Genomic DNA, 60,948 nt, shown 5'->3' with positions numbered 1-60,948 from the left:
TACTTTTCGTGCCAGTGCTCCCAACGGTGCGGGACTCACTTGAAGAAAGAAAACTGCAGAAAACAACAACAACAACAACAACAACAACAACAACAACAACAACAACAATAATAATAATAATAATAATAATAATAATAATAATAAATGGCAGCCTGTGGTAGTAGTCTTTGAACCTTGCCTCTAAGGCACAATAACTTAAGATTCCAAGAATTATGAATTGTTCCTGAAAGGCAGACACAATATGTACATGTTGACGTGACACAAGTGGTGACATAAATACATGTGCGAATTAGAAACGCGTGGAAAGCGTCCTAATTGGTTTGATGCACTGTTGGATGCCATGATATAAGAGTTGTTTGTCATTTTGTGTCTAAGTTATATTTTATAGCCCTTGACTTGTCGTTAATTCTCATAGAAAGTGAATCCATGGCCCATTGGCTTGGAAGCCAGTCTGTCCGGGGGTTTGCATGTTCTCCCTTTTCTAAATTTCTAAAAAGAGGGAGAAAGGGGTTAGGGTGTTGCCTTTGCTCAGAATCAGCTGGAATCACTGAGTTAGTTAAAGCGACAGATGGTCGTTGTTTTTTTGAAACTGAGTCTTTCAATACAAGTAACATATTAAATAAAATCAGGACCAATTAAAAGCCATGAAATTGACCATGATGTAATGTTGATGACACTCTAAGTATGATGTACTATTAAAAGACAATTCATATTTTACCTCCTAATTGAATATTCATTTACTATGATTCCTTCTTTTACAAGGAAGCAGACCTACTTCTAAATATTAGTTTGTTTCTCCTCCCACCCTTTCCCCCCAAAAATTAATATCTAGAACTGTTCACTTACAAGAGTCATGTTCTCTTAACCTTTATCTCCCCACTGTAATCACTTCACATTGCATGTCATCAGACTAACATGGAAACTCAAGACTACATGTCCAAGTTAAAAAAAAAAAAAAAACTAAAACAAAAAACAATTACAAGTTTGGATGTTCTCTCTTTTCAAAACTTTGTTAAGTTTTTTTTTTTTTTTTTTTTTAATAACTTAACTTCTGGCTGTTAACTCTGGCAAAGCGTTGAAGGTAACTGTAACAGTCAAAGCTTAGATAAGTGGTGTGAAACAAAAGCAATTGTTACATAAAACGAAATGAATCAATTTCAACGTTCTAAATCTGTCCAGAGTAAGAGAGGCAGTGGAGAGGATCGTGTGTGATCCATTGAATGTTTCCTGGAGCTGTTCCTTGTACGGTTTGATAAACCTAGAGAGGAAAGGGTTGTTCAAATGTAGGTACAATTCTGGGAATCTCCACACAAAAAAAGTTCCTTATGGCTTTTTTTTTTTTTTTTTGTTATGTTGCTGTTCACACTGCTCTCGTTCAGAGTGTTACTATTAATAACTCAGAAAAGCTAATTTTACAGTTAACTTATCAGTATAGATTACAAAAAAACAAGCTTAAAATGATCAGACTAAACTACCTGGATGCTGACATCAAAACATAACAACTATTATAAAACGTGACCGTCATTCAAAATATTTATTATTTTCTTTCCATTTCACAATAAAACTATAAATGGCGAGCTGTCGGGTTAAAACTACATTGCCCATAATCCTTCGCGCCCACGCGGACGACACAGGAAAAAATGGCGACGTCCAAACGGCCGAAAGCTTCAGACAAAAACATCCCAGACTTTGAATGTATCGACGTCAACTCCAAACCGTTTCACATCGGCTCGTTCAGGGAGGAGTGGCTGAAGAGGCTGAAGCCAAATGAATACTCCTTCCAGCTGGAGGGCGACGACGACACGTTTGACGCCAAATTTGCGAAAGAGATGGGGATCAGTGTGGAGACCATGGCGGAACTCAAGTCTGTGTGCAGGTATCGGAGCATCGTGAGGCCAACGTTTGTCCTGGAAGCTGGCAATCAGCATGGCTGAGACAACATTTGAGATGTCAAAAAACAAAAAAACGATAGCTTTCTCCTTTTGACTTAATTCATTTATCTTCCATGCTGCTTTCTCCAACTGCAGGCGTGTGCGTCACTGGACTTGATCCCAAGCAAATGTCACTGATCACAATCCACCACAGGGAAAACCCACAGACAACACGTCACGTGCAGGCAAATCTGAATTGACAGGCACAATTGTGCTGGCCACAGTTGTTTCGTGCAGGACTGGTCCTCGATCACCCCTGCCCTGCATGTTTTAGATGTTTCTTTGCTACAAGATACCTGATATTGCAATGATGGGTCCTTACTGGGCTTTCTTAATTGATTGGTGACGACACAACGATGGTATTCAGATGTGTTAAAGGTAGTGGGGAATCTAAACATGCAGGTGGCTCATTGATGCATGCAGTGGCCTGTGTGCTCATGTCCAACAGATAAACCACTGTTCCTCACAATCCTACACAAATCACAAGAAAGTCGTCACAATACAAAGTGTTTCTGACTGATTTGGTTCTCTCAAGAGTGTTGTCTATTTTCCAGTATGGGTGTAAAGGGATTCAACTCTGATATTCTACCACCGTGTTGGGGATTATTAAAATATCTTGAACAACGAGTCAACTCCTAAGAGCATAAGCTAATGCTAATCGTCTGTAGGACATCCTGCACCACAGACTGACTGTGAACCAATTGATAATTCACCTCATGAAATATAACTTGAATGTTACCTTATGACGTTGGTCATCGCACTCTCTTTGTCACGATTCTGACTTTATGTGGGACGCATTAATGGGATTTTGATTCCATATGAGGGAATATGTAAGATTATTGCCAGAACCACTCCTGGTCGAAGCCATCCCCGTAAATCAACACATTGGTAAAGTCCATTAATGAGATTGCACTATACCTGCACGTTGACGTGATTGCATATTTTTCTACATGCCGTCTACCCTATCGCACATGATCGGTACATACAGATGTTTGACGTTAATCATCTGACGCAGGATTAACAAGTATTTTCTTAGATGTGATACAAATGCAGGTTTTGGATAATTGACATTTCAAGATACCTGTGCACTGTTGGACCAGTTGTAATGTGCAAAACTTTAGCTTTTATTTGTTCTTTCAAGTCTGGATTCGCTCCGTTGCCATCCTGAAAATGAGGAGCCAGACCCGGATGTTGTACCTCCAGACTCAACCTTAAAAACACTCCAGTGAGTATCAAAGTTTTGGATTTGTTTTTAGTTTGCCATGACATAGTTAATTTTACGTTTACACGTGTCAAAGAAAACCAGAATAAAATGCTTCCTCGAAGATGTGCTGATATACTTTTTTATTGTGGTCGTCTGTTTTGTTTTTATTTTTTGTTTAACAGACAAAGGAAGGAGAAGCAAGATTACAGAGCGACTCTAAAAGTCACCAAGAACAGACATGACCTTTACGCGGACGAACTGGTGGGTTAATTAAATTGTCACGGAAGAGTCATCCGTCTAGTAGAGAGACAATAATCACTCTCTTGATTCAGTTCTTCCTGTTAACATTTACTATTGAATAGTAAATGTTATATGCGGGGCAGTAGACTTTTGCAATTCCCGTCCTTGTGTTTACGTAAGTCTGGCTCTCTGTGTGATCTCCAGGATCGTTTCACTGTAAACCGGAATCTTGACACCGTGACTGACATGATCCCTGAAGGGGAAGTCATCCTGACCATTAATGTTTACTACCCAGCCTCCTTTGAGAAAGTGAGCATTCATCTTTCTTTCTTTTTTTTCTTCTCCACACTGCAGCGGAGCTTTCGCTGGGATAACTCGATGAATGACATCGTCTGTGACAGATTTCCATCCGTTTCTTTCAGTTTCTCTACGTGCGGCCACACACGACGCTGCTGATGACGGGCTCCCATCTCTTGACAGAACTCCGGGATGCAATCTGCTGTGTCAGTGACTTGCAGGCGTCTGGAGAGTTGAGCAACAACCCAGACGTGGCACCAGACTTCATCAGCAAAGTAACCACCACTGTTTATGTGTAAATCCACAGTCTGTATGGCTGTTGCACTATTTCTGGGAGTTTGCGGCCACTGTGTATCGACATATCTATACAAATGTACGTTTCAAGCTTTTTTATTTGATTAAACTAGTGAACTTTTTATTTGTTGAATGCAGAAATGTGACACACGGCTATTGAAGTGCATATTATTAATGTTTCTCCGAGCTCTAACACGGACATGGGGAGTTGTTGGCTTGCTTCCATTGCTATACTTTGTGTTCCTGGAGTTACTTTCCAAAAATCAACAAATTATTTGTCTCGTTGATAATAAAAAGATGGTCATGTTAATTGCATTTGAAGTGGGTATCACTTGAAATGACTCCCAAATTCTTAATATTTCAAAATACTAGTGTCGAGTGAAAGCACGTTGATTGAAATGTCATTTCTCGTTGACGTTTCCCACCTGGGGTCGACCTCGAGAGCAGTCTGCAGCCGCAATAACTTGCCACAAATAAAAATCTTTATTGTGTTCTGTGATCCAGATATGAAAACTTTCAGATGCATTCTGTTTCAGGATCATTTCAAGTCGGCCTTCTTCTTCTTCGAGGGAGTTTTCTACAATGACATGAGGTTTCCGGAGTGTCAAGACATCAGCATGTGAGCATGACCTCGATTAGGAAGCTTTGAAGGGCTCGTGTGCATCTTTTCAAAGTTGCCAGAGAAAATGTGAAACATGTCGTCGCGGCCATCCATCACCGGGAATGGCCGCCTCTCCTTTAAAGTACAAGGATTTTTTTTTTAATAAACACTGAAATCAGTGATGATTTGCTGTCCAGAAACAAAACAAAACAAAACAAACCAAACCCATTTCATTCGTCATTCAATAAAGACAGTCTAGTTTCATAGATATCAATAAACGTCTTGACACATCGTCCAGTTTGTGCAAGATTCTCTGGACTCCACGGTGCCCCGGTCTTGTTTAGAACTTACTAGAATTCTAGAGCTTTAAAAAAAAAACCCAACCCAATAACTTTGTTCTGGCATCTATGTCTAAGCCTGTTCGTTTTTGTTTAATGGCCTAAATACGTCACCTGACTCCAGTGTTGTTCATTGTGTAGTTTTGAGACGCAGTCAATTTCATTTGAATGGAAGAAGACCCACAGTTTGTTTGTTTTGTTTTTAACACTGCATAACACCACATTAGTTAAGTGTGGAAAAAAAACGGCCTTGGTTTGTAGATTAATACAAACAAGTCATAATGCTGTATTAGTAATATTACAGCAACATTAGTTCTGTGTTCCCCCCCCCCCCCCCTGTGATGATTGGCTTCTTACTTGGGAAGCGATGGGCTCGGTGGTTGGATTTGGACGGATCGTTTGTGAGTGTGAGAGATTTTATTCGAAGAGTGAAAGATGTGAACTTGGGTTTCCTTCCATGTGGACGTCTTTTAGTGCTGCCTGTTAATGTCTTTTAAAGCTTTTAAATAATTCCATGAAATGATTTTCGGATCACTCCACTCCTCAGCAGGCGGAGGCCACTGAGTAACCATGGTGTCCACTGGGACTTCACCTCCTCCCGAAAATAAATCCACTGGACAGTAAAATATACAGCTGTAGCAATGAGTTTTGATACCTTGGTTGCTTCCACCGCGCAGCAGCAACCTTCTCCAGCTGGTACGAACTGGGATATTTTAATGACCCCTTGTGATTCCTGTACCACACTGAACAGAGGTGTCAGTAGTCCTTGTGAGCGGAGCTGATCGGGTTCCATTCACGCGCTAAAATACTCTGACTGTTGCTTTGTGGTCCTCTTACTTTCCAGCAGCAGATGAAGTATGTCAGGCATATTAGGCCTAAGACGTTCAGTTAAAATCCACAATCGCACCGTTGCAGTCATCCTTTCCCTGCAGTCATATATCCAATTGAGATTATGAATGGGTGTCTGCCTCACAGAAACCCTCTCTTTCATGGTGCGTTTCAGTCTCCCGTGTGGAAACCTCACGAGGCTCCGTCGGACCGATAAACGCCGGCAACCGTTGCCCGACTTCATTGTCATGCCGCGTTAACTTTGATCGTCCGAATGGCTTCAAACTTTTAACTTATGACTTCCTTTTTCTCCCCCCCCTGCTGCTTGCTATACAGGGAGGTCATTGAATGGGCGAAGGCCCGAAACTTCCCAAACTTCAGCCAGGCGAAGATGGAGGACACGCGGTTTGTGGATCTGACGGTGAAGGTGGGATTCCCGTACCTGTACTGTCATCAGGGGGACTGCGAGCACCTCGTCATCATCACAGACATCAGGTCAGTGCTCGTCATTGGCAGCCAGTTGGGTAGTTGAGGATGCTGGGGGCCACACACACTCGCATTCAAACCTATAGACGAGTTGCCAATTCTAGATAGACGTGTTCTTTGGCTCATTGTTTAGTTTTTTAACAGTGGGACCTGGCAGGGGCTTCTTGCTGACAGATGAGCTTCTTCACACAGGTGCCTTCTTATTGTCGCAGTACTCACAGGTAACTCGACACCATCTTTCATCAACCTGGAGCCGATTGTTGGCCGAGTCTTGGTCAACCAGGGCCCGGGTTGTTCAAAACTGGGTTATCGTTTAACCAGCGGTTAAATACATTTAACCGACCGTTAACTTAAACAGCACTGTGATCTTGTTGCTCAAAACTCGATTAACTTTAACCGGGTGTTTTCTTGACGTTAAAGTTAACGCACCTCCGCTAACTTTTTAACAGTGTGGTTACCGCTCACCATGGCGGTGACCGGCAGCGCTGCGTTCATGGTGCCAGTTCAACAAAGGAAGGGTAGGGTGGAGGATGACCCAACACTGAGGTACACTACACCGTATACTGCCCCATTTGATCATACGGTACCCTTCCCGTTAAGTAACTTTTTTAATTCCATATCTTTCCAGCTTATTGAGTAAGATGGAGTGATTAATTGTATCAAAGGCCATGTTGACCTTCATTTAGGATTCAATGTTTGTCGAGAAACTTTTCAAGTCGAGATTTGAAAAGCGTTTCTGGAACTTTTGAAAATTGAGACAATAAAGATGTTGATGAGAAACTTTGCTGCAATTTAGACAATCAATTTGCGTATTATTCTTCGGTCCAATTGGGGCTCGTTCGAAAACAGCTCCCATGTTGTCGTTTTCTTGAAAGAAACACAAATTTTCAAGTCGCCTCGTCAAGGAAAATTTGATTTGCGAGCATTTTGATGTCCACTCTTTTCCAAAGTCCAGTTAATGCATCAGACGTATCACATTGCGTATCAATAACTGTCTCCCAGTCACATGAATGGTGATGGCGCTGCCGTGCGAGGTGTTCACTTTCTATTAAAAGCAACATTTTGAGGCAAGGAGAGACAAAAATGCAGCTTGAACCTTGTGATTGGAGAACAACCTGAGCCACGTCCGCTTCATTGACTGATGTCTATTTGTCCGGCTCGATAAAATCACATTATTCCTTCATTTTTGAATACCCGTTTTAAGCGTGTTCATTTGCAGCGTTAATGAATGCAGACAAACGACTCATGCTTGGCCCTTCATCGTCAGTTTAACATCACTGGTTCGCCTGTGTAGGAACACACCTGTGCAGACTGGCTGCAGGCTTGATGCGGGACCAATCTGAGACAACAGTGTTTTTTCTTTATCGCGTCGGGAGAATCAAGCCCGAAGGCATTCACATGACGTCAGCGGAAAATTATCACAAAAGCCAAATGATATTTGAAACAAATTACGGGAGGCCACATTTTTCAGATGACCGACGCAGCTGATTAATAATAGTCCAAGTTGGTTGCTCACTAGTTAACTGAGGTAGAAATGTTTCCATATGGAAATAAGCACGCGGCGATCCAGGGTCACTTTAGCTCAGTGTTGAATTGGGGGGGCTTGTTCTCTTGGCATGTGTAGAAAGGGCTACCATCTCACCCTGGAATCGGCTCCATCGGCAAATAAATGTACTACTACTGTACAAGAGGTGATACTGTTGGTAACATGATGCTCTTGAGTTATTACTACAAGCCTCCGGAATAAAGCAGCCCATTGTGCCACTCATTTGACGGCTCTCACAAGATTCTGATGCGTAAATGTCTGTGAGGTGGATTTTTTTTTTTTTTTTTTTTCCTTCTTTTTTGGTGGCGTAAGCAGGACGACCACATATGAAAGCAGCTCTGAATGTCAGCCGGGTGAGACAAATCTTACCACTCGCGGCTTTCTTGGAACGATCCTCATCCTGTGCTTCCTCATTCTTCACGTCACAGATTGGCCCATAAGGACGACTGCCTGGACAGGCAGCTCTACCCGCTGCTCGTACACAAACATCGAATCTGCACCCAGAAGTGTTCCGTTTGCCATATGTACATTAGCAGGTGGGATACAATTTTTCTTTAAAAAAAAATTAAACAAATGTAGCTTTTAAATATCCCTCACCTCTTTTTTTTTTCTTTTGTAATATCTGACTTCTTTAGATGGGTCACAACCAACGATCAGTTCGCCCCCAGTGATCCGTGTCTCTTCTGTGACAAATGCTTCCGGATGCTCCACTACGACGCCCAAGGCAACAAACTGGGGGGTTTTCAGGCTTATCACTACGTGGACCGTGCCGCATTTAACTAATGCAATGAACTGTTGAAATCTTCTCATTATTTCAAGTTCTATTTTTTATCACTGTTAATAAAAATGTTTGTTTTGATATCCTAGATTTTCTTGTTTGCCATTAAAAGCACTTTATATTTTACCATGCTGTGAATTTCTGAATCTCCTTTTTTTTTTTTTAGTAGATCAGTGGTAAATGGCCTTTAGTGTTCAGCACCTTCAATCTGAATATACAAAATCGAAGCAAAGCAAACATCTCAATTGTGTTACAGAAATTTAGTCTTCCAAGCGCAACCATGTTACTTCAAAAAGTATGTTTTATCCTTTGTGTGCACACACTTCAGGTGAACTTGATGTGATCTTCTCTAAACTGTTCGGGACTTTTTGCATAACCTGCTGTTCTCTAACAAATGGTAAATGGATTTCACTTGTATGGCGCTTTATAGCTGTGTGAGCAGCCCCAAAACACTTTACATAGCTCATCACATTCACACAACATTGGAGGCTGCAGGCTTGCGAGGCATTATCAAATTAAACTTTATGCCTGCTCCAGAGGTTTTAGTATCACAGTGAATGTGACAGTTATTTGAGTAAATTGGCTCCTATGACTAAGCAGAGGAGTAATTTTATTAAGCAGAAGGTATACATAGACCAGACAAGCCTCACCCTGATGATCCCATCAAATTAATACGGAATTAATACAATTGACAACGGATGAACTAAAGCTATCACTTTATTATTGGACGTTGAAACAGGTTGTCAGACAGGCACAAAAATACTCTTATTTACATTTTATGTAAAAAAAAAAAAAAATACAGACAGCTGAACATGGTTTAGAAATAAAATCATCTCGGCAAAAGAAACTTTGGCACCTTCCACAATTTTTCCATCTGTGCATCCGAAGTAAATATCTATCAAGACTGCAGCTACTTTATGGATGCTTTTAACTACTGGTAAACCACCCGACATCGAGCATCTAAACAATAAATGATCAATCGTTCGACTGCTATCTACCATGTTTGAAACATTAAAAAGAAACCCCAACGCTCCGAACGTGTTCCTGAAAATCTACAATCACCATCTTTTACTCTCTAAGGTGTCCTTACTCAGATTTAGTCTGTAACAAAGTGTCTGAAAGGTCAAATATTATTACGCAAAGTACAAAAATAGGATATGCGGTCAGTCATCGTCTCTGGGGAGAGGTTAATCTATTGAAACTTAAAAGCAGCAGCGCCGACGAGCAACAATCAGTAAACTAGAAACCAGTGACGGCTATTGGTTTTGAACTGAACAGGATCTCCTCGCTGTTCAGCGTGAACAAAGGTTTTAGTACAACAGCAGCAAAATGTTTTTCCTTCAAGGCGTATGGGACATTCAGGTGGACTCCTCTGGAGCTTTTTCTTTTGGGGCACTGTAATGACAATGAACATCAAATACACACATAAGCAGCACACAAACTTTTTTTTTTTTTTAATTATTTTGTTACTTAAGTCATTGATGTGTTTTGTGTCTTTGGGAGGAACATTTTAATTACAACAGTCTGAAAGGTGCAGAACAAATCAACATCCCAGGGAGATCAACCAGCTGAATGCTAAAATATTATAAAAGTTTTTTTCAAATGAGGCCAATATACCAACCCTGTAGGAATCAACATTATTATTCTCCATTTAACCATGATCAAGCCATGTTTACAACAGCTTGGCAGGTAATTAAATATTATGCTTATGTCAAAGGTGGATTTTTTTTTCTTGTGAGCTATTAGCACACAAGAGTTTTATGTCAAATTGCACAATATGGCCAAGAAAGTTCGTCCTAAGAAAAAACTTAATGTCGGTCGATGGATGTGTCAGTTACTTTTAGTGGAAGGCGGAAAGATTGGCCAAAATTTAAGATTTGATAACAATCTGAGGCACAAGTAATTAAAAACTACTGTAGTAAAAAAACTAAATCTATGGACTAATTAACAGAAGCTGTGTCACGATAAGTGTTCCTCCAGTGAGACAAATGCTCTAATAACCATTCCAGAGGTGTAACCTTCACACGTTATGCGTTACGTGAACTACCTTTGATTTTTTCCTGCTGGAGCGTCTTCAACAATCTTCTCTCTGTCTGGCTCCGGCTTCTTCTCCTCCGGACTGAGATCGCCGTTGGTCACCTTGTCTGCAGGCGGCAAACGGAGACACACACACACTCAGTCAGCAGAGAACACCACTACGTGACCTTACCCACCACAGAGACGAGGTGCGGCGGAAGCATGTGATGAGACATTCGCCAGTGAGAGAAACTAGATTTTCCATCCATTCGCCATGCCTTGGCCCAGAAACAGGCCTCGCATAGAGGCAGCCATTCCCGTGGTGGAGCAATAAGGACAGGCGAGGATGTGACTGCGAAGCTGAGTGCACTCAAAAGTGTCTCTGCCGAGAACGACGACCACAAAAGATCCTATCGGACCTCCTGGAATGGAGGAAAACGACAAACCAAAGGACCAATGTCTCATTTTGTGACTTGTTCTGATCAATAACCAATAAGACATTCCGCGTGGTGCGACTCCCATCGCATGACCTCCCCACACCCTGCTTCCATGTGCCTCCAAGAATCCAGAATTAAAACGGCAAATAAGAGTGCAGTGACAATTTTCAACACACTCCATTGTGTGGCCTGTTATGCTGATAAACGCTAAATGGATTACACTTTTACTGAACTCGTTCACTAGCTTCAGCAGTAGAAAAGCACTTTACAGAGTCGTACTCACTGATTCACACACCTCTCCAATGGTGAGGGCTGCAGAGCCCCAACAGATCAAACCCGGAACAAACAAACAAAAAGGTTCCAATACTATTCTCATTTACTTGAGAGTAGGAATTCAGTTTCCCATCAGCATGTGCAGTGACATTTAATGGGTTTATGATCCAAGTGTCCACGAGACTTGATTGTCACGGTCAGAGTCACACACTCCTCGGACGACCCGAGCTCATGTGACCAAAATCTAGTAGTAGAAACAAGCAGATAACTAAAACTCCAGGGGAAAAAAATACCAAATCTTAATCTCTCAATAACTACAATACAAGCAAATAATTAATGAATGAGAGCTCTAGATTTTATTTCTAAACTTCAAGTTGCTACTCATAGAATCATTGATTTTGTCATTTGGCCAGGTTTGATTTTATATAGACCGACGCTGCGTGATCTTGTCTTTATGAAGCAGGAGGTGGAAAGTTACGCTTTTTGACAAAAAACAAGATCATGCGTAGAGAATAATACCCGGGTTGTTTTCTTTCGCTGATTCGACCCTCTTCAGCGCTCCTTTCTTCGCCTCCTCGTGTTGCCGTTGTTCAGCTAAAGACTTGTTGAGCACCTGGCTCAGCACACAATCGCCTTCTCCCACCAGAAACATACTCTTAAACTTGTTATACAACATGGTGGCCTTGTCCATGATATCCTGGCTCGCCTTGAATCTGCGGATCTAGAAAGTGAAGAACAACGCAGATCATTTAATTTGATCATGTACTTAACAAGAAGAAGCGACAAACACATGCTGATGCGAGCTGTTATGGAGATATAGTCATTACATATATATCCTCATGAGTGGATAAAATCAATTAATTTCTTCATATAATAATGTAATATATAGTAAAGCCATACTCGTGACTTTACATATCTAAAGGAAGTGTAAAAAATGGCTATAAATGCATTTTTGAACAGGGAAAAGAGGAAGATAAAGCAATTGTGTGTCCGTCTTGACCTTCTTGAGCGTTGCAATAAGTTCACTGTGCTTCTGCAGGTGTTGAGTTGTGACTTGAAGGGCGCCGATCTCATCCAACGCATCCAAACACTTCTTCACGTCCTGGACAAGGTGAGAGTCAGCATTGCAGGCGACATGCGATGGAGATCAAAGAAATAAATAAGAGAAACGGTTTGATCTAAAATCTTAGTTGACACAATCACGATCTTGCCTGTGAATTATAGGGAAACTGGGCTTCATCAAATGCAACAATAATGCCATTGGCAATAAATGCAACAAAAGATATATAAATTAAATCAAATACAAGTTTCTGGATAGCCAACATGTAGGACTGTCACAAAGAGGAAAGCATGAGCCTTTTGTCCGTCAGCTCTGCACGCGAGGCAGAACACATCGATTGACAATGCTCTCGGGAAAGAGGGATGGACAATCGGCGTGTGTGTCGACAACGAGGGGACGAACTTACAGGGTTGTCAATCTTCAGTGAAATTTTGATTTCGCTGTGTAGTTTCTGGAGTTTCAAGTCGGCGGACAGCTCTGAGCGAAACGAAAGAGAAAAGAAAACACGGTTCCACCAGGAATCCGTACCACTTGACACAGATTTGAGCAAGTGTGTATTTCACAAAACACCCGCGGAAGTAGGAAACTTCACTGAACATTCAAAGCCAGAGACGAAACAACTGAGGTCAACCGTGCATTAAGAAATCATTGCCACCTTTCTTCTTGGCTCCCGTCTTTTCTTCAGTTTTCTTCCCGTCATCTTTATTTGGTCTGAAGAGACAAACAACAAAACCAGCACATTGTCTTAAAGAGCTGCCCCAGGAAACTTAAAAAAAAAAAAAAGTATCCTCTTTTTATCATAAAAACTCTTCCAAGAAATGTGAAAGAAAAAAAAAAAAAAATCAACCTTCAGGACTTTGAAGACAGTTTCAACGGTTGATTTACGTGGCCTTTCCTTTTAAACAAATTATTTGGAAACTTAAAATTGAGTATGAATATGCTTTTTGTCTGACTTGCTCAGTGCGGCTGTTGATATATGAACGTTTAAAGCAGAAGTGCTGTGCTTTGTTATCTATACATATCCTAAAAATCCTACACAAGCAGCAGATTTCAGTGCCACAACTTATTCCTCTTCTCTTCTGTGACTGTTGTTAATTCATCATCAAAGAAACAGGAATAAATGAAGAAGTTACCAGATTTAGCCACTTGGTGGATAAACTATTAAAAGGCACTGGTGGTGATATCAACAACTCTTTACCTCAGGACTAATTTTGATATTATGAAGATAAATCATCTTTTTACGATCCCACAGGAAAGAAGAAAGCCAAACCAATCCACCACAGAACAATGGCCTCAGACAAACTGCTCCAGTTAATAAAGTCAATATAATGAATCAAATCAGGGGGAAACTTTATGCCATGATTTGTTTTTTTGTTTTTTTTTAATAATCTTGTTTCAAGTAAACTTGTTTGTCTCGGTTTACAAATCACAGCACGTACTGACAGTAAGTACAAACTCACTCTCTCACTTCCTCCGCCTTCCGCCGCCGTGCTTCTTTGTCCATGTCCGAGTTCTGCATTTTCTTTTTACCCTTGTTTTTCTGAGACCAAAAAAAAAAAAAAAAAAAAAAACGGTCATGAAATGACCGCGCAGATCGCTCAACATGAATGATACCATTTGTGTGGAGACACTTGCCTCTTCATCCTCGGAGCCAGACGAGCTGTCCTCTTTGGACTGCTGCTTCTTCTTCTTGGTCTCGGGCTCTTTCACCTCGGCCTCCTTCCCTTTGTTGTCCTCCTTCTTTCTCTTCTCCTCCTCTCCACTTTGGGTCTTGTCCTCCGGTGCCCTCTTTCGCTTTTTATCAGCCTCCCCAGCATCCCTGAGAGGAGGGAAGAAGGTGTGTCTGGTTGGGCTGGTCGCAGCTTTGGGGGCCCCCCCATGTCTGCTCTTCATCGTCCCCGTCATGAGAACGCCGGCACACAGAGTGAAGTGTTGGGAGTACGTACATTTCACTTCCAGAGCCCTGTTGGTCCTGCTGCTGCAGCAAGAGCAACTTCTCACTCTTGGGCTTCCTGCCTCTTCGTTTGGGAACTTCTCCACCTGATTGGACAAGATACACAATCAAAATACATCTTGCACGTATACATTTTTTTAAATTTCGAAAACAATCAAACACCAATTTTCTATCACAACGCACTGCTTCCTTTAATATGTTCCGTTCTCAGATTATGTTCACTGCATCTCTGTCTCAGTTTTGAGATAAGATTTTGATTGAACAATAGGGACAGTCTGTCACAGTTTCAGGGTGATTCTACAGTAAATTATTCTACGAAAACTTCAATGTACAGTATAAATGAGTGCCCACGCAGAGTCGTTGAGCGTAAAGGTGTTTCTGTTATTGACACGAGGGTATCAGTCCAGGCTTCAGTAACCTGGAGGAGCAGTGTGAAACAAACTGTCACCACTGGGTAAAACAGATTAATATGAACACCTATCCCCGGGGCATTGGACAAGTCACAAATTCCAAAACCATTTGCATCAACTTAATTGCCAGGATTCGGTAACGGCGTCAGATTTAGCAGACGCCCACCTGAGGGACTGGCAGGACTCGCCGGTGCTTCATCTTTTTCATTCTCCTGCTCTGCGTCGCTCTGGGAAAACAAAAGAAAAGAAAAACAAAGCGTATTTCAAAGTGTTTCAGCCATTTGTCTTCTGTAGTGAAAAGAAATGAATGAACGGTCCCAACCTTTTTCTTCCTTCCTCTCTTCGGCTTGGAAGCATCGGATGATTCTTTCTGAGCAGAGCCCTGGAATTCAACACATTTTAATTACGTTACCCAAAAGTTAAACGAACACCTTCATGTCTCCCGGCCACTTAAACACGAGAGGCACCCTCAAGAGAAGAAACTGAGAATTATTATTTGACTTTGGATCAGTGGCACCATCTAGTGGATGAATGCAATATGACACACTGCACAATACTGAACTTGCCACTTTTGCATTCACAGAGTTGGCGTTCAATGTTCATAGTTATAAATAGTAAATTAACCACAAATGACAAATGTCTCGCTTTATTTTGGAAATAATTAGTGTGTACTGCAAAACCGGAACACAGTGAAAGTGCTCAGATATTGCGGGAACAAGTAATCTCAAGATGAAGCAGCTCACCACCCCCTACTACCAGAAAAGGTTTAACTGAGCCCCAACTTACCTTTCTCCAAAGTACACAGAAAGCCATGTGGAAATAAAATGACATCAACTGATTGCAAAGAGGAGAATAAAGAAGAACATGGACAGCAACAGCAGAAGATGGAAGGTTGTGACCACAGCATGTCAGAAAATGAAAAAGGAAACCAACTTCATTGGAAATATTTGGAGTCCCACTAAATTGTTGTCATCCTAAAAAGACTTTCACCTGGAGCCATTTTCACTGATCAACGTTTCATTGTACATATAGTGCATTCTCACACAGCAGATATCTCTTGAGTGGAGAGAAAAGAGCAAACCCAAGTCCAACATTAATCAAGCATCAAGCACCGACAAGACCAGGTGCCCTCCGACAAAAAACACTTGTTCAGTCAAACAAAGAAGCCACCGATTCAGAAACCACTGATTGTCGCATGCGTTGCATCGCGGAGAGGAGATCACACGACCTGCCCCGCTGTCAGCATGCAAACAGTACGTACATCCTGGTTCTGAGGACCCTGCTCAGACATCAGAGACCCCTGCGCCTGTTCTTCCTCCTCCTCCTCCTCCTCCTCCTCCTCCTCCTCCTCATTCTCATGCTCAGCCTCATTTCCTGGAACCTGAATGCACCCAAGACACAGCATAGGATGCAGTGTGGTGGGGTAAACAAATCTTGAAAGGGAGAAAAAGGTGCGGGTCGTCCCTCTGTTGCACACGCTACCATTAGCAGCACACAAGCCTCTGACTTTATCATCACAGACATTAGAACAATGCATTTTTCATCTCCCGACTGCAAGAAGATGCAATTCACTATAAAACAGACAGAGGAAGATTTGAGAGGCAACAAAACAAGAAGGAAGCTAACAACACAAGAATAAAGCAGAGGGATGTCAAAGCAGTGGAGTGGCATACATGAGTTATTTGGATATCTATTATCTAAGGATGGACTCCAAAACTTCAACAAAAAAAAAAAAAGAAGCTTACCGGTACATTAGGCTTCATCCCCTTGTCATCTCCATGCTCTTCTCCGTCTGGACTGCTGTCTGAATCTTTTTCAGTAAAACACTCGGGGCGGACCGGCTTTAAAGAAAATAGAAAAAAACCCAACAACAAATCAACACAATGAAATCAGCAGTGTTTCCCACGACTGCACGAGAGTGAACTGAACCCGACAGATTTGTGGAACGACCTACTCTAACCTGACATGATATATTCCCCAGGCCCCAGTTCCCCATCAATCCCAACTGACTGATTCAATTTGCACACATGCTTGGTTAAAAATACAATTTGTTTACTCTCTGAAGTCGGTGAAAAACTAACTTTTCCCAAACTGCATGACATTTAGAAACCTCAAAACAATTTTAAAACATTTTCAGGTGTGACTGTATGAAAGCCCAATGAACTGCCAACTCAGCTCGTCCTGGTGACAAATCCACTATTTGATTTGATGTTTGGTGATGGGAGTTGTCCGCGTTAGAGAACTATGGACGAAGGGCAAACCACAAGTCAACGCACAGGGAGGGCCTGAGCGCGGTGTATTCCTCACCAGAACAACACAAACATCCCCAAGAGCGCATGTGTCGGCCATGATCATGCAAATTGTGAAAGACGGGCGAGTCCACAGTGATGGAACCATCTCTGGAGGCCAAAACTGTTTAAAAGACACTGATGTTTATTTAAACTTCAGTCCGCTGACTGAATGATTTTCTAGAGGTGGACCGCCATACCTTAGGGGCCGTCAGCTCCACTTTTGGGTTGTTCTCAATCTCCCACAATCCTTCATTGAAGCCTTTCCTTTTGTTGGGCTTGGCGTATTTGTCTTTGTTCAGGAGGTATGGAAATATATCTTTTGGCCCCAGAAATGCTCTGCAAAACGAAAACAATGTTAGTGTTTGAGCAAAAATGTAGTATGGGCTGCCGTTCAAAGCGGAGTAACATGGAAACAAAAGAAGCCAGGTAACTCGACACATCCCCTCATCAAACATTCATGCGCTTAGCAAAACGCCTTCAACAGAGCACAGCCGCAACCCAATAAACACAACTCTTCTCCCATTTAAACACATTTTTCAACATTATCAGTTCACTGCACGAAAATACATTTGAGATTATATGAAAGTTTATACTTGAAATGATTAAATAAAGTCTCGTTTAAAGGGCAATCGCTTCATGGTTAACTTCAATCTGGTGATGTGATGCAGTTGAATGACTTTTTTCAGTATGAAAATATGAAATATTCACACGATTTAAAAGTGGACTAAAATCCATGTATGCAGTACTGTATGTGCATCTGCTATGGCGATATCCCAGAAAGCAGAACTTTTCATTGTCATTGTTCGTGAATGAAAGAGGTTGGCACTCTCGCCTCCCAGGCTGCCCCACGGGTTCGAGACGCAACAATGGAGGACTTCAGGGTCTGAACTGTTCCAGCTTTTGAATACAACAGCGCTTTAAAGAATCCCCCCCAGTGTGTCGCCTGCATTCATTTAGGAGTGGCGGGCCGCAGGTTCGGAGGGTCCGAGCAGGCTGGATCAGAGATTTGATTTGAACATTCCTGCATTTTGACCAAATAAAGTGACCGACACAGAGAGGACGTGTCCTGGGCTCCAGGATTAATAAAGTGATTCTGATTCTGCTTCTTTAACAAAGAAACATTTGTGTATATGTGAGACAGATTCCATATACATTTTGTACAATATTATTATACGTACGATTCGCAGTATAGCTGTAACGCTTTACCTTGATTTATGATCGACTCTACACAGTGTTTGTACTCCAATGACTGCAAGCTGTGCTATCAAAAGCAGAGTTTATTTGCAATAGAATCGTTTAAAAAGGATTTGGCTATGGGGACAATAAAGTAGATTATTCATCATATATCAACATTCGATTTCGCATCATCCTATTTTTCAAATGCTTTACACTCACGTTTCATGGGTGCCAAAGAAGAAAATCGGAAACTTGATGTTGGCCGGCTTCACAGCACCATCTGGGACTTCATCGATCTAAAAAAAACAAAAAAAACAATAACAAAAACAGAATCATGACCAGTGATGCTGGTATTGAGTGACTCTCATACGACCACTTTTATCAGTAATGAGTAATATTACACATTACTAATTCCAAACCAGTAATTAGCCCAAAGTTACTTATGTAAATTGCTGTGCGTTACTATTGTAGCGCCCTGCAGTTTCTCGTCTGTAAAGCCGCTTTATTACTTGTGCATTCAGGTAACACAAAAGAATCCGAATCGACACAACACCATCTTTAAACCTTAACATTCCAACAGCAATTAAGTTACAAATTTTTTTTTTGTAACTTTCCCATGTAAAAAGATGTTGGCAGGAAGCCCCGCCCATTTTGGGGGAAAACTAAGTAACATAAAACGGAAGTAACAAAAAACTTGTAACCTGACTTAGTTCCTTGAAAAAGCAATTCATCAATGAAGTAACTAAGTTAATGTTTAAAGGAGCAACACGTAAGCAGATTACTCAAGGTAACCGTGGCAACAGTGATCATGACCTCATCACATGTGAATGATTGCGAGGAGCCATGTGAGTCACCTCACTGGTTGTTTACATGGCAGCTTTTATTGCACGTCTGACTTACTCGTGCGGGCCAGTGTGGATACCCCTTCATCTTGGCAAAAATCAGATCACCGGGCTTCCAGTCTCGGGTCATGATGGACGTGTCAACGACCTGCAGAAGAATAAGTGGGCGGTGAGCTTAAACACGTGTATTTGTACCTTTGATTCCCGGTTAACGCCGCAGAGGAGAATCTACTGGAAACGTGTACACCTCCGAGCAGGGCCCCTCCCCCCTAACCACAGCCAGCATCCTCCACGGTTCATTCAAACAAGACAGTCACGTTTACCGCGTCTGAAGTCAACCTGCGTGACCCACGGCCACGGAAAGGAGAGGGGACAATCTGAGGGGAGCGACACAATTGGCGCGAGACACGTTAACGAGCGTGGAGGGGACCGGGACCGGGAGCGAGCGCGGCGCCTCGTCAACAAACACACGCTGCTCGGTTCGCCTACAAAAAAAACCCAAAACACCCCAACAAACCCTCCCGCTCCCTCCACCGACCTCTGCTGTGCGGACATATCTGCCTCTATCGACACGGTACGAGGTAAAAAAAAATCAGTAAAATGTGAATGTTATGGCAGTTCTCAGCAGGGAAACGCACACACCTCTCCTTTTTCCGCACAGCCAGACGCACGTTTTCCGCTCCCGCGCAGGACGTCGGCGGACTGTACCATCACACTGCGCTGCCGGGGGGGTGGTAGGGGGGGGCTTGTCCCGGGTGAGTTTGCTTTAGAAACTAAAAATGAAACGTGACAAGACTCCAAAAACAAAGAGGAAGTGCTTGAATTGTCACAAGTCACAGTCGACGCGTTGATGACAAAGAAGTGGGGCAATATTGATCAGCAAAACCATAAGTGTGACCTCACGCAAAGTCACGACACCTTTAAAGAAATGGAAGTCTAACAAACGACACGCTGCTCATACTCTAATTAATAAAACTACGTCACCCAAGCAAACATTCACACGTTAACAAATCATCAGCAGAAAAAAAGTGTTTTGATTACATCACTTGCTTATGTACAAAACGCGTCCATTAAACGTCGAGATAATCTAAATTATAATAAACAATCACCAAACTGCAGCTTTATGAAACCTGTAGAGACTTCTTGAGTTTAAATAATTAAGCTTGCTTGATTTCTGCTCTATAAAAGATTAAAAAATATATATATTGCTGGTACAAAGTTGAATAATTAAAACGTTTCCTGGCCATGTTAGATTGCGTTGGTAATGGATGACAACCAATTAAATCTACCGGGAAGACATGATCTCCAGATGAGACCATAGACACATAAGATTTATGGTACATCAAGCAATGATGTAAATATAAAGAACAACAACACACGCTTGTCAAGAAAACAGACTTTTTAGATACAAAAAGGAAATGCAGAAGAAGCATTGATAAAATGTAAAGGTCTCACAGAGTTCATTACTGGGTAACGTATGTTCTCCCACGTGCTTGGATGGGTTTCCTCTTGATGAGTGGTATAGCAGTGTAGAAGAAGAATGGGTGGAGGCAACTACCCCAAAAACCTCCTACAACCAAATCCACCTAATATTTTATAGCAATGCGAGTTTGTGTAATTTGTTTACTTCAAACTCCAGATCGCAGTAGGCGATATTGTCAGAGAAACTAACTTGAAACAAAATTCTTCAATCTACAATTTTTTCCAGACCAGGTATTGTCCAAGCATGGGAGTATGAGGGTCAATATTGCTGTGCTGTGGACATTCATGAAAGGATCCCAAAGTAGAAGTTGTCTCTGTGGTGTTAGATTGAACTCTTTGATAATTTAGTCAGCAGTCAGCTAAATGAATAAAGATTCAAGGCCACACTCACTTTTTATACTTTAAGGCTGCACCTTTCCAGAATCTGTAAGGACGGGGGGAAAAAAGGCAGAATTTAAAAGCAAAGTGACCTTGTTCAAAAATTAACCACTTTTGTTGCTTTGCTGATGGACAGGGCACATGCAGAATAAATGCAACAGACATTTCACTCCATGAAAATAAAAGAAACTTAAACATGCAAGATCTTATTAAATGGGAAGTCTGTTACAAGAAAAATTTTTTTTATTGATTGTACGGAATTCTAAATATTTCTTACCGTTGTCAAGACAAACTCTTTATGAAGATGTGGTTTAACTTATTTATGCATAGAAGGCAGAGCTTTTTGTTTCTGTTATTTCCTCAGGCATTCAATCTGTAACCAGCAACAACAAAAAAACCCACACCAAACACTTTGAGGTTAAAAAAATAAATAAAGAACACAATGTTCCATATTTTTGAAACAGAGAGACAGAGTTACATTTTAGACTTAGACCATACTGATCCAAAAGGAAATTCGTTCGACTGCACCGATTCAATTTAGTTGGGATTTACTGACCTCAAGTGGTGAAACAAGGCAGTTACACGTGAACGTGAGCCTCAATGACATATTTTCATCCAGGATTTGGGATTTAACATCTACTACATGAGCAGCATGTTTGCAGCATATATTTGGTAGTTAAATATCTGCATGTGCTGATGTGTGGGTTTTTTTTTTTTATTTCTTCACGAGATGCTCAGAAAAAACTGATACAGATACTATCTGGCAATTACACTTATTCATGTGACTTTGCTATGACCTCTACAATTGTCCACCTCCACAGTTTTATTTAGCATATGCTTTTATTTAAAATTGTATACATATAAACACTTTTAAGAAAAACAAATCAAACTCTATCATTTAAAAGTAAAGCTTTCCATCATGATAAAACACCACATTAGTATCCACCATAGATTGATAGAAAATACAAACATTTCTCAAATGATAACCAAAGAAAGGTCACTCTATACATTTTATCTAATTAGTTTTTGCAGTTCTTATCATGGCTCAACGCATTTGGATTCTGTTTGTCACTTACATGTAGGTTGACAAAAAAAGTTGGAAATGTCAGCTACAAAACTCAATTATCATACTGTGATTTATAAACACAGAAAAATATAGACTCCGGCAGTCTTCACCATTGATGGACTTCCTAAAATTGGCTCTTGAGATTTCTTTAAAGTCTATTGAGTGTCCGAACAAATATACCAATTGAGAAAGAATAGTAGTAAATAAATTGGGGTTTACAATAATTGTAATTTCTGCTTATACAGTGCAGAGAAGAGGAATGACCTTTAGCAGGTGGTGAGTGTGGCAGAGCACATAAAAAAAACCAACCATGACTATATCGGCTATGTCGAACTGAAGGTCTTGGAAACACCTTTGGGTGTTTTCAGGTCACCAATTACTGTAAATTGCAGAAAACAGTAGTACTCCAAGAAAACCCATTCATAGACAGGGGAAGCATGCAAACTCCACACAGAAAGACGAACAAGCCTGACTTAGACTTGGGCTATAAGACAAGACAATATTCATGTAAACAAAAGGCCAGCTGTATCCTACAGTACCCCAATCACTCTTTACATAATCTGTTTTGCCTTTAGTTTTTACAGCTGCAATCACTGCAACATTGTGTGTATTTCTCACTTTTATATAAGCTGACAAAAAACATTCCGAACTTACGACACTAGAATTTATGAACATGATGAAAGTGACCTCAATATTTGTGAGCACACCCAACAGAAGACACTGATAGCTGAAGGACAGGCACTGCAGCCACAGTGTCCCTGCGAGGGGGATAAGGGAGAGGAGGAGGCCAGGACGGGCCAGCGGGCGGTGGGTGAGACAAAGGGAGGCGAGGTGGAACCCCAGGCTCATGCCCAGGAATAACTCACAGGATCTACCGGGCCCCCTATGCAGCATGCGAGGTGAGAGACCTTGGTGTTGGACTCCAGCCAGCTTCGTGGGGTTCCGGCTTAGACGCACGTCTACGGCGGAGGATGGAGCTATGGAGGGGATGACAGTGTGTGCGTGGATATGAATGTGTATCCTTCACCCTGGCAGACGAGGTGTTGGCAGAACATCCCAGCCCACTCTGTCTCCGAGGGCCACAGAGTCCTGCTACCCTTCCTAACTCATTTGTTAACCTGCCTCTCTTCTTTGCTGTGTCCTTGCTCATGCTGAGAGAAGCTACTTTATATATGACCAGTGCCATTCAAAATCACCTCCATACCTTGGTGCCGTCCTCTGGCCACCGTGACAATGAGGCAACCCAGAAAAAGCTTTACTCCCATTGTAACTTCTGTGGTGGTGTTTTTTTTGTTTTGTTTTTAACACCACCAAAAAGCTCTGAAATATGTAGCACAACTCCTGGGCTAAATAGACAATAAAAACAAATCCACTATTGTATTATTGTCAGGGAAACTGAGTGAGCTATTACTTAAAAAACAAAACAAAACCCCAAACAAACACAAAAAACAAACTTTCCAGACCTGCTACACTTCCTGCAGCCACTAGATGCCCTCAGACTTCCCCATCAGTCATTATCAGCTGATCCTGCACCTGCCAGCACACCTGCTCCCGTTAGTCCATTAGCCCCTCTGCTACATGAACCAGTCCAGCTTCTCGCTTGTCATTGTGTACTTGTTCCTGGCTCAATCTGTCGCAACACCTGTACCCCCGTGCCGTCTTGCACTATCCATCAATTGATCGCCCGGCTGTTCCCGTCTGTTTGGTCGTTAACTCTATTTGGGACCTCAGGAAGTGTGACACGGCCCCACCTTGACTGACCACAAGCATGTTCTGTGTACTGAATGCAGGTTCAACACCATACTTATCAATCTTTGAGAGACACCAGTGTCTGAACCCACATTCTTTGCAATTTCCTCCCTCTGCATTTCAATCCGCATGTGATACTACAAATTGAAGGTTTTTTTACTCTGTTATATTACATTTGTAAAGCTATTGCACGGCACTATTTATCTAAAAGACTTTATCCAGCAATAGATCATGCAAAACTACAATGGATATTGGTGAGAACAATTACCTGATGACTTCCCAAAGATGAAGATATGGGAAGTTTTTTTTTTTATTTTAGCAACTGTCAAACCGAATGTCTCTGGTTGTGGACTGTTTAGACAAGATGTTTAGAGAAAAAAAAGACTAAATGAACTTGTAATGACAACAATGACATAATGTACAGTTCACCTGCAGCCGGAGCGGCAGCAGATCAGACCTTCACACTGACAGAAGAAATACGTTGGTTGTCTATATTTTAAAGGACCCCGTCCCAAGACAAACTGTGTCTCTGTGCTGCCATCTGAAATGAGATGATGAGATTCTGATTCTTTATGTTTTCAACAACAGTTTCAATCCTCAGTCAGCCAAATGTAACCCTATCCTGAGCACCTATTCTATTCTATTCTATTCTATTCTATGAACAAAAGTACATATTAAAGCAGGGGTCAGTTTATAGCAATGGGAGTGTGACCCACTGGAGTTACACAGAGCAGCACAAGGCGAAGTGGAGCTGCTGGCATAGGAATTATTTAAAAGGATTTAAAGAGCCTGAATTACATTCAGAGAACCAAAGAGGTTGATGGACTCTAAGTGTATCATGAAAATAATTTTTTTTTCACTTCTCAACCAAAAGATCTCATCTATTTTATTTCCAGATGAAAGATAAAATCTCTATTTACAACTGTAGTTGAAAGTCCAGTAGACTTTGTCATACAGTTAAATATATGATCACATGTTCAGAAAAGCATGGGGGTTAAATCAATATCGTGAAAGTTCTCGTATATGACAGATATCCATATATGACAGATATGCATGCAGTATATATACACATACTGCATGGTGTACCTTTTGCGGAGATTGGGTCTCAGTGTAAACGGGAACAAATGTTTTTTTCAAAATGCATTTTATCTTCAAATTAATGACAAATCAATAATCAGGAATAAAAAGAGAAAAGTGAAATTGCTCGTCAAATCACAAAAAGTGACACATTTTGTATCTATCTTGTGTGTTTGAATTCTCAGAGGACTCCTTCAATCTCCTTTAAAAAACTCAAGAACAAAGACTCTTCAAATTTTATTTGAAGAAAGTTTTATGTATGGATAAACATCCTCATAACTTAGGTATCTTCACGTAGTTGTACTTTGCGTCCTCACAATCGCCAACTTTAAATTTCTCTCAATATTTTGTGTCAGAAGTGAGGCTGTTTTTTTTTTTAATAGGGTTTCATCATTGCTTGACATCAAGGACTGATTTCAACCTGACTAGATTGGACCACAACACTTAGTATTTATTAGTCCATTTTATGAAAAACATCCATCACCAGTCCATCACAGAGCAAACTCAGAGTGCAATCACTCACAAAACCATATAGATGATAACATTGCCAACTAACTTTAATATACATACATTTTTAGAGTGGACACAGATAAATCCGACATTTTTTTGATTTTTGTGTGGTTTACATGTTGATATGAGTATAATGTGTCATTAAAAGTAATATTAGCAAACTCAAAGAAACAGCCTAAAAGTCAAGTGAAGTCAGTTTTATTCACATCGCCTCAATTCAACAAATTTGCCTCGTTGGCTTTACAATCGGTGCCACTTTTCTCTGTAAAAGCCTCCATTAGAATACAAAAATTTTTTTCAAGCCAAAACGTCTTTAATCTTTCAGAAAAGACAAACAACTTTAATGCAAGTAACCCCATCTTGTACGTCTTGCTACAAATATGAATAATGTTAACATATTGCAAAGGTCTCTCTCCTTCGAAGTTTGTTGAAATCATTGATTTTTGGTTTTTCCACCCTCCTCTGGGCATCATCTGAAGGGCACCTTCTTTGGACTTAAATGAGTGATGGTGCCCTTGAGCACGCGCGCACACACGTGCACGCGTGCGTGTGTGTGTGTGTGTGTGTGTGTGTGTGTGTGTGTGTGTGTGTGTGTGTGTGTGTGTGTGTGTGTGTGTGTGTGTGTGTGTGTGTGTGTGTGTGTGTCATACACATGGATTGGCATCTTTCCCCTCACTGCTGGCAACCCTTCAGCGTGTTAGGGAACGGACGGCGTTGCCACTGGAGAATGATAAAGTAGTCACAAGACAGGTCAGCACATTCATTAAGACCACAGCAATGTTTGTGAATAAATACAGCCGTATTTGGCACCTACTTGGCAAACTTTGGTAAACATTTGCACAATATTATTATCAAAAAACAGTCCTGGAAGAGATGAGGGCTATTTGCTAAATAAAAAGTTAATTAATGAAATAAGTCTTTTTTTTTTTTTTCTCATGTCCTCATGTTTGTGCTCTCAGCGAGGGGTCTAAGTTAATAAAAGTGAGAAGGGGTGGGCGTACCATGAAGGGGCTTCTAAAGGAGGCGTCCAAGAGCTTCGCATAATCACCAAAGAAAGCGCCGAGATCCTGGGAGGAGGAAAAAGTAGGAGGAAGCAAAAGGAAGAAGATGGAAAGAGTCAGGGCCTCGGACAGCAGGTGAGTGTGTGAAGGCAGGGGATGACAGATGCTTCTGTCAGCGTTCCAACAGTCACCGCTTTGTGGGAGCAGCGCAGATGCCTTCTCCCCCTCTCCCTCCATGACCCCCACATCCCCTCACCCCTCCATTCCCTCCCTTTTCTCCTCGACAGGCTGTGATGTGGGGATAACAAGACAGGAGCAGTCCTCTCAGCAGTAAAGTGACCACACTGGCACGGTGCTGCACGTGGACAGTGAGGTGATGGAGAGGCCCAGGCTGAAGCCCAAGGCTTAAGGAGGGTCTCGGCGGCTGCGGCGGCGGCGGGGGTGGGGTTATAAATGTGGGGGTCAGTGCACGAGGACAGGGGAAGGGCTCTCTCGCTGGGCTGTAGGAACCAGCTGAGACATGGGGTCCGCGGCGGTCCTGCCTGTGAGGAAAGCAGATGTTTTTGCTCGGGGGTGTGCCAAGTTTGCAGAGCAACCTTCAGCTGCTTGGAGGTCAGGTCTTTAATAAGGGGGCTGTGCGCAGGACATTTTGGAGGCAAATGCTTCAACTTTGATACAACAACATATTAATTATAATGGTAGACCATAGGGCAGAGGGTTGTAGCGGAACATCCCACCCCACTGGTTTGGAGCCTCCGTCAGGCCGACACCAGCCAAGACTGGCTGGCAGGATTACTGCTGTCCCAGCACTGGCCCTCTTTTTCAACTAGACCTCACGGATGCAGCAGCAGCAGCTTGTACTGGTTTAACCACAACTGTCTGTCATGTCTGAGGTAATACCCAAAAGGAACAGTTTCGCTTTGATTTAGAGAAAAACCCTCCTTTCAACAAGTGTGTGAACAAGGGGTGAAGTGACCGTGTGTTGATTTTCAGTTATGATTAGCATCAAGTTTTTAAAACCTTTTTTCTGCTCTTTTTTTTTTTTTTTTTTTTTTCAATGATTCGTCTTTTGGCTACTTCCAAATGTTTTTTACAATCTAATGTTCAACTTCACCAGAGGGAAAAAAATAGTAAGAAGAAGCTTTGCTAAACCAGGCTCAGGCTGAGTGATGTCGTTTTCAAGTTGTGCCACTCGTGGGTGCTGTTGGTTGTTTTTTGTAATGAACCCACAGGTACACACAGAGAACAATGTGCAAGAAGCATTAACAACTAGGAGTACAGGGAAATATAAAACATATATATCGAATATAAACCCAGGTCCCAGGAGGCTATGGACTGGGAATCGTGCCACTCTGGAGGCCGCCATTGTTGTTATTGTCCATCTACTCGCACATGTGCAAAAGAACTATTTACTGCAGCTGTGGTGCAGAAGCACAAGAACTTAATGTATGACCAGTTTTGGGAAAGTTATTAAAGGTCAATACTTAAATATAATTACTATTTTCCTATGATTAAAAAAAGAGTGAAGCTATTTGATACTTAGAAGACAACCATCTAGTTACTTGGAATAATAACCTACTCTCGTGTGCTTTGGAACCTCAGCTGAGCTGTGAGCTCTGTGTTCATTGAGTTCAACTGAAGTTACATCAGTTAGTTGGAAGTTAAAACAATATTGTGGCTGCTGCCACATAATGTCTGCTGCACTGAGCAGGACACAGGGAGACGGCAGCTTTTCAAATGTTTTCCTCTGCGAGAAAAGTAACCAATCATAATAACAAGGTCACAGAAATTCCAGTTAAAGTAACAGTTTTTGTACCTTAACTGTGAGTAATTAGTACCAGTGTGTTACTACCAAAGGAAGTGGCACAACATTAACATGTTACGTTAGAATGCGTTACTTCTCACGATGTGGATGTGACTAACACTGACACCTTCAACTCCAGTTTGGGTAACCGTGGCAGTAAAGGACATTTTTGTGAGGCCGTCAGACTGCATGAAATAGGACAATTAGTTTCATCACAGAGCCACAACGATTACAAAAAAAGTGATCATAAGACTCTATCCCTTCCCAGCCCGATGAGTTAAGAAGGGAGTTTCACCTCATCTCAACCTTTGCATTGATTTTCGAGAGAGTGGGAGATCTGGGGATTACTTTGGAGAGCAGCAATGAAGACCTAGCTTATTGGGTCTTTTTTGTATTTGGCAAATGGGCTTGACAAAGATGGAGGAGACAAAATCTAGGGCTTACAGCTGCGGCACCCAATCGGGGGAACTTGAAAGCAGCGCAGGGATGGGAAGTAGGGAGAGAGGGTACCTCATTTAGGAGTGGTGAATTTGGACAGGGGGCATAGGGAAATGCTTAACGTAAACCACAGAGGCCCCAACAATCGTCAGGAATTGAGACGTTTTAAACCTTTAACGGGGGACTGTGATCAAAGCGGCGGCGGATCCTCAGTTGAGTGTGAGAGAGGAACCGCAGGGAACAGAGGGGATTGGGGGGGATCATGGCAGGTTGAAAACGTAAAATCAGCACATTAGCTTTATAAGGGCATCAGAATATAGATGATCTAGGGATCATTGGACCCATGGGGAACCAAAGAGAATCCAGTATGTACCAAGCTGAGCAGAGGAAAAATGAGGCCACTGCTGACAGAGAAGCCTCCCTTATCAAAGATGCTGTTGGAGTGGGAATAATGTTGCACAATTCCCATGGAAAATACCTCCATACACAAGTTTCATTTGAAAACAGTAACATATTTGTGTGTGTGTGAGTTGCAGCCCGTAAGTAAACCTCATCCCGCCTTGCATTTCATCGAGTTAGATTCGCTTCACAAATGATCAGCTTTCATCACGTCAAACTTTTCCGTCTTAAGTTCACTTGCAAAGTCATGAACAACTCTGATCGTCATTTCAACTAATCAGAGAGAGAGAGAGAGAGAGAGAGAGAGAGAGAGAGAGAGAGAGACAGACGCCTATATACCCTCAAATCCCTCGATGGTATGTTTTAAGATCTGATGCCTGCCAGGTCCAGGTATGAACCTCACGTCTCTTTCTCAACCCACCTTGCATAGAGCACAAATTAGTCATGCTCTCCTCCCTCTTGCCGCTGCCTCTCCCAGTCGCAGGGCTAATTCAGAGGAGCACTAGCCCTGGGTAGCAGGGGCGCTCACTATGCTGAATTATAAATCAAAGGGCACTTACATAAAACCACTTGCTAATTACACTTTCACTTCACTCCCTCTTCTCCTCACCATGTCACTGTACTCGGGCTGTGATCACTGGGAGGTAGGGGAAGGTGCAGAAACCTGTAACTGCCTTTGAGATAACTACGTTTAAGTGACTGAGCCAAGATGAGAGCAATTACTTTCCTGTGATTATCATGTGCTGCACTGATGTTAAAACCCACCTCTTGATGTCTGCTCCTCTGTTAGTATGCCCAGAACAGACCCACATGGCTACAAACGCAGCTCTTGCATCTCTTTCCTTCTGTGCCATCAGCTCAAGATATTTTTTTCTGCAAAATCCCTCCTCAGCTGCATTGTATTTGTGACTTCCTCATCTTCTTTATGTCCTCTGAGTGTCATTCTCTACCCCCCTTCCTCTGTGAGGCAAGCCAATTTATCACCAGCGAAAGGAGGGCCTTCACTTTGTCTGTTTTTGAGGCTCTCCCTCCATGAGCGGCTCTCCTAATGAAAGGTAGTGCCGCATCCTGGACAGTCCTTGGAGATCCGAGGGGGCAAGAAGTCCAGTTCCAAGCCCAATGTGGGGAAGTAATTACCCCTCTGGTGGACCGCTGAGAGGAGCCCTGCCAGCCGGCCAGAGCACCTCACACATTGTGGACTTTCACTCATAGGCCTCATTGTTAGAAAGGCCCCTGAACCTGCATGTCAGAGGACCCGAACGGGGGCGATGCAAAGGGGGTCGACTCAGCGCGCCTTGGCCTGGGTAGCCGGTATTGGCGAAAGGATTGGAGGGCTGTTGCCAAACTCAGCAGAGGAGGGGAGAAAATGGGGAGATGGAGAAGGAGGGGCTTTGACAGGAAGAGGAATGAACTGTCATGGAGAGATAAATAACGAGGGGAAAGTGGGCAGCAGGTGACCCGCGGCAGGGCTGCCTCGTAGGGACAGTGACCGGCTGACCTCGGGGCTGGCTCTCTCAGGGGCCACCCACTGGTCACCTACATCTTCACTGTCATATCGAAAGAGGCCGGGGGCAGATCGCATTCATGAACGGACTACAGAGGAGGATTTCCAGCAGGATGCTTTTAACAAAGAATTGCAATGTTGGAAAGCCCAGAGCCCAGAGGAGGAGCTTCAGGTCAAGGAATTGGAGCAAAGATACTGATCTGGTTGTTCTAAAATATGGCCTTCAAACCACTTTGACTGGCTTCAGCACACATCATTCAGAACATTTCCTTCAGTACTTTACATAAGTACAGATCTTTTATACTTTGTCGTTATTCTACTATTTTGTGCTACAATATACTATTGATCATTAACTTAAAAATTCAATATTTGGTGTATTATTTGATATGTGGCCAGGCAATTTTTTCTTTGTTACTTCAATTCAGAATATCAAATTTAATTTAATGATAAGAATAATTTCCCCACAGTTGTTTCCAGTAAATGTATTTTAGAGCAATCATGTTTATGATTTTCTTTTTTTTGGGGGGGGGGGGGTATTCAGACATCTTGTGGCGTTACCAGATTTTAATGAATGACTGAAGCTGAGAATCCTTGATTGAAAAACAACTGCTAATTTTCCTTAAATTTAAAAGTAGACCTTATACATGAAAAAAACCAACAACTGAAAAAAACAAAAAAACCCTCCTTACAGCAATTTTTATCTCCCCTCTGTACTTTTTTCCCCTCTTTTTTTAAAATCATGAATCAGTGTCTGAGTTTCTAATGTAATTTACTTCAGGGAAGTTGCCCGGGTTGCCCATCATTCTCTCTATCTCTTCCTGCTGGTATTGATCCTGCTCACTGACCAATTTGAGATATGCCTCCACAGAAACTGCTTCCATATCTGCACCACTGAACCAAACCCAGCATTTAACCAGTGACAACCGTACGTATTTCTGTACTTTTAGTGTTTTGATATTCTTTCGAGTCTGAATTATTCTGAACCATGAGAACATGACAGTGTAATTATGGAGCCCAACTTGATGTTGTCCTGTTCAACAACTGGAGCTTAGGAACAGTGAAAATTAAACTTTCATCTCAGCGTAATTGTCCAAAAACAGAATTAAAACTCCTGATTACAAAGTGATGTTTTTTATATGATAATGAACCTGCTTCTCACAATATATTATTGTTTTATTTCTCAATAACTGACCAAATGTGTATGAATTAGCCACTGAAAATAGTCACTGGAAATGCTCACTTTAATCCTTTTTAACTAATGTTCAATACATGAGCTTTAAATTAAATTAAATTTAAAAGTTTTTTTTCACTTCACTCTGTTGCCTTTTGCCAATTTGCATGGTCAAAACCCAAGTCACCAGTGTTAAAGTAGTGCTGAAAAAATGTTTTCCACTAAGAAACCACCAATAAAAAGTCCCAGGTCAGAAACTTCAGTTTGATATGTCTGTCTATTTCCCTAAATACCAACTCAATAAACAAACACAAGAACACAGCTTTTCCAGACTTTGTAGTGAGACAAAAAACACACTGACTCAGAAAAAAGAAGGAAAAAAAATAACCCTTTCTGTACACTGACGTGCACAAAGCTGCTAACAAAGAGCCTTATTCATAAACCACTGCAGACATTTTTGTGGAATCAGTTCCTTTCCAGTTACCATATTAAGTGCAGCTATGTTGCGCGATGGTTGTGTGTGTGTGTGTGTGTGTGTGTGTGTGTGTGTGTGTGTGTGTGTGTGTGTATGGTAGTTGTGATCTCAAGTATAAAATAAAAAAGAGACAAGAACAACATGAAGGGTGTCCCTACCCTTCCAATAATGAACTTCACTTGTGTTCACCATGTTTACCATATTTGTAGCAGTCGAACCGGCTTCTTCTGTTTAAGCTTTTTAAACATTTTTTATATTACACGCTGTTTTATGCCTACATCAGGATTTACCCCAAACTCACAGAACACCCCATCCTGATCCAGGCCGACGTCTCTGAAATCAAGCAGCAGTAAATCCACTTTCTATCGCATTATCTGGCTTTGTTAGTCCCACTTTGGTAACTTCCAGTCAAACAAACATGTTTACCAATACAGATGTCAGCACAATAGTTAGTTTATCATGACGGTTTACTTGTTGTAAACATTTAAGTCAGTGCATATGGTATTTATCCATAATTGAACAAGAATGGGTCATTTTATGTCAAACTGTACCGGAGGAGAAAAAAAATACAAAAAAATTGACAAAACGGCAAATAGAAACAGTGACCCTTTTATAAACAAAGTAACACTCTATCAGTGAATAACCTCTGTGTCACTTGCCCACAATGTTCCATAGAAATGACTCCAATTGGAAGTAAACAGTGAAAGAAAGAAAGAAAGAAAGAAAGAAAGAAAGAAAGATATGAAAAGACTAATTACTGCATTTTTTTGGTTTGTTTTACACCAATATTTAATTCTGTTATATGTAATTCTTTAATCTGCACTGAATTCGTTTGTTTGGAGTTGAGAAAACATTTCTTTTTAAAGTTTGATCTTTTAAACACACCTATTGAATGTTTTAAGAGTACTATTATTCCTATGACTGTGAAGGAGAATTCACCAAGTGTTGGATTGTTCCCCCACTAATGGTGAACGTGAGCTGGGTTCAGACCGTAGGTTAGTTTCACCCCACAGATGACGGGTTGTTGCATTAGTAATCTTTGTTGGTTTGCCAGTGGATCTGATTGTTTGTATTTTTTTTTTTTTTTTGCATCTTTGTTTGTTTCTCAGAACAGAAGCTCAGAAGGCTGAGCTGTTATAAAGCATTAATTACCTGCCCGTATAGAATATTGAGGCATGTTTTGCTTTCCCTTCTTTGTATTGGCCATTACATCATGTTGAAATACTCTTCACAGTGTGCTCCCATTATAGCCATGATATATATTTTTTTAATTCCACAATTAGCTATACAGATACACTTTCAAATACATCTTTGTAAAGAATGACAATTTTATTGTATTTTAAAGGGGATGTAAGGACATGAACATCAACAGCTAATAAAAGTGCACCACAAACAAGAAATTCTTAACTTTAAATGGGTTTTTTGGTTTTTTTTTTAAGGCAAACTTGGAAAAACAGTGAACATGCTGCTCAGTCTGCATTGGCCTCAGCCTTTTGCAAAACCTTGTGAATTTGCTCCAGCATTTTGAACGAACCCTGGCGTTTCTACTGTAAAAGGTGTCAGCAAAGAAGCAATTTAAAAACAGACTGATTAATTAAACGTGATGGGACAAAGTGAGCGATCTGATTTGCTGTTGGATCAATGCAAGAGGATACAGGAGAAATTGTAGCGTTAGTTTGGCTCGCATTCATAGTCTTGATTAGGCCATAGTTTGCGGTCTGAGTGCACCCTGGGGAAACAGTGTCTCACTTCTGTAAGACAAGAGGGCCCGGTTGAGAAGTTTATGATGATTGTGTGCGTGTGTGTGTGTGTGTGTGTGTGTGCGTGTGTGTGTGTGTGTGTGTGTGTGTGCGTGTGTGTGTGTGTCTGTGCGTGTGCGTGTGCGTGCGTGCGTGAGAAAGAAAAATCATGTGTAAACGGGCCCCTGTGCTCAGCTCCAGACACATTTTTGCCGAAGGCGTTCAAATGAACCCTATCCCATAATAGTCGGGGTTTTCTGGCCTGAGGAGAGGTGACAGCGGGCCAGGCTGGAGTCGTCATGGCGATGGCCCGTGCAGAAAGTCGATACTTGGTGAGAAGGGGAATTGAGGGGAGGGAGCAGAGCAAGGGTTGAAGGAAGAGCAGATCAATTTTGCTGTTTGATCTTGCACAGCCTCTGAATAAATGTATATTTTAAGATGTCTTTTTTTTTTTTTTTTTTTCCTCGCTCTGCGCAAACATTGACATTTTTCATGTTGATTCTTGACTTTTGTGGATAGAGACTTGATTTTATCCATCATCTTGGACTTGTTATTCCTGCAGTGGTTTTCCGGTACATCTGCAGCCCGGCTAAGGTGGCCGGGTGCAGGCGAGACGCTACTGATTGTGGTTACAATACAGGCAGGCAACTTTTAGCCTGCTGCTGTTATTCTGGCCACCAACTTCATGAGCACACATCTCCCCACGCAGCCATAAGTCACCTCAGACAGCTTTGACAACGGTCAAACAGTTTTCTCCCATTCAGTGACTCTTTACCTCCTGACCACCCGGCTACACATGCACTCTACAGTTGCTGTTTGTTCGGTCACTGCACAAACTTTACCTACTTATTGCTCGCAGTGATAACTCAAGACAAATGCAGGAGTGAAGACAAACATTTTCTGTTTAAAAAAAAAAAAAAACCTTATTATTTAAAGCTCGCTGATGCAAGAGTGACGTAAAATGCTCCAATGCATGGACAGTGCCAAAGACCAATGCACAAATGGTAAACAGTGTTGCGTTGGGTTGCGTTCAGTTCCAGCAGCGCTATCAGACAAATTGTCTGAATGTTGATGTTACTGTAAATAAAAACATCTTATTAGACTTGATAGCCGGAGTCGTCTGCAGAAAAAGGCTTTTTAGTTTTTTTCATGGTATGAGCTGTCACTCTTTGATAGAGTTTATTAATGGGGGACGATTCCTTTTACGGATCATTACAAGCCTGTTTATTTTTTGTTTCTCTGGGAACGAAAGATTAAACATGAGTTCATAAAGACATTCATGGTCTGTGGGTTTATACGTTCTCTCAGTGCCAGGGGTCTGGGAGGATTTGGTCCATTTACAGCCCTCCCGTACTTCGTCATGGCTATCCACGCTACATCCCATGATCCCTGAAGTCCTTTATGTCCTTGATCTGGTTTAAATAACAGGCTCTGCTGCCATAATTATGATTTTATCTCATTTAACATTGCTGGATTAAAGTGTTTCAAGGTTGGACAGATTGGAAATAAAGAGGGATTTGAGAGTGAGTTAATGAATTATGCCGAATGGACATTTGTCTAAATTATTTATTGTCTGTATGATATTAAAGCTATGTGGTGATTACCAATTTAAATGTCTTGAGGGGGAGTTTTATTTCATTTCATACAAGCTACGTAAAAGAAAAAAAAAAACTGCTCCTTGTCAGGCCGTGCCTCTGTAATGTGTGTTCAAAAGGCATATTTATTCCCTTGTTGCATTCAGATGCATACATTATGTATCAGACTGGGTGTGAAACTGTTTTATTTTCTGAAATGCATCACAAGTGCTGCAACACTCAATTCAAGATCAAATGAAATTACATAAGTCGAAGGAACATATGATCTCTGACAGTGATAATCAGGCACTTCTATTGAGGCTGTGCAAACTAGAAGGATTTTTTTTTTTTTTTAGATGATTAGAAATAGTTTCTTTCTTCACAAATAGGGCCCTCCACCTCACTGTTTATACAAAACACATTGTCGAGTACACGCTTTTCTGTGACTATTAAAGCACAAACCGAGTTCAAAAACAGATCTTGGTGGGACAACATTCCTTCCAGACTTCATCAAAGCTCCATTAAAAACACAGAGTAAATCTTACACGACATGAAATGGAATTATAGAAATAAATCAAACTATTGTTTCCAGCGCAGAGTTAACTTTGACCAAAGTGTCCGAGGAGTTTAAAACGGTCAGAAATGCAAAATCCAAGTGTTTGAGGAGTTAATCTGACATGATGTGCGGAAGCATCACAGCAGTAGGTAAATGAGAAGTGGTTTTGTTTGATGATGCTATTAAAATTGAGTTTTAATCACATTGTACAATTTCAATTATGACATCAATATTTTGAATACTTCTCTACCTGTAGAAGTCCAGTATTGTGTAAAAACAGTTTGTGGCTTATTGTGTTGATCAGAGCTGCAATTTTAAAATGGCATATACCTTTTTCTATAACAGGATCAAATTTGCACTAATTTGTGAAAGCACTTGCACACAAGAGGAATGAAAGCATACATTTGTAAAATGCATCATTTTATTCTTAAAAGGTACTTCAAATGTAATCATTATTGCTGGAATTCAAAACTGTATTTTTAATCTCAATCATGTGAAAAACACAGAAACTTAAATCAGTGTTTCACTTTGTCATTGCTTCCAGTTTGTGTGAGTGTGTGTGTGTGTGTGTGTGTGTGTGTGTGTGTGTGTGTGTGTGTGTGTGTGTGTGTGTGTGTGTGTGTGTGTGTGTGTGTGTGTGGGTGTGTGTGTGTGTGTGTGTGTGTGTGTGAGAGAGAGAGAGTTTCATCCCTCCAAAAGGCTTAAATCTCCTGCACAATTGAATTTTAAAGCAAAGTAATAAAACTGAATGATCTGCACCTTGAGGAATATCTGACATAGGGAGAGAACCGAGGTGCTTATGGGATTCCACTCTGTCAATAAAGATCTTAATACCACTCAGCCTCTCCATTTTATGTAGGTTCACCGTGTGTGTGTGTGTGTGTGTGTGTGTGTGTGTGTGTGTGTGTGTTTGTGTGCGTGTGTGTGTGTGTGTGTGTGTGTGTGCGTGCGCCGCTCACAGGAGCCGCAGTGGACCATAGTTTGCGACCTCCGCCGGGCCTCAGCAGCGGACCGTGAGCTAATAATGCGGCAGTGGAGCCTGCAGTTCTGCACCGTGGTGCCAGCATGCCACAGCTCTCTTCTGCCTGACCCCCTGACCTCAGCCTCAGCTAATGAGCAGGTAGGATGGCGGTGCTGGGCCCTTCCAGCGGCTGACTTTTACTCCAGATCAAAGATGATGACATTCGTCTCCTGCAAGAATGCGAAGGAGGAATCTTTTAGTATTTAAAAAAAAAAAAAAATACTCACAAGAGGCCCCTAGGTAAACATGCAAAAATCACATGGGCTTGCAAATGTACACACACAACACAGTAACATATTGAGGATAGCCACATTAATAATTCACTAACATTAATTATGACATCCCTGTATCTCAGTTAGGTGCCATTGCTGAGGGCATGTTAACGCGACTGTGTTTATGAGGGCTCCCCCACTCTTCCCTCCCTCTCTTTCTCTCTCTCGGAATCCTGTTCCCCCTTCGTGGGACGAGTCACTGCTACCAGCCAGCCACAGCCACAGGGACCTAATTAACACAACATAAATTATGGCATGCTGATAAAGCAGTCACTGGTGCCTTCGCAGGGCAGAACGCCCCTGCGCCCGCACACCGTCCACACAGCAGATCAACATGGCCGACTGTGTTTACTTGGTAGATTGTTTTTGTTTGGCCTGCTCGCATGGATGTGGGGAAGTGTGTGTGTGTGTGTGTGTGTGTGTGTGTGTGTGTGTGTGTGTGTGTGTGTGTGTGTGTGTGTGTGTGTGTGTGTGTGTGCATGTGGCCAATGCCACCTCAGTGAGGGTGTGATTAACTCGAGCCTGGCAGTTCGTTGAGACTCTGCTAATTACTGTTCATTATAATAATTTTAGTCCAGACTGGAAATCTTTTAAGTTTTTCAAGGTGTTAGTTGTTACTCATTACTGAATAATAACAAACGCATCGCCACTTTTTTAGGGGAGGAAAAAAAAACACAACTCCCCAAACTATTACACAGTTATTGGGTTTCTTTCATTGTCAAAAGGCCTTTAGGTCAATATCAACACGCAGGAGGCAAGGCAAAGTGTAAAAACAACAAAAAAGACAAAGACGACATTCTCTCAATTAACGTGGCCACTTTTCCCAATTATCCACTGGGGATTGCACAAATAATGTGAAGTAAGCAATCTGCATAGTTGAAAGATTGGCGATACAGCAGTGAAAGCTAGCCCCTTTTTTGCATGTAAAATTGCATTCGTTGCATGAAAGTCAAACTGTGAGCGTAAATTCTTGAAAACGTGCATGCTAATAGCTGCAGGAATATTTTGTTTTGAAAAACGAGAGATCCTTATCAACATGAGTCTGACGAGAGCAGCAGCAGCAGGCTCGCTGTACATCTTCTGGTCAGACTCTATTCAGACAAAGTTGACATGTGACTTTCTGAAGTGACACCTGGGAGTCTTTGTGGAGAGAGAGAGAGAGAGAGAGACAGAGACAGAGACAGAGACAGAGACAGAGACAGAGACAGAGACAGAGACAGAGACAGAGACAGAGACAGAGACAGAGAGAGAGAGTCTGTTTTTATGTTTCCAAATTATGCCATGTCAATGTGATGCCACATTAACTAAATTATTCTTTACCTTCAGAAATATGTCGGTGGTACAAGATAAACACACTCAGAATGAGGGATTCTCTGTGAAATCTGAACGACCCAAACAGTCGGTGCGCCATCCCTGGAAAATACCTCTAAATATATGTACAGCTCCAAAGGAAACGTGTTAGATTATTGCATTACTGTGGGTTTGAATTCCCTCTGAAGTAGAAGAAATGGGATTCACTGACCGGTAAAATTATGTCAAGAAAGTGATTTTTTTTTCCCTGAGCTAAGGCTTGTCATGCACTTTTCATTGTCTGTCAGGAGAGTGAATATACAGCTTCAGATCCATTCAGCACGGAGGTACTGGACCAATAAAGTATTTCAAATACTGAAGTGAAGTAAAGTGAGAAGGGCAGCGAAGGCTGGCTGCTAACACGTTCACATACAAACAGAGGAAACACTTTGTTTATCTGGAAACTGGTCTGGATACAAACAAGAGGGGGTTACTACCAGGTTACTGTGAAATGTCCCAAAGTTAAGAAATAATAATCATAATAATCATAATAATCATAATAATCATAATAATTAATAATAATAATGTGGGATTTGCATGTTCTTGCTCTGCATAGTAATTAGATGTATTAATCCAAGAGGTATTCCTGATCACAGTTATTCAACTTTAGCCACACATAGTGATTAAAAAGTGCAAGTGGTGTAATTTTCTTAAGCCTTCCAGTGAAGCAGGCAGCTGTCCCAACACGCTGTGTGCCTGGGGCAGACCTAAGGTGACCCATCAGTGCTATCTGTCGGTGACAGCAGGAGGCCAATCAAACGGGGCACAGAGAAGCTGACCCTCGGGTGAGCGTGGCAGTTCATAATGGCTTTGAGGATGTGGAGTCGCAATGTAAACAGTTTTATGCCCTATACTGTAGTACTCGCCTGATTTCATATGACTGTCTTCTTTAATCAATATGCAGAAGGTGCTCATTTTGATTTGTTAGGTTTTTTTCTCTGTAAATGTGTCATGAGATGGTTATGTTGTTTTTCTCACTGTATAAATAAAATTGAATAAAATTGTATTTTTTGGTGTGCCTGGATTTGGTAAACAGGCCACCAATCCATCGCAGGACTAACACAGAGATACAAGCAACCACACAGTCACATTTACACACATGGACAATTTAAACGCAGCAACTCACGTCATGTTTTTGAATTCCAGCAGAAAACCAGGGTGACTGCAAAAAGCCATGCACACACTGTGGAACATGCTATAAAAGGGCTTTTCTGTGCGCAAACTCGACACAGAAAAGCCCTCAAATGGACTTGAAAAGGAATATTCTCACCGTAAGGTGACCGGTCAAACCATGACTCCTCCATGCAGCCAGCAAAAAATATAGTATGTCAAAATAAAATAAGTGGGAATGATTAAAATAGGTCAGTTTATCTATTTTATTAACCTTTTTACTACCCGCGAAAATATTATTGACATTAAGAATGTCAAAAAGGCTTTGCCAAGAATAATAGCAGACATGGACTTTCAAAACACACAGTTATCACAGTACAAGTGATACTATTATGAATACAAAGATGATGCTAGAAAAACTTCAATAGTCCAAAAAAGTCAAAATGCTTGAATTGGAGAACTGTGAAATCAATTAAAACATATAGAACCCCACCTTAGTAGTTGATATGACTATAACACGATCAAACTACTATTTATTTTTTCAAAGTAATCACCATGGTGGCTTTGATTTAAAAGGAATACAGAAACACGTTGTGAGCAGGGTTAATGATAGGAATTCTACTTTTAGAATCTGTTAGAATCAGTCAGGCTTCCATATTTAGTCTAACAACTGTAACCTGTTGTTGGTGACATACAAATTTCATCTGCTTTGGCATACAATAAAGAAGTATATGTCTGTGACTACTGACTGTTCAAGGCCAAACCAAGACCCCTCTTAAACAGCTACGATGTACACATTGTCACACACTGTAACTGTGCTTTTTTTTTTTTTTTTTTTTTTAACTTTCCTTCATGTGAATATGTATGCTATACCCTACATATCTGTGAAAATCCTACTGCACTGCCAGCCAAGCCGACACGTCTCCTTCGATAATTAGCTGCAATTCCTGGAGCTGCTTGTTTTTGGGGCCTTGAACAAATACAATAATAATATTGAAAAAAGTCAGCAAGAGCAGGCTTGGGAGCTCATGGAGGGGAGAAATAGAGAAGACAGCGAGGCAGAGGTCGATAAACTTAGACAAAATGAGAATGGAAGTCTGGAGCCATCCGTTAACCTCGAGCACTTGAGGAGACAAACCTCAACTGTAGTTAATGTAAACATGTTGGGGACCAGCAAAGAGAGACAGTGGACTTAAACTGCACGAAGGGCATAATAGCTAGTTCAGAGAAATAAAGTGAACGAAACAGCAGGCTAATGAGCCATGAAAAGATGGAACCCACTGGCACTAGCATTGCTGCCAAAAAAAGAATAGAGTAAATAAAGTGTGGGGGGGGGGAGAAACAAACAAAGAGTATTCCAGCAGCTCCTGGCTCTTGAGGAGAATCAGCCAGCGCTCAGGTAGCCTTGTTCTCTGTTTATCCGAGAACAACAGAGAAATGGGCCGAGGTGTGTTCCTCCAGGTGGATTGTGGGCATTGCCCATGGATGCGCTGTTTGATTTGCGCTCGGCCTTGCTGTTGTGCTTGTCTGTGAGCTCTTGACATGTGCACTGCCGCATGAATAATTGAAGCCTCGCACGCAGTCAGGGTCCAGCAAGCACTGCTTGCTCTCTCTCTCTCTCTCTCTCTCCTTTACTTTGCCTCAGTCCTCCTTTTGTTTCTCCCCCTCTCGCAGCCATCCCCAAGTCTCTTTGTCTCACTTTCCTTTCAACAGGACTCAACAGCCAGTCCTTGACAGACCCTGTCTAAAAACTGTTGTGGCATTTAGTGAAATTGTAACTGATGCAAATTGCGTCCCCCCCCACCCCCCCATACCCCATTGCTGTCCAGATATTACATTAATACAAATACCTGCTCTCTTTTGATTTTACTTTATCAATATGAGAAAGTCTTTTAGCAAACTACCATTCACACTGACAACAAAACCCAGATTCAATCATTACCAATATCCTGAATGATTAAGTAAAATTCAATATATTTTGATTTCAAATATTTTGTTCGGACGTCTATTTGTCTTCTTGGTCTGGTATACTTTCTTTTCTTTTTTTTGGTTGCTTTGACTGACACGTGCTCGGCAAGTACTCCTGTCGAGTCCATAGCAGAGGTCTAAGCTGGAGTGAGAGATAAAGCAACAAAAGCCATACCTGGGTCAGAGTGTTGATGAAGACATGCTAAATCAATGAGAAAAGACTGGAGGAGATGAGAATATATGAGTGGTCTGTCTCTCTGTATCTCCCTCCCACTCTCTTTCTCCCTCCCCTCACTTTCTGCCTCATACTAAGGCCAGTACAGTTATCAGCCCCAGCAGATAAACAAGTCTGGCTGCCAGATATAACTCCAATATGTGAAACTCAATCATAACTCCGGAAACCGGCTGGGAATATGAAAGGAGGAAAGAGGAAAATGAAAGCTGCCATGCCCACAGGGCAAAACCCAAGGTCCCTTTTGGCAAAGTAAAGCTCCCTCTCTTCCCCCTTTTCTATCACTTATTTATCTTAGAAAGTAAAAAAAAAAAAGAAAAAGAAAATGCTGCAACCCCTTTTTCTAACCCCCTTTAAATTTTTGGTGAACATGTTCTCACTAGATTTTATAGTATATAGTAGTAAAGGAGACGTGCTTGGTGTCTTCTTTCATGAGTCCAGGACACTGATAGCTGTAGGGTACATGCTTCTGAAGTCTTCTTCACTCTCCATCTTTTGCCACTAGGATGTCTGTGATTTCCACTTGTCAGAGAGGGCCAGTCAGGCAGAGGGGATGGGACCTGTGCATCAGAGGGAACGAGAGAGAGAGAGAGAGAGAGAGAAAACATAAAGAAAGAAAGGGGGGGGGCACTAGCTTTGACTGGACTCACTCATGCTTTGACATTGACGGCCCGGAGAGAGTGGTATAGGACCATCCACCCCAGAGGACCACAAAGTGAAGGAGTGAGGGAGGGAGTAAGAGGAGAGGGTGAACTGCCAGAGGCTGCTGTTGGCTTTGAAGCGGGGACTAGAAAGGGCTGAGGGCACTGTTAGGCCCCTTGAAGTAGTTTCAGCACTTGTCACTCTTTCGGGCATCGCCTAGAGCTGTGGACAGCTCCGCTCTTTCAGGATCAGGTCCCACAATGGACTCTGCGGCCCTGATGCTCGCCTTGATGTGGTGACTTGGATCAATAGTCCGACCAGTGAGCCACTGGCACCACCGTGTTGTGATGTGAAAAAGTAGATGAAGTGCCTCTCAGTGCTTGTGTACCTGGAAAGTGAGAGGAAGTGGTTCCTGTCAAGATCCTCTCAACAACACTCTGCAGGCTACAAAGTAGTTTAAAACTGGGGTGGATGACATTGGTGGTGATTCATGTATTTGCCCGTGGGTGCCCAAATAATAGCCTACTATCATATAAAAAAAAACATAATTCTGTTCATTGCTTCTGAACATCATATTTTACAGAAGATTTCTTTATTTTCTAACAATATATTATACATAGCCTATTTAGCCCTCTTGTCTTGCAGAAGTGAGATACTGTCTCCCCCGGGTGCAGTCAGACAGTCAAACTATGGCCTTATCAAAACTATGAACGCAAACCAAACTAATGCTAGAATTTCTCCTGTATATTTAATTCAGGCATAGTTTTTGGGGTCCCCCCCTCCAAGATTAAAATGAATGGCACAGTTTTTCTCTATCGATACCCTTCACAAATAAAAAATAAAAAACAAAAAACGAAAGAAAACCCCAGCGCTGTCCATGGTTCTGGGACACTTGACCCCTGAACTGGTTAAACAAGCGCTGATACTCATCATGCCCACACAATGATGGGCAAGTTTACATTCACCATACACAGTCATTATTACACAGCACAAACTCAAACAGTCGTCGTTACACCATTTTTGACATGTGAAATCCCCAGTCAGCACAGTGGCCTATTGTTAGTTAAAAAAATATTTGTAATTTTTATATTATTGACTTCGACGGACAGTCACTCACCACTGGCTGTTGTCTACTCCTTAAAGAGGAACACATTTTTTTTCTGGCGCCCTAATTGTTCAAGATAATCGAGTCTCCTTTGTCTCCTTGGAAAGTTGATAGGATTTTATTTGTCGCAGACCTGAGAAGGACCTCTCTGATCTGCAGGAGGTCTCGGGGACAGGAAGTCCAAGTCAGAATAAGTTAGTGTGATGTGGCAGCAGGGTCCACAGTGGCTCTCTCTGTTCTCTTTCCAACACTTGGAAAGGTTCACGGGCGACATCCTGCACAAACAAGTTCATCACATGTCCCATACAGTGGACATAAAGCACCCGAGGCTCCTGCAGACCACGTCAGATCCATGACATATTCAATATGCCATCATAACACTGGCCTCTGTAATTGTTGATAGGCAGGAAAAGTTCTTGGTTGTGCTCGTGTTCCGATAAAATCAAATAAGAAGTTCCTCTATTTACAGACGTTCAGTAAAAACACGGAAACACACAGACACCTGTTCTTTGGCGGTGATATCCAGGATCTTGTCCATGAATATGGAGGAAAAAGTGCATTCTTTATCTCCTCTATAAGTGTTTGCAGAAAATCTTATGCAAACAGTTCAGTTATATTGTTGAGAATGTCATGAGAAAGCCACATTGACCTACTGCGAGCCAGTCAGGTCTGCAGCTCTGGGATGTCTTGTGCATGCAAGTTCAGCAGTTGTCAAGTTTGACTCTGTGTCTTCATGACCCTGAATGGCTTGTCTTTGACACGGCAAATATTTTACAGAAGACAAAACTCATCAACACAGTTGTTGCCTGAGCCATTGGCTTTTGCTCGGTGGTGAAGAGAGCAGTTGCTACATTAACTCCAACATCAGCAGCACTTGCAATACTTTGCAGCAGCTCCATAAACATTGAATTTCTTACGGCATCGAAATCTTCCAATTGCACAACCCAGCCGCAAAAGCCATCCTTTACAAAAGCCTAGCAAGAATCCATGTCACGTCCTATACGTGGTAATGGGGCATGCATTTTGTCAACAGCTGAACATACTGTACCTCACTGAGCACTTTTTTTTTATTGCTGTATCATAAGGGATCCAAGGGAATTTAGTTTTCCTTTTCAGGATTGGCACCTATGGTGGATGAAGCTATAAACACAAAAATGGGAAATTGATGAGGAAACAATAATGATTTTACACACACACACACACACACACACACACACACACACACACACACACACACACACACACACACACACAAAGATCATTTGTATTACTGAACAAACCAAGATAAGTCATGTTTTGCTTCAGCAGAAAATGTCTTTATCCACCAACTCAGTACACGCTGTACTGTTTCCTTCACTATTACCATTGTCAGTGTCACCACAACACATGCTGCAATAGTTCTTTGATGAATACTACTCATGAAAAATCCCGTATTTATACTTGTCCGGCAGCAGACACAAATAAAGTGAACAAAGAGGAGCATTTGAGGTGGTTTTGAGATTCAGTTTGAAAGCATGTAAACATTTAAAGGAGAGACATCTCAACCCACCGCATCTGTGAGATAAATGTGATGAAGTCATGGGAGCAAAAGGGCAGTTAAGGATGACATCAAGTGTTTAAATGCAGTGCTTCCACTGTTCGCTGCCATACGGAGACTTGTAGTCATGGATTTCTGGAAGAGCCACAATAAAATATAAAACAGAGACAATGTCCCAATAAGATGGTAAATCAACAAACTGATTGGCCGACATGATGCAATGTAATTAAACTATCCATAATGCCTTTCTTTGTGCAGTTTTGTTAACATATTCATATGTAACAGCAAAAACATGTTTACATAACCAAAACAATCTGTTTTTGATCAGTATGCACAGAATTCAAACATTTCAAACCAGGTTTCTATGTAGGAAAATCAAAATTGTCATATATTCCTCTTCATAAAAATAGTTTCTTTGCTCTGGTAACCCAGCTCAATAAATAGCCTGAAATACTCTTGCTCCCAAAGTACCCACTAAGTACTATTAGTATTTACTGCCTGTGTTTCCTCTGGCCCCTCTTTTGGCCTCTCCTCTCCCCAAAGATAGATTACATCCAAGACAGCCTATGACCGATGGATGGGGGGCACAATGCCTGAGCCTTTGGAGAAATATGTGCTTATGAAATCATAAATATTATCTCAAACACTAATTAGCATTAAGAGCACTGGTGATTTTATTTATCAACTTTAGCCACAATTAATAACCACAGCCTTGAGAAGAGCATGAGGCAGATAGGCAGGACATGTTTGCCGCCGTCAAGGCCGTAAACCCATAACACACATAGACTGATTGAGGCGGCCCCACTGGGGGAATAAGTAATTGCGCCTGAGAAATTTTAATTGCTATGAAATGCATTCTAAATTACACCACCTTGTTTTCAGGAAGAAGTAACATGGCTAAAGGCTGGGATAATGCCGGAGTGTCGTGGGTCCTGTAATGGGCTGCTAAAGACCAGACTGCCATGTTTCTTTACAGTCTGTTTTTTTTTTTTTTTTTTTTTTACTGATTTCACCCTGTGCCTCTTAAAGGGTGGGCAAGAAGGTGCAATGTTGATGCCTGGAAATTAAGTCTGGAACAAAAGGCCGCCATTGAAAGAAAGGGTTAGAAAAAAAAAAAGAAGAGTGATGTTTGTCCAGAAACCTGAACGTGTTTGTGAAGTTAGCTCTGCTAAATTTGTTTAATTCATTGTCCAGTGCGTACTCTAAAATTGTCACGGATCCATCTGTAGATATTAAATGTATTACAATTTATCGTGAATGTATTTTTCAGTTTTCTTCAGAGACGGCTGTTTTTTTGTTTTGGTTACCAGCCTCACAAATACATGGTACAATACTAAAAGTGCGAAACAAGATCATCCAGGTTCTGAGCCATCGTTACCTTTAGGTTCAAGATAAACAATCAAAACATTTCTGTGATTGAACTCAAGCTCCCACATAAAGATGAATTAAAATGACAAACTAGTGTAAAGGATTCACTATTTTGTTCTGTCTGAGCAACATGCACTTCTTGCATCAAGATGACATTCCTTTTTCAAAATTAAAACAGTTTAAAAAAATTTTTTTTAAGGTTTACCTACGAAGACATACGAGTGGTGAAATACAGTTTGATAGAACTACATTTAAAAATCTGATAAACGTGAGAGTTTAAATTAGAAAACAAATACAAAAGTGTGGTACATTGTCTAAACCTTGAAGCAAAGAACAAATACGTGTATGCATTAATCTCAACCGGGTAGTTTCTCCACCAGAGATATTACCAGTCCTTGCAGACCAAAAATGTTTACCAGTCTGACACATGCGGTTGAATTGGGGGGGGGGGGAGTTAAGCACATGGCCGAGGAGGAAAGGGCTGGGATATCCAGGGGATATGGAGCCCGTGGTCTCATTGCTAATTATCTTTATTGTGCTTCTCTGGCAGTTTTTCTGCGCGGGGCCTGTCGCTGGCTCTTGTGTGGGAAGCTCTCCAGAGCCATTTTCAGTGGCCACTGGTTAATAACTGCTGAAGGAATCACTACCAGGTCACCCGGCTCGCCTCTGTTGTGTTTTTAATCCCTGCTGGATTCACGGCACAAAACAGGACTGGTTCGAGCGCTCCGCTGCGCGCTGGACTTGCAGCAATTTGTAGGTTGTGGAGGATCACACTGGCCAACAGACACCCAAAATTGTACGCGGGCTGCCTGTGAGCAAAAGCATGGCGTCTGGGTTGTAAGAACTACTCGGGCCCTTCACTCACCTGCTTCTTACCCTCGCTGTTGGGAGGTGGTGGGGGGGGGTGGTGGTGGTGGTGGGAGGGGGTGGGGGGGTGTGTAGACGAGCCTTCTACCTTGAAAAGTGAAGTGACCACTGGGCAAAAACAAAAAGGCTCTGACAGCTGTTGTGCTCTACGTTCAATAGCATGAAGCAGCTCTTCTTTGTTTTTCTTTCTTTCCATGACAAGCACTGTGTTGAATTAGCTTTCATTCAAATGCTCACATGCTTGCTCTTTGTCAGACCCTCACTGTGCAGCACTATGAGAGATTTTTTTGATGATTTATGTTTCTGTGAGATCTCCCAACCCTCTTTTGACCCTCTGGTTGTTGCTGGGGTTTGCATCACCTCCAAATATTTGTGTGAAATTCAAGAGGGGAAACCTATCAGATGGATGAAGATTGGACTGATGTGTTTGCAGAAAATCAGTAAACAACATTAATTTCATATGAATTAATAAGAAAGCGGGAAGTGGCAATTCTCACATGGGCTTTTTTTTTTTTTTTAAGTGATACTCTTATGAAGCTGATAAACTTTTTGAGGTAAAAGTAAGAAATTGATTAAAGTTTGGACTGATGACTCAAAGTCATCCGGCTGTGAAAACTCCTCTGTGCTTCACTTTTTCATAAAATACATTTTTATGAAAGATGTACTAAATAATTTGTCATTCTCGAGATTTTGAGAGATCTTATTCGGGCTACGTGCAGTGCTGTAAAATGCTGTTGGGGGTGGGGGGTGGGGGGTCTGTACTGTATACTTCTACAAAATTAACACAAGAGCCAGTTGATCTTTGTCGCTTCAGGGGAAAAACAGACACCAAAAGTAAAGGCAGATATAGTTTGAAAGCACCCCGAGATTCTTTAACATCAAAAATATTGTCCACATGGATATTCTTAATAGGTTTAACTTGGATGAATTATTCAAATCTTCCCCCAATGCCTCTCTCTGGCAAGTGAATCCACAAAATATAGAAATGGCCATGGCAAAATTTGATCGCTCCTCTAAATCTTTATTAATCCGCTTTACAGTGCAGTCTGTCTTCTGAATGTTCATTCAAATTCTCAGCAAATAATTGTCAAGTGTTGGATTCTTCTCAATAGACTGTGATCATCAATGTAATCAAAATAATACGACTTGTTGATGTCATTATTTCAGCCATCGTAGTCTGTTTTCAGGCTGGAGTCACAAGTTAAATCTGCCTTGAGATGAAGATTACTGGTTTACGCTTCTGATTTACACCTTTAGTTTACCTACGTATAAAACACCGGGGTTATAGATACCAAAACCTCGTGAATTCATGCGTGCACATTTCACTGATCGGGATCATATTTTATTCCTTTTACCACTCAACATCACATCGTCTATAGAGCTATCTTGAATTATTACATCATTAATATTTTCTTTTTTAATCTGCTGGCTGGCAAATTCAATTTGGAGTGGAGAAGTTTGCAAAATGGTGGAGAATCAGCAAAGAATTGGTCTCAGAGATGAGTAACAGCCTCTCCCGCTGCGAACTGTCAAATCATCCAGATTGCTGGACTTTTTGAAGATCCTGCCACATGCGGCCCGCTTTACGAGGCCAATAAAGAGGAGCTCTGCTAAAGCTCTGTGGGGCACCCACTTTGATACTCACCCCAACATGGCTTACTGTGACAACACGTCACAGGGGGTCTGTGTGAAGCTAATCTCTAATAAGGTCTGATCCCGCGCTTCTGAAGAAGCAGATGAACGCGAGGTTACAGAACTGCTCTAATATTGACTGATTACGATGATGTCTGAAGATGGTTGAAGGAACGTTAATGATGGACGCCGGTCTCCACCGGGTCAACTGGACAAATCGCCAGTACTTGTTTTATTTCTTAAAACACTTCAGTTTAAAGATGAACTCAGTTTGAAAAGTAAAAGTATTGCAACAGCCAAATTCCTTTAAAATTAATATGAACGCAAGAAGAAATACATAAAAAGCATAACAATGCATTCAATGAAAACAGGAAGAATGATTTTGACACAATCATTTTTATTTATCGTTTATCTTATACTACGGAGATAAAAAGGTTACATTCTAAAACCTTCTGAGTTAAAAATAATAAAAAGCACTTCAGCATCTATACAACAACTCTGGCATCTTGAAGTCAATGAATATTTACATGCTTTAGTTCACTGTATATTTATTTCATGGATTACACTTTTTTTGGGGTTAAATAAATCACTTTTAATGGATAAACCTATGATCTTATTTTAAGTTGTATTTGATTATATGAAGTTCAAGTTTCTGTATTTCTTGTGCAGTGATTCTCAACAGCTGGGTCGCAGTCCAAAATGTAGCTTCTGGTCTGTGTTCAGCCTTTGCCTGGGTAATCAAAAAAGTCAGGTAACATACTCCTTAACAGTAGGTGGCAAAATGCCTTCTCTGAGTTGACAATCGCTAATACAGATCATAGAAGAAGACATACAATATTTGCTATCAGTAATTTAACATTACAAACTGCACATATGATGCAGAATATGACATGTGAATTTAATTATATTGAGGACAACGCAGTGAGGCGCTGATATGTGACTCACTTGAATATACATCTGCGTAGAGAATCCATTTGAGTTCATGTTTAAGCAAAAAAAAACAAAAAACAAAAAACACTGAGTTTGTTAAAACAGGCTGAGGCTACTCAAGTGAAAACTTTAGGTTTTAATTCAAATGCAGCTAACTGAGCAGAGAATGAAATAGTTCCCACTCTCCATCCTCATTTGCTGGTCATTCTTGCATTTATCATGAAACTGGGGCTTTTTTATTTTAACATAATGATCTATTCGATTATCTCAGGTTCAAACTGCAGTATATTGGAATTCAATTAATTTGAAAAAGTGACACATTTCTCTTGATTTGGGTCTGCAGTGTATTATAAAGGGATGATCTTGGGTCCAAAGGCCCAAGGAGTTAAGAACTTCTGTTCTCCAGAGGGTGGCAGTTTATGGGCGGAGCCTCCGTAGTGGTATTATGATTGAATCTCATCTCATTCATGTCAATCAACATGTGAAGTTGAAGCGCCTTATTGAATTTTAACAAGGGAATAAACCTCCAAGTAATGTGAACATAAATTGTAGGAATATGTGTATTATGTTGCGGGTTACACTTCGATGACATTTGTGTGTATATTTTTCATCGCCAATAAATAAATAAATGTCACCCTGTGTGAAAACCAGCAATAATAAAATAGGGTTTGTCTTGCTTGGCACCACTTCAGCTGCTCAGGATTCTTTGGAATAGCATGAAGAGAACAATGTAAGTATCATGTGGATAGTGAAAATAATGTCATTTACAACATCTTTATGTAGGAAACTAATAAATACATTCCCTAACATTTAACAAGTGTTTTTCTAGTGAGTAGGGTGAATATTTAAGAAGGACGTTGGTTATCGCTTCCATTTCTTTTCTTTTTTTTTTTGTTTTACTTGTTGGGCGCCACCCCCACACCAAATCGTTTCTGGATTCACACCTGTAATAGATTGAAGGAAAAAAAACAAATATCATCCGGGTATTTTCTGTTATGGAGCTAAGGGATGAAGTCCTGAGAGCTGCACGTCCACAGACAGGTCAGCGTAATATAATTTAAATATAAAATAATATCCATAAAATGTGTGCTGCCATTACTAAACAAAGTTAATGTTTAGCTGATCGTTCATAAAGTTTTTCATGCTCCACGACGTCTCTAAACGTCAATTACGTGTATTAACTCACTTGCTATTATAAAAAAAACAGTGTCTGACTTCTGAGGCGGCTTTTTTTTTATCCGTGTTTTTGTTGTGTCTCTGATACTTGGATTACTACTATATTTATGTTATTTTCAGTACAGTATTGTGCAACCACACCTTATTGCAACTTTCTACTGAGCTGAAACCAAAACATGTTCTTGACAATCAGTGAGGATCAGTACACCTGTGTCTTCTTTGTTTTCAAACTGCAGGAAAATATTTTAAAAGTAAGCTAAACATGCTCTAAAGACTTTCATGGTTGAAACAGAGCTAATGGTTGCAAAAATAAACAAAACTAGATTCAAATACAAATTAGGCACTGCATTGGATTTATAACAAGCATCATTTGATGCAAACATATTAAATTGACAAGGATAAAGTCCATTTTCATGGGTTTTATACACGCTTGATTCAAATATTTCACTCATGCTGCGGGAAAAAGGCCATTATTCATTTATTAAATACAACTTTTCCACTTTTTCAGCTAATAAAACAACTTTTCAGGACTTTCAACCACTTATTTTTCAATGGTCATAGTTTGACAAGTCAAACATAGCTCACCATATCCACAGGCACGTTGGTAAATACTGTTATTGCTGAGTTTGTGTTGGATAAAAGCTGGTATTTTCATTCAAACTGAGTTTATTTTTCTTCTTTTAAACTACAGGGAAAAAATGTAGAGTGGTCTCGTTTGCATGACAGCTTCTTTTATGTTTAGCACAAACGAGGACCAAACAGACAATAAATGCGGCAGATGATCTTGCTGTCAGAGCCTGCCATTTCATATGTAACACATCAAATTATGAGAGACCTTGCAGTGCAGTGCCGGGGCTCAGCACGGGATTAGGGGGCAACTATCTCAAGGCTGTGCTTCTCAGATAACCGCACCTAAAGCAACCTTTTCTCAACCACACAATTACCCGTCCCCCCCCCCCCCCCCCCCACAATCCCCTTCACCACCTCCCTTTTGAATTTCATCAGGGGCTTAATTAGTATACAAATAAAACTTCCCTTATCTCCCTCTCGCCCTAATTGGCCTGTCTTTAGTTATGCCTGGTGAGTGTGTGTGAGAGAACTGGGGCCCCTGTAATTAGGGTGACCGTGTTCACCTTTCCTCTCAGACACACGGGTGCTCAGGCGGCCCGTGGGGACGGAGGGGCTCTGCATTGTGCAGTGCACTCACATCTGTGTGTGTGTGTGTGTGTGTGTGTGTGTGTGTGTGTGTGTGTTTTGTATGGGGGTGTTGGGGAGTAGTACTCAGGATTATTGCTCTGCAATCATTCTTGGACCATCCCAACGGCGTTCTCATGAGCCTAGGAGGGCTTTGGGTGCTGCTGGTTCCCACTGACTGGAAGGGGCATCTCACTGTTTTCATTCTCTTTCCCTCTCCTTCCCCCCCCCCTATCTCCACAACTAAAGTGTTTATCGATTATCTCGGCCCGCTCTTCGACAACTTAATATTAGGTGACAGAGCACTGTATTCTCACCGTAATTAGAGTTCAGCTCTGAGGTGGGGGTGCGAGGTTATGGGGGGGCAATTAGAACCCTTTGTTATTAAACTTGATTCATCTTCCCGGTGCTCGGCTCTGCCCAGCTCGGCTCAGCTCTCCGCTGCTCTCGGATGCTTACCAAGGGTATCGGCCATGCAGCCTCTTGAAATTGGCTAACCTGCACATTATCATGTTTGCAGCCTGACTGCCCCCAACCATCCTGGACCCCCCCCCCCCCACCCCCCGGTCTGCTCTCCTCACGATGCCAATAACGCACAGTAATAACTGTAAAGATCCCCAGTCAAATCCACTCATACGCCCGGACTTAAAATCACAACAGAGGTCCTCTAGAGCCACTGAGGATACATCCTTTACTGCTTGACTGCACACCGCGCTTGATCAACGTCCTTTATGTCTAATTGTGTTATTTAAGACTGTCCGGTTTTTCATTTTCAGTCAGTCCAAATTAATTCTAAACCTTTCAGTTGTAGATATTGTAAATGTTACTTCTGCCAAGGGGGCTGTTTTTTTTTTTTTTTGTGTAGTTTGCTTTATTTGATTCTTTGTGTGTTGGTGGAATAGAGGAACATATCTTTCATCCAATATCAGTGATGTTTGGAGATGTGGGCAGCCTGAGCAAAGGCTTGAGTTTTTTTTTTTTTGTTTTTTTAAAGGAAATCTAGTGACAAAGTCAAGATATTTGTTAAAACAAATCTGTGACATTTTAATACTTAGTCATTGTTTTGCTTTTTTGATATTTTCCTCATAGCATTTACTTAATTAACTGCATGCTAACCCAACACTGGATATCCATCAATATCTTTGATAATCCTGATGGTGACTAATTCATTGTTAAAAATGTTTTTACAACTTTTGAGGAGGTAAGTACATAAATAGTTTCCTCTATAACATCGACTATAGTTTAGATCAGGTATAGTTCCATTCAAAAAAGTGATGTGAGGTTTGTAGATTTTCACCAGTTGTTTTTTGTCTTTCTTTTTACTTTCCATGCAAATTTTACATTTTATATTTCATATTGTATGATTTTATTTCTTTTAGTTTTGGTTCTCATCGGCTGGGGGTTTCTTATGCATGTCTTCCTCACACTCAATGTGTTGACATCATATGATATATAAAACAATGGAGGAATATAATTTGGATAAAACTGTTGTGTGAGATAATGTTGTGTTTGCAGTTCAGTTTCATAAATGAGATTATGTACACATGAGATGATATTTGGTGACTCCAAGTATTTGAATAACTTTTTCAAAGATGTTGAGGCACCACTCGCTTTTATTTCTTTTCTCTTACTGCACAGAACTACTGTATTTCTCTAGAAGATATTCACTCATGTGCTATGATGTTGATGGCTGTCCGGCATGTAAGGCTTCAATCTCCCTGAATCTCTGCTCAGTGACGAGGCGGGCCTGGCCAACGCATATAACAAAACATACTAGAGATACAACTTTAACTGACTTTCAATCTGTAAGCATCCCCTCATACCACATCAATAGAGGCTATTCTATTTCTTTCTGAAATACTAAACTCCCATAATGATAGAAATGTTGTATGACAAGAATGCAGGATTTCAACTTCAGCTTTGCAACTTCTTCACCTTTCTATGTCTTTTGTGGAAATACTGGTTGACACATTTGTTGTTAAAATGTTTTGGAGCTATGTTCCCAGGAGATAGTGATGGCTTTCTGATGGTTGTGGCAGCACATGAGAGTACAATAGATGGTATTTTTGTTATTGTACAGGTCAGGGCTGTAGCAGACGTCTGGGAGCAACATGAACACCGATTTGCAATGACGTGACGTTGTCACTTCACAAGTAGAACCGAACGCCCCGCGTTAACCGTCTTCCACAGCGGCCCGACAGCCTCTTCACTGTGGGGAGTCAAGTATTTAGGATCGTATTTTAACACTCATCACCTATCTGTGAATTATTTTGTCTACTGCGATCTCGTAATCTTCCTTACATTTTACAAGTATTTTACTGAATGATGAGTTTGAAATAACAGTGGGATTGAAGGAACTTTCAAATCAGTCAAGTCGAGCAACAATGCAGGCCTGAGATTAAATCTCACATTCATGAAATTAGATAGGCTTAAAATGTTATTTCTTTTATCGTACATGAAATATATATGTCTCAAATCTTCACCCACTGTCCAGAATAAAGTTGTCTGCATTTTCTTCTCTACTCTAACAACTTATTGTTGTGTAAAGACACGTTTTTTAAGTTACGTAATTAATATTTTGGTACGTCTGCATTTCCTGCACAGCCACAGTCTCTGGATAATACAGCCCAAAATGGATTTTTATTCAAATGCGTTTTCCCTGGGATAATATTTAAGGAGGGTGCACATTATTAAATTAATTAAACTCCATAAGCAGCAAACGCTGAATACATTGCACGTCTAAATAGAAAGTGAGGTCATCATATTTCTTTTTTGACACTTGTGATTTAAGTGAACATTTGGGTTAGGCTAACACTTTCAGTTGGTGGTCTTGTATTGTGCCCTGGCAAATATGTTTCACATTTTTGTATTGTCTCGATCCTGCATTAGATGCACGTGTGACTGAATAACAACTCCTTATTTTTAATTGGTTGTTAGTTGCATTTGAATCTTTTAGACGTTAGTGTGATGTTGTGTCATCGCAACGGACAAACGAAAGTGTTTATGTTGCTTTTCTCAAAGTGAATATTGTCATTATTAAAGTATGATGTTATTTTAAAATGTTCTTGCTTCTTGTCCTTCCTCTCCGGCTGTTTCCTCAACCCTGCATCCCCACCCTCCGTCTCTTCTTTGTCTCTTTCAGAATCTCCAGGAGCTTGATATGGAGCTTATGGGGAAAAGGAGGAAGATCAATCCTTGTGTCAGCAGCTCAGCGCCCATCTCTCCCAGTAACGGCAGGACAAGTGTCAGCTGGAGGAGAGGCAGCCGCCACGCAGAGACGGCAAAGGAAATAGAGTGAGTGAACGGAGAAGGGTTGAGTGGATGAGGGTATGGTGACGGTGATGGGGGATGGGGGGAGGGGGGTGGGGGGGTGGGATGAGGAGGCGAAAGAGAGCCCACTGCATGGCAGCCAAGCGAGTGAGCAAGTGAGCGGCCCAGCCCAAGGGAGTGCACCTCCAGTAGACAAAAGATCAATTCTCTCCATTTCACTCTCAGCTCCTGATAACAAGCAAAAGTTCAGGAAGCCCAGGAGCTGTCTCGGCTTTGAAATGTGCATTCTGGTGTGCTGCACACATGCAACTACACAGTTACGCTCTCGTACAAGTGGCATCAACACACAGTCACGCTCACACATTTGAATTGTTTAAGAGTAATCTTAAAAACATAAATGGACACGGGCATGAGAGGCATTTTGAAGAAAAGTCCCTTAAGAAGCAGAAATACAAAAACAAAAAAACCCCAAAAACCAAGTTCTACTGGGTTGTCTATGAGCAAATTTTGCCAGTTTTCATTAAGTTACTCAGTTCCAATCAATACATGACGACGATTGTTTGAAATTGAAATTCATGTTTGTCATCTGCAGCAGCCAGAGCTGTTGATACATAGCTAAATGCGCTTCCTGCAACTAAGCAGCAGTGTTTCTTTTGTTTGCAACTGATTCAAGATCATAAAACAGACAGTAAGAGAAAACAGCACCAGACAGGAAGCTGCTGCATTTGGTCAGAATCAAAACATAATTTGTGACAGCATCGCTCTGCCAAGGATATGTGGTTTGGATCGTGATTGCGGGTAACATTGTTATTGGCAAAGGTCTACGGTCGGCCAAACGGAAACACGCATCTTGAAGAGCTTTGTGTTGTTTTTCCTGCAGACACAAGTGTTATTGATAACGCTCTCATTTAGGGGAGTTTATGGAATATATCGTTTCCTTCCTGTTTGCGCTGGTGTTCAAGTCGCAGCACTTGTTTTTGTTAAAATTTTAAAGAGTTCCCCTAAAACCACATGTTTGTGGGTGAGCCATAAGATGTTCCTCATTAAAACGAACAACTCTTTCAAACTTTTGAATTATTGAAGTAAATGGGCGATGAGATGTCACATTTTTGTAGGCCTCCCCCTATCCAACGCCTATGCGCCGTCATAAAATACTGTTTCACATTCTTGGGTATCCAAACCTTTTGAGCCTTTTCCAGCTCTCATAAAACTCACATTTATCTAGGTCAAGTTAAAAAAAAAAAAAAAGCACACTTCTCCACCGTGTTGCCAAGGTCCTAGTGCTTGAATATCGAGAGCCAAGTTTCCTGCAGAAGTGGCCAAAGTTTATCTCATCTCTCTGTTTGTTGTTGCCTGATGAGTCCTTGTTGTCTATTTTGATTGTTTCTCCGTCTGGAATCTGTGCCGTATTCCAGCGAGGCTGATGGTGTGTGACAGTCCTGTAGCTGGTTCTGTTTAACACAACCACAAACAGAGAGCGATTCTGTGGAGGTTACAACCTTGCCTCTTCTCATCAGAGTGAAACCCAGAGAGAGGGTCACTCTGTCAGTATTCATGAGAGGCACTGACCCCTTGTACTGCAGTGTGCTTGTTACACAGGGGCTGTTGGCCCGTTCGTCAGCAAAGTTGATGGTTTAGAATTAGTCTCATTTCCTTCCCCGTCACAGTCTGCATTTGCTTGGAGGCCAAATGTCATAAAAGGGTCTGTGTAATGTACCCGATGATTACCATTCTCTCAGGGACCGCTATCTATGGGCTCCAACAGATGGCCCGTATCTCTTTGTATATGCAGATTTATTCACTGACAATGTTTACAGATATCGTCATTACACGGACACTGTTAAGTAGGCCATAATTGAGGCCGAGGCTGTCTATCCGGTGTTGTTATTGTCATGTTGTGGATGAAAGGGACAACATGAAGAGAGGGACAGGCAGTATCACACAGTTGACCTTTTACATGATATTCAATTACTGGATGGAGGCGAGAAACAGAGAGGTCCCTGTAGTGCTGCTGTCTCTGCTGTCTTCTCTCCACAACATCTGCCCATCGAACGTGGCAGCAGCGCTTTTTTTTCTCCCCATGAGGTCGCCTGCCCTGCCCGGGATGGGCAGGTGTGCGCTGGGCCAGGCCCCTCTGTCATTAAGCGGCCCAGCTGTGCTGTCACGTCTGGCGTAGAGGCGGGTGTCATCCATGACCCTGTCTGAGCCCCCTCGGAGGGGCACACGCAGACCTTGACAGGGCAGCTGAGGGTAAAGCCACGCATAGAATATCTATGAAGGACGACCATGTCGTCCCCTCCTCGCACCCTGGTGGGCGCCACCTCCACACGCTTGCCTATTTTCCTGCCAAAGTGCAGGATGGGCCCTCATCAGATGTGTCAGTCAATAAAAAGAAGAGCATGAAAACTCCCCCACCTGCTGTGTCCGGTGTGTCTTTTCTGAGGAGAGGTACACACTTGGATATTAAGAGAGTGCTGACAAACATTTTCACTGTTAAAATTAAAAGTATTTTACTGAGGAGAAAATGGATTAATATAGTGTGATGTACCACCTTGACCATGTGAACAGTGGAGGCTTATCCCACACCTTTGAAAACCTGCTTCACACAATGCATTTTTCAAAACGGACTTCAGGAGTTACAGTTTGTTATCAAGTTATCATAACTGGTCACGCAGCTAAAAATACTTACATATTTATATGTTTGTGCTCATAAGAATGACTAACATTGTTTTCTCGCCTATGACGAATACTAAGAACAACCTCCAACCTGAGTACGTGATGTCGGCCCTGATTAAAGTTTTATATAGGATGAATGTATGCAAATTGATCAGTAGAGGTTATAGGTTAATACAAGCTGGTCTTGGCAACTGATTAAAACATTTTGTGAAGATGTAAACAAAAAGACATGAGGATGGCTACTGATGAAGGACTGATGGTGTACTCGTAGCCATGGAAACAAGCGCCTAATTTTGCAAACCAAGGCTTCTTGACAGATTTCTGTCAAGCTGCAGAGTAGACAGCATCTTCTGACGGTTTATCCCCAGGAAGAATGCCGGGGAAAATAAAAAGAAGCATGGTGAAAGCTGTTTGTTACTCAGAAATCCTCCGATTGGGGTGGCAGGTAAGCTGCAGCTCTTGTGCAAATGCTTTTCTGAAAAGGTAAAAGATGTCAGTGGGTTGCAAATCCAGTAGCAGCTGTGTGGTAGGAAAGAGTATCATTATTTATTTCACTGGAGCATAAAGCATTCTTTCCCCAGCCAGCAGCAAATCAGCTTCTAGTATCATTAGAGTTAGGGCCATTTTTTTATGTAAATGATTATGAACAAATTTAGCTGGGAAAAGATGCTATTAGCCACAGAGGTTCTAACAAGCCTGAAGATCTTCGTGTGATTCAATGAGTGGTCATCTTTAAGAAGAGAGCAGTAGCCTCAGCGTGAGGATTGACTCATTCCTCGGAGCTGATGGCCCCGCAGGTCTGCTGGTTCGCTTTCCTGACACTATTTGAATCTAAATATACGTCAGGTCAATGCATTTATTAGCTCCATATTTTCAGTTTTGCCAGTTTTACCTGCCCAATGAAAACTGCATTTAAGGTCTTTGCTGGAAATCAGGCAGAGGAGTGGATTAAGGAATAGAAAAAGAAGATAAATTGACGAAGATTCTGTCAACTGTAGTCATCAGCTCTCAAGAGCCGACGTGTATAAAGAAAAGGCTGATTCACATCATCTGAAGTAGTCCCATAGGTTAAACCCATATCTCGTTGGGAGAAGGAAAAAGGATCAGTAACCAATGCTTGAAAAGAGAAGAGGTAGTTTGTTTTTACATTTAGAATAGCAATACTGCATCCATGGCTGTTCCAAAAGGTTTTTTCACAACTGTAGCATTTATATAAGGGCAATCTTGTACATAACCACACCTTTGTCATCTTAAAAAAATACAAATGTGTTACAGCAATTTGTCAGGTCACTCTTAAATATTAGAATTGACTACAAGAGCAATGAGAGATTTCTGACCCCTGCCAAAGGTAGATGAACACAGGGACACATATTCCACATCCAGATCCACTGCCTTTATTCATATATATAGTTTAGTGATCACATGATTTTATTTCATAATTTGAAAGAACACAAGATAAGACAGTATATTGCATGACGCTTTTCTATTGTAACAATTATTTTGATCTGGATCACTATCAACATTGATTGGGTTGTTCCTTTGATCAAAATGCAGCTGTGTACCAATTTCTATGAGCATCAGCTTGTACAGCTACATGCTGTATGAAACACATTTGTTAAGTATTCCATCTGTCCATCTTCCGTAATTGAACCCACAACCCGCTCGCCACTGTTAAGTATTACAAATAGTTAGAATTTACTCAATTACTAAACCATTGATGCAGGATTTTCCAGCCTAATATGGGATTCTGAACTTCCTGTAGTTGTATTAGTGAATGTGTGTGGTTGTCTTGTCTCTCTGTTGGCCTGTGATGGACTGGAGGCCTGTCCAAGTTGTAGACCTTCTTCACCCATAATCAGAGATGAGCTCCAGCAGCCTGAGTTGGATAAAGTCATACAGAACATGGACGGATGGCTGGATGATGCATAATATCCATTCAGCACACTCTTGGTGATCCTCGTGAAAGTGAAGTGAAACAACTTGCAGCTGTTTTCCAGCTTCATTGGCAGTATATGTCTCAAAGTAATTTCTCAAGTAGTGCTGACTGTTGTCAAGTCCAGCTTATGTAATGTCTTGCAGCTTTAGGGAAAGAAACCTCTGGTTTGCAAGGTTGAATTAATTAGACTGGGTTTAGTGTCTCTCCCGATGTCAAGAAATCTGCTCAAGTTTTGTAGCTTCATTCTATGGGGCTCTTCGCTGGAATGACACAAATGGTTGATAGTTTGCGTTTTTTTGAGCTGCACATCCTCCAAAGGTCATTGTAATGACTGCATTTAATCGTCGTTGTGGCCGTGTAGTGTAAGAGGCCTTTTGCTCAGACCACAACATGGGAAACCATCATTTCCGTCACAATGCCAGCTTATGTTTTTTGGTGGGTATTAGTTGTCATGCTAAGAATTCTTAACTCTCACCAGTTTCCACTTCATCTGCACTTCAGCTTAATGCTATAAAGATTACATTTAATGTGACGCATTCATATGTTGCTGGTTCCATTCATGTGCTTAAATCCTTGATGTGATCTGTCAATTAAGAAATGTGATCTGTACCACCACTAAGCACACGACATAAGAGTGCTGCTGTATGACTACAGACTGAAGGTGACGCTCAAACAAATAGGAACGCGTTGTACATTTCTTTTATAACTTTCATAGATGTCCTTGTGGCATCTGACTT

The 60,948-nt window shown here is 41.4% G+C and overlaps 2 protein-coding genes across 3 annotated transcripts; one reads left to right on the top strand and one right to left on the bottom strand.

The window, feature by feature from the left end:
* Nucleotides 1–1,640: 1,640 nt before the first annotated feature.
* snapc3 (small nuclear RNA activating complex, polypeptide 3) lies at nt 1,641–8,590 on the top strand (the record flags this gene model as incomplete). The annotated part of the gene is made up of 9 exons (XM_080521040.1): nt 1,641–1,876; nt 3,073–3,156; nt 3,318–3,396; nt 3,580–3,684; nt 3,798–3,947; nt 4,503–4,585; nt 6,070–6,228; nt 8,194–8,301; nt 8,401–8,590. 9 exons carry the CDS (start codon nt 1,641–1,643, stop codon nt 8,546–8,548), a joined length of 1,152 nt encoding a protein of 383 aa, XP_080377166.1. The 3' UTR covers nt 8,549–8,590.
* Nucleotides 8,591–9,277: 687 nt separating this feature from the next.
* Nucleotides 9,278–19,675, bottom strand: psip1a (PC4 and SFRS1 interacting protein 1a). 2 transcript variants are annotated; one of them, XM_080519785.1, is made up of 16 exons: nt 19,645–19,675; nt 19,061–19,150; nt 18,380–18,456; nt 17,182–17,320; nt 16,439–16,534; nt 15,016–15,075; nt 14,860–14,920; nt 14,276–14,369; nt 13,965–14,148; nt 13,790–13,869; nt 12,985–13,040; nt 12,736–12,806; nt 12,270–12,371; nt 11,789–11,990; nt 10,591–10,687; nt 9,278–9,938 (listed from the first exon to the last, which is right to left on the bottom strand). In XM_080519785.1, the coding sequence occupies exons 2-16, from the start codon at nt 19,130–19,132 to the stop codon at nt 9,902–9,904; spliced, it is 1,428 nt and encodes a 475-aa protein (XP_080375911.1). In that variant the 5' UTR covers nt 19,133–19,150; nt 19,645–19,675; the 3' UTR covers nt 9,278–9,901. The 2 variants fall into 2 exon arrangements, with proteins under 2 accessions (XP_080375911.1, XP_080375912.1); XM_080519786.1 differs by lacking the exon at nt 19,645–19,675 and having other exon boundaries at nt 12,270–12,362; nt 19,061–19,196.
* Between the last annotated feature and the right edge of the window lie 41,273 nt (nt 19,676–60,948).

The sequence above is a fragment of the Blennius ocellaris genome (assembly GCF_963422515.1).
Source record: "Blennius ocellaris genome assembly, chromosome: 3".
Taxonomy (NCBI): domain Eukaryota; kingdom Metazoa; phylum Chordata; class Actinopteri; order Blenniiformes; family Blenniidae; genus Blennius; species Blennius ocellaris.
Note: the sequence above shows the minus strand (reverse complement) of the source record. Positions and strands in the feature narration are given on the sequence as shown.

Coding starts and splice junctions, on each gene's coding strand:
- psip1a (XM_080519785.1), bottom strand. CDS start 19,132: ATGACCCGAGACTGGAAGCCCGGTGATCTGATTTTTGCCAAGATGAAG. Junction 18,457..19,060: donor ATCCACACTGGCCCGCACGA/GTAAGTCAGACG, acceptor TGTTTTTTTTAG/ATCGATGAAGTCCCAGATGG. Junction 10,688..11,788: donor AGCGAAAGAAAACAACCCGG/GTATTATTCTCT, acceptor TGCCGCCTGCAG/ACAAGGTGACCAACGGCGAT.